Source organism: Bos javanicus, chromosome 7 (genome assembly GCF_032452875.1).
Source record: "Bos javanicus breed banteng chromosome 7, ARS-OSU_banteng_1.0, whole genome shotgun sequence".
Lineage (NCBI taxonomy): Eukaryota > Metazoa > Chordata > Mammalia > Artiodactyla > Bovidae > Bos > Bos javanicus.
The window spans coordinates 70,833,592-70,905,680 of record NC_083874.1 but is presented as its reverse complement, the minus strand read 5'-3'; the positions used below and the strand labels follow the sequence as shown (position 1 = coordinate 70,905,680).

At 40.1% G+C, this 72,089-nt stretch overlaps 1 long non-coding RNA gene across 1 annotated transcript; it reads left to right on the top strand.

The window, feature by feature from the left end:
- The first annotated feature begins 38,432 nt into the window (after positions 1 to 38,432).
- Positions 38,433 to 64,572, top strand: LOC133251581 (uncharacterized). Its single transcript, XR_009737692.1, has 4 exons — positions 38,433 to 38,522; positions 53,354 to 53,665; positions 54,379 to 54,440; positions 63,252 to 64,572. It is a non-coding gene; the product is annotated as an uncharacterized LOC133251581 (long non-coding RNA).
- The last annotated feature ends 7,517 nt before the right edge of the window (positions 64,573 to 72,089 follow it).

The window sequence follows — 72,089 nt, the reverse complement described above, 5'->3', positions numbered from 1 at the left end:
AAATAGACCTTAAAATAAAGATTACAAGAGATAAAGAAGGACACTACATAATGCTCAAGGGATCAATCCAAGAGAAAGACATAACAATTGTAAATATTTATGCACCCAACATAGGAACACCTCAATACATAAGACAAACACTAACAGACATAAAAGGAGAAATTGACAGTAACACAATAATAGTAGGAGACTTTTGATTTGTGAGACCCCACTCACACCAATGGACAGATCATCAAAACAGAAAATTAACAAGGAAACACAAGTCTTAAATAATACATTAGATGGGATGGATCTCACTGAGACCTTCAGGACATTCCATCCAAATGCAGAATACACCCTCTTCTCAAGAGCACATGGAACATTCTCCAGGATAGACCACATCTTGGGTCACAAATCAAACCTCAGTAAATTTAAGAAAATTGAAATCATATCAAGCATCCTCTCTGACCACAATGCTATGAGACTAGATACTGATTATTAAAAAAAAAAAAAAAAAAAAAAATGTAAGAAAAACAAACACATGGCGATTAAAACAACATGTTTCTAAATAACCAACAGGTTACTGAAGAAATCAAAAGGGAAATCAAAACATTTCTAGAAACAAACGACAATGAAAACACAACAACTCAAAACCTATGGGATGCAGCAAAAGCAGATCTAAGAGGGAAATCTATAGCAAAACAATCTTACCTCAAGAAACATGAAAAACATCAAATAGACAGCCTAACTGTACACCTTAAACGACTAGAAAAAGAACAAAACCCCCCAAAAATTAGTAGAAGGAAAGAAATCATAAAGATCTGAGCAGAAAAAGAAATGAAAGAAACAATAGAAAGATTACTAAAACTAAAAGCTGGTTTTTGAGAAGATAAAATTGATAAACCTTTAGCAAGACTCATCAAGAACAAAAGAGAGAAGAATCAAATTAACAAAATTAGAAATGAAAAAGGAGAGGTTACAACAGACAATGCAGAAATACAAAGGATTATAAGAGACTATTATGAACAACTATATGGCAATAAAATGGATAACCTGGAAGAAAGGGACAGATTCTTAGAAAAGTTCAATCTTCCAAGACTGAACGAGGAAGAAATAGAAATTATGAGCAACCCAATTACAAGCACTGAAATTGAGGCTGTAATAAAAAAATCTCCCAAAAAACAAAAGCCCAGGACCAGATGGCTTCACAGGAGAATTCTATCAAACATTTAGAGAAGAGCTAATGCCTATCCTTCTAAAACTTTTTCAAAAAATTGCAGAGGAAGGAATACTTCCAAACTCATTCTACAAGGCTACCATCACCCTGAAACCAAAACCAGACAAAGACAACACAAAAAAAGAAAACTACAGGCCAGTATCATTGATGAACATAGATGCAAAAATCCTCAAAAAAATTTTAGCAAACAGAATTCAGCAACACATCAAGAAGCTCATACACCATAATCAAGTTGGGTTTATTCCAGGAATGCAAGATTCTTCAATGTATGCAAATCAATCAATATGATACACCATGTTAACAATTTGGAAGATAAAAACCACATGATCATCTCAATAGATGCAGAAAAAAACCTTTGACAAAATTCAGCACCCATTTATGACTAAAACTCTTCAAAAAATGGGCATAGAAGGAACCTACCTCAACATAGTAAAGGCCATATATCAGAAGCCTACAGCAAACATTATTCTCAATGGTGAAAAACTGAAAGCATTCCCCCTAAGATCAAGAACAAGACAAAGGTGTCCACTTTCACCACTATTATTCAACATAGTTCTGGAAGTCCTAGCTACAGTAGTCAGAGAAGAAAAAGAAATAAAAGGAATCCAGATTGAAAAACAAAAATTAAAACTCTCACTGTTTGCAGATGACATGATATTGTACATGTTGCTGCTGCTGCTGCTAAGTCACTTCAGTCGTGTCAGACTCTGTGCGACCCCAGAGACAGCAGCCCACCAGGCTCCACCATTCCCAGGATTCTCCAGGCAAGAATACTAGAGTGGGTTGCCATTTCCTTCTCTAATGCATGAAAGTGAAAAGTAAAAGTGAAGTCACTCAGTCGTGTCTGACTCTTAGTGATCCCATGGACTGCAGTCTACCAGGCTCCTCTGCCCATGGGATTTTCCAGCCAAGAATACTGGAGTGGGGTGCCATTGCCTTCTCTGGATACTGTACATAGAAAATCCTAAAAATAGTATCAGAAAATTACTAGAGCTAATCAGTGAATTTAGCAAAGTTGCAGGATACAAAATCAACACACAGAAATCACTTGCATTTCTATATACTAACAATGAAAAATCAGAAAAAGCAATTAAGGAATCAACTCCATTCACCATTGAAACAAAAAGAATTAAATATTGAGGAATAAACTGACCTAAAAGACAAATGAACTGTCCACAGAAAATTATAAGACACTGATGAAAGAAATCAAAGATGACATAAACAGATAGAGGGATATTCCATGTTCCTGGGTAGGAAGAATCAATATTGTGAAAATGACTATACTACCAAATACAATCTACAGATTCAATGCAATCTCTATCAAATTACCAATGGCATTTTTCACAGAGCAAGAACAAAAAATTTCACAATTCATATGGAAACACAAAACACCCCAAATAGCAAAATCAGTCTTGAGAAAGAAGAATGGAGCTGGAGGAATCAATCTTCCTGACTTCAGATTATATTACAAAGCTACAGTCATCAAGATAGTATGGTACTGGCACAAAAACAGAAATATAGACCAATGGAACAAGATAGAAAGCCCAGAGATAAACCCATGCACCTATGGGTACCTTATTTTTGACAAAGAAGACAAGAACATACAATGGGGCAAAGACACCCTCATCAATAAATGGTGCTGGGAAAACTGGACAGCTACATGTAAAAGAATGAAATTAGAACACTTCCTAACACCATACACAAAGATAAACTCAAAATAGATTAAAGACCTAAATGTAAGACCAGAAACTATAAAACACTTAGAGGAAAACATAGGCAGAACACTCAATGACATAAGCCAAAGCAAGATCCTCTATGATCCACCTCTGAGAGCAATGGAAATAAAAACAAAAGTAGACCAGTGGGACCTGATTAAACTTAAAAGCTTTTGCACAGCAAAGGAAACTATAAGCAAGGTGAAGAGACAACCCTCAGAATCAGAGAAAATAACTGACAAAGGATTAGTTTCCAAAATATACAAGCAGTTCATACAACTCAATGCCAGGAAAAACAAACAACCCAAACAAAAAGTAGGAAAAAGACCTAAACAGACATTTCTCCAAAGAAGACATACAGATGGCTAACAAATGCATGAAACAATGCTCAACATTGCTCATTATTAGAGAAATGCAAATCAAAACCACAATGAGATATCACCTCATACTGGTCAGAATGGCCATCAACAAAAAGTCTACAAACAATAAATGCTAGAGTGTGTGTGGAGAAAAGGGAACACTCTTGCACTGTTGGTGGGAAAGTAAATTGATACAGCCACTATGGAAGATGGTATAGAGATTCCTTAAAAAACTAGGAATAAAACCACCATATGACCCAGAAATCTCACTCCTAGGCATATACCCTGAGGAGACCAAAACTGAAAAAGACACATGTATCCTATTGTTCATTGCAGCACTATTTACAATACCTAGAACATGGAAGCAGACTAGATGTCCATCAACAGATGAATGGATCAAGAAGTTGTGGTACATATACACAGTGGAATATTACTCAGCCATAAAAAGGAATGCATTTGGGTCAGTTCTGATGAGGTGGATGAACTTAGAACCTATTATACAGAGTGAAGTGAGTCAGAAAGAGAAAGACAAATATTGTATTGTAATGCACATATATGGAATCTAGAAAAATGGTACTGAAGAATTTATTTACAGAGCAGCAATGGAGAAACAGACATAGAGAATAGACTTATGGACATGGAGAGAGGGGAGGAGAGGGTGAGACGTATAGAAAGAGTAACATGGAACCGTATGTTACCATATGTAAAATAGATAGCCAATGGGAATTTGCTGTCTGGCTCAGGAAACTCAAACGGGGGCTTTGTATCAACCTAGAGAGGTGGGATGGAGAGGGAGATGGGAAGGAGGTTCAAAAGGGAGGGGATATATGTATACCTATGGCTGATTCATGTTGAGGTTTGACAGAAAACAACAAAATTCTGTAAAGCAATTATCCTTCAACAAAAAAAACTCTCTCTTGATTTTATTGATCTTTATATATATGTATGTGTGTATGTGCACATGCTCAGTCACTCAGTTGTGGCTGACTCTTTGTGACCCTATGGACTATAGCCCACCAGGCTTCTCTGTCCAGGGAATTTTCCAGGCAATAATTCTGGACTAGGTTGCCATTTCCTACTCCAGGGTATCTTCCCAACCTAGGGATTGAACCCATGACTCCTGTTCTTTATCACTGTGCTATCTATCTATCTATAGCTTTATTTTATTTATTTCCTTTCTGATCTTTATTGTTTCCTTTCTTCTACTGACTTTGGGGCTTTTTGCCCTTCTCAAATTCCTTTAGGTGGTAGGTTAGGTTGTTTCCTCTGAGACCACACTCTTGATCAATGGAAAAAGTAAGGTGATTGATTAATGATGCCTGTCATGAACAAGGATAAGGAATGGCGGCACACCCTTGTGTTCTAGACACTATGCCAGCACTGGGAATACAGCAGTGAACAAGATAGATTCCACTGACGAACTTAGAAAGCTACAGGGTGGGAATGATTAATAAAGCCACTTCTTACTTTGTTATTCTAAAATTTGATGGTCCCTGTTCTGCCACCCCTCTTACTATTAACAGATTATTACAAAATAGACACAATGTTAATTAAGATCTCTCAGTACAGTTCTCTAACAGGAAAAACTAACAAGTGGAAAGTTGGGATATTTTTTTCTCTTTGAGAGCACAATGGCTAAGACCTTTATCTTCATGAAGATACCCTTTGCCAAACCAATACATTTCTTCATAGTGGTAGGCAGCTACAATTTTGGTCAAGGTCAACTCTTGTTTATGGAGAATGGAAAACAATCGACAAGAAAAGATCAAGCATAGGGGTGGAATGGTGAATTATTGTCTTTTCTGGGGCCACATGAAAACGTAATTCCTGGGATTTCCCTGGTGGTCCAGTGGTTAAGAATCCAGCTTGGAATGCAAGGGATGTGGGCTTGATCCTTGGTTTGAAAACTAACATCACACCTGCCAAGGAGTAACTAAGCCCATGCGCTCTGGAGCCCAAACACTGCAACTAATGATCTCATGCTCCACAACTAGAGAGCTTGTGTGCTGCAATGAAAGATCCTGCATGACATAATGAAGATCCCACATGCCACAACTAAGACCCAACACAGCCAAATAAATGAAAAGACAGATATTTTTTAAAAAGATAATTTCTGAGTTAGAGCAATCAGACCAAGACAAAGGCTATTCATCTTCTTGCTAACTGACCAGCAGCTGTCCCCAGGTTTTCCCTCATGCTGGTTATGTAAACTGTGTTCAGTAACATGCAAAGTTCCTTTTCCCTGTTAGCAGATGCCATCATTGGCTCTTCAGCCTGGTGGGGACAGGCTCTCTCTGTGAGGGCCTCATAAGTGCAACTTTGAAATGTTAGCACCAAAGTCATAGTCTGAAATTTACTGCAAAAAGCCTCGGGCATGCACAGATGATGCAATGGATTGGTATCTTTCTCACCATGGTGACAGCAGTTGACATGGAAACAGTTGTTCCTGCTTCTACACATAATCATTGCCTTTACTCAGGCTTGCCAAATGCCAAAAATATTTGCCTGTTTAGTACCCATTTCTTCTATCTCTAGGAACTGTATAAAGATTATCTTTTGGGAAATCATTCTTTCTGAACATCCAGCCCAGTAGTGTTGGATAATATCTCAGCTCAGCAGGTAACCAATAACTGATCAAGCTGAGTCATAGGAACTGGTTTAAGTTTAGACGTGTGGCCCATTCTGATGTTAACATGATCTGGGAAAGTGACAGGGTTTTGCCTGCTGATCGAATATAAGCCTGAAGCTGCTGGCAGCTCCTTGCCACCAGCTGTGTAGAACATGCTTGAAAATTTAGAAGAAAAAAAACAGAGTGGAGGGACTGAGACATAATCCTGCTGACAAAACTTGAGGACCTGTATCCAGCTTTACCTGAACTTAACTACACCTTTGGACTTTTTCAGTTATACGAACTAATTTCTGCCCTTTATTTTTTGCTTAATGAAGTTTCAGTTAGGCTTCCATCACTTATACACCCCAAAAGTCTTGATGAATATATAATTTTCTCCCTTTATAGAGATTTTCATAAGAATGAGATAAAACTATAGACATGCCTCTGAAATTTCCACCGTTTAAACAATCTATATCTTTCTATTAGCATTGCTGATGAAATATAAGCCAGAAACTATTAAGTCTGACTTATCAGTTCATCAGCATATGATTAGTTAACAACAGCCACATGCCAACCAGAATACTGAGTACCATGATGGGGAGGGAAGAAGTCAGCAGGGTTCCTGTCCTCACAGAGTTTACAGTCTAACCAGGAAGGCAGAAGTAACACAAGTGAAAACTCGAGTAGAAGTTTTCACCTTTAGGGCCACAGTGCACTGGTGAGTCACCATATATTATGAGATCTGCCACAAGAAATGTGTGACTCATGAAGCTAAAGTACCACTGTTGGCAGATGGTTAAAAAATAAACATGAATTAGAGTGGATTCAAGGTTATCATAATAATAATGTCACATCCATTCACTTAGTTCTCCAGAATGTTTTCTTGAGGGGGAGAGAAAGGGCTGGCAGTAATAGCTAACGCTCACGCACCCATGGCCCCAGTGGTGTGTTGTTCCCAAGGATGCCATCTACCACGTGTCCCCAAGCAGTGACAATAATACCGATGTGAAGGAGGAGGAAGAACAGCAGCAGCAGGAGAACTGCCAGCACTTGCTGTGCACTAATTAGGCACCAGGTACTGTGCTGAGTGCTTATAAGGGTTGTTTCATTTATTCTACATGAGAAACCTCTGAGTAGTCATCTTCCCTGTCTGGCAGAGTAAATAACAACTTCAGTGCTAAACAGCTTGAGTCTGTCTTTAGCACAACTGGAGTTCAGAAACAGGAGAGATTAGCATAGCCTGGGCTGCTGGAAAAGTTTTTTCCAAGCAGGGCATGAGCTGGAGCAGGGCCACAGAGGACAAGTTGGCTCTGCACAAGCAGGGGGGAAGGGTGGGCATGTGGGGTCTGGTATAAACGAGACAACTGCAGTACATTGGTGACAGTCTCACCTTCTGGGCACCTCTAAGCAGGGACCAGGGCTTGCAAGATGCATGCAATTGCCCTGTGCTTACTCGGCTATTCCCTGCAGTGCGTTCTACCTGTAGGCCTTTGTCTGTGCTGTTTCCTCCACCCTTGCCCGCTTTGGTTTAAGTAGCTCCTGAGGGCCACACTGGATACTCTGAGATCTTGTCTACCATCTCTAGAAAAGAGAAATTCCTCCTCGGAAACAATGAAAGCAAACTATTCCCCCCTTGACTGCTGAAAAAATTCGGCTTCCCTTCAGGCTCCCCCTCTGTGGTGCTGCCTGTGAGCCCAACCCCAGCTGTAGACTTGTCACTGTCCTTCCTTTTAGCCTGCCCCCAATTCTTGACCAGCTCCTCCTAAGGCCAAAAAGAAGCCACCCTGCCTTAGAGCCTCCCTCAGTTCCCTGCCCTCAGCCAGGCAGCTTGTCTGGGTAGCCATGAGCTGTATGTACCCTGAAAGAACCAACCCACACACCTACCAAGCACCCCTCAATTTAATCATTTCCCTTACCAAAACTTTGCAGTTCATAATGAGCATTTATCAACTCCTTAGTGTGTACCCAGTGCTGTTCTATGAAATCACATGCATTACTTTAAGAAATCTTTACAAGGAAGCTGTGAGGTAGGACAAGTGCCACCTACATTTTGTAGACCAGGAGTCAGTAGCTCTGAAAAGTAACTTCTGTGATACTAAGGGAGGACAGCAGCATGATGCGGGGCAGACTGCTGCTCCTAAGCGTGTTGCTCTCCTGCATCAGCCATGGCCTTCAGATCAACCCCTGGCAGTCAGGTCCTCCACCACCAAGACTGGGTTTAATTCTCCAGTCCTAACTTCCCATGTAGCCTCTCAGAATGCTCCAGCCACCAATCTAGATAACACATAGTTTCTGGGTATACTCTGCCTTCTCCCATCACCATGATTTTGTTTCTGCTGGTCCTTCTGCCTGGAATGTCATCCCTCGTGACCTTCTCTTGCCACTTTACCCTTTAAAATCTGCCTATTCCTCAAGGTTTTGCAATTTAATCTCTCAGCTCATTGCCATTGACACCATGCAGGGCCCTGCGGAGCTCCTGGGCACAAAGCCTTTCTGTGTCCCCCAAGGCTTTCCTTTGATTATAGGACGCAGCCTTCATTCAGCCTCCATGACCCTCCCTGACTTCCAATGGGCAGATTCAAGCAGTTGTTAATTAGGGAAGGAAGGGGATGTGAGACCTGGGAGAAATAAGGAGTCAAGAGCAGTCTTGGGGTAAGGTCCTGTTTCTCACCTAAGCATATACACAACAATATCTTTGAGCTACATTGCAGATACTGAAATCCCCTCAGGTGGGAGAAATTTAACAATGGTATGCTGCCCAGAAGCATGTAGACCCCAGGCCAGTTGGACCTGGAGGTTGATGATGGTGATTCCTACTTCTCTCACCACCAACCCATCAGAAGAATGTCCACAAGCTGATCACACCCAAAACTTCTCACTATCTTTCCTAATTTGGGACACAGGGATTTGATGGCATTAGCCTGCTGTGGCCCCCTTTGCCTGGCAAAGTAAAAACACTATCTTTCTACTTCAACAAAATTCTGCCCCCAAGATTTGATGTGGCAGGTCGCACAGAGTCGGACATGACTGAAGCGACTTAGCAGCAGCAGCAGCAGCAGCAGTGTACTCAGGAGCTGAGCTTTCAGCATCATCATCAAAATAAGTCTCTGCCTTTCCCATGTATGTCCTTCATATCTCTTTCATAGTGCATCTCCCTTGCTTTACCGTTATTTGTCCAGTTCCTTTATCATCAATTCCTGATAGGCAGGAATTGGGATTACAGTCAGTAAGTTCCATTCGGGTGTTAAGAGCAGTGCCCTGCATGTGGAAGCTGCTAGGCCCTACAAGAAATGTTAGCAGAGTTAAACTGGATGGCCACAGTTCTACCTTTCTCCAAACACCTTCACACAGCAGCCCACCAAAGTGCATGACAGTTGCACCATCAGAGCCACTCCCTTGATTTAAAAGCTTGCCTATAGAAGGTCTCTGCTGAAATGTAGACATAATAGCTAGAAATGTAATGGATTGATTCATTAATACCTTGGGTTATTAGTTACTCACCCATCAGAGTTTAACCACCACTGGTCTGGAAAGAATGGACTCATTTTCCAAGGTAAGCGATGCCTCATTTCTTGGTGGTGGACACAGGTGAGGAAATTCTTAAACATGCCTCCTTCACCAGCAAAATGATTCCCAAGTGGTTGCAAGCTTCTAGTCCATTCCCTGTGATGATTCAATAGTATTTACAAAGAGACAGCATGATCTTTCTGGTTCTAGAGGGGATACGGGTGAAACAGTGGGGGGTGGGGGGGGCGATGCAAGGCTTCAGGTTCTGACATGAAGCCTGCTGTATCTCACTCAAAAATCTTGGCTCAGAAACCTTGTAGTGAAGAGAGGTTAGATAGGGACTAAACTGAATTGAAGAGTGGCCCTCCCAAATTCATGTCCAACTAGAAGCTCAAAATGTGACTTTACTTGAAAAAAGGGTCTTAGCTGATGTACTCGGGACAAGATGAGGACATATTGGATTAGGATGGGCTCTAAATCCAATGACTGGTGTCTGTAGAAGAAGAGGAGAGAACTCACAAACACAGAGTAGAGCAGATGAGGATGAAGGCAGACACAGGAGGAATGGAGCTAGAAGCCAAAGAAAGCCAAGGGTTGTCTTTTTCAACGTTCTTTTTCAGAAGCTAGAAACAGAGGCACAGAACAGATTCTTCCTCTGAGCCTCCAGCAGGAAGCAATTCTGCCAACACCTTGATTTTGTACTTCTGGACTTCAGAACTATGAGAGGATATATTCCTGTTGTTTTAAGCCACCAAGTTTGTTATGGCAGCCCTAGGAAACTAATAGAGTAACCAACTTGCAGAGATGGCCTAATATGTACCAGGCACTTTACTTCAGTGCTACACAGCCCTCACGAAGGGAGCTGTTACCATGTATTTACAGATGAGAAAGACTGACACCCAAAGAGATTAAGAACTTGTCTAGTGTCACAGAGCTGGGAACCTGGAACCGGCAAATTTGGTTTGGAGTCTATGAAGTTGTATTAGACTGTTGGTGTTCTTCTGTCACTGACGTCCTCTTAATTTCTTTCCCTGAGGGCTTACTAAGTTATAGGAACTCCTTCAGAAGATCTACATGTTGGCTCCTAATCTCTACCTGTTTTGTTCACAGATGTATCCCAAGTGCACAGAACAGCTTCTGGCACATAAAAGTTGCTTAACAAATATTTGCTGAATAAATGAATCCTCTCTTAAATCCCATGGTATAGGTATAATTATCATACTCCTTTTGCAGAAGAAGAAAATGAGGCACACAGGGGGCCAGGGACTTTCCCAGAGTCTTGATCTGACCTTGGTATCAGATCACAATGGGGTTCATTCCCTCACCCCTAAGCCAAGGGACACTGACATTCATAAACCCAGTTCCTCAGAATTGTCTGCACTTCATCATATTCAGCATATTATTTATTGAGCATTGCCCAATGCAGCACTGGGCGAGGTGTTTTGCAAACAGTCTTACCTTTAACCCTTATTATACTCCTTTGGGCTAGTTACTATGAGCATCCTGTTTTAACATACTGGGATTTGAGGCACAGCGAGATGAAATAATGTTTCTGATGTCACAAACTGGTTGACTGGTAGGTGACAGGACCACTGTTCAATCTCTGATTTCAAAGCCATTAAGTAGACTGTCTCTCTTAGCAGGAACCCCACCCAACATGAATAGTGTCAAAAGAATGAAAGCTGAAGGCTCGTGATGGCCTCCTCCAGGCTTCCTTCTTTTGTGGCCAGTGGATGGGACCTCCAACTCTATGCAAATCTGAATTGTCTGTGCTCACTCAACTAATCTTGGATTGGTTCTATTCACCCTTTGCCAGAAAGCATAGGCTCTTCCCAGGCATTCTCTCTCCCTTCCTTCATCCAAAGCTGAGGACTGTTCATTTATTTCTCTGTCAAATAAAGATGGTCTTAAAGATAGAAGAGGACTATGAATATACCAGGAATATAGCAGTGAAAAGACAAATACTGTTTCTCTTCCCAAGAGACTTCACCCAATGTTTTTTCCTTGCTAGTTCCCAAAAGTTCTATCTTATTTATTTCCCTTGGCAACTGCTGGCTTCACACCACCATGAAAGGTTTTTTTTTTTTTTTTTTTTTAATGCAATCCCAAGATGCATTCCCCTTCAGAGTTAAGTATACTTAAAGCTAAGATTCTATAATGATGCTGCTTTATAACATGGGTTCAGTCTTTGCAAATGACTATATTGGCAGAGTTGCTGTCATCAGGAAGGTGGAAGGGCCTCCCACTCCTGGAATTATACTACAGAGGTGGATGTCTACCCTGCCTGCGAGGAAGCCCGGCTTTGTCTAGAGTGCCCCTGCATTCCCTTCCATCTGGCTGAGTGCCTAAGAAGATCTTGAATATGATAGTGGTAACAGTAAGGAAACCCAGAGAACATCTCCATCAGCCTTCCCAATTCACTCATGGAGAAAATGGGACTCCCCAGAGGGAATTCACTCTCCCAGCTGACAAGCACCAGCTGGCCTGAATCCCTTCCCATACACAGTATTGGGCCACCACATTACTGGTCTTTGTGGATGTTTGTAAAATGCCCCAAAGTAGAAGAAAAGAGTTTATCCTGTGAGAAGGGAAGGGAAGCAGTTCCTCTTCTAGAACTTGCCACTTATAATCATGTCAAGGTAACCTACCATGGATTTGACCCTAGCGCCCAGGAATAGGAGTGTGAGGAGAAAGGAGTGTCTCAGAAGGGACCTTGATACAAAGCAGGCAAAGGCAGCAAAAGTGGTATTGAGTGACACAGGGCTTGAGGATTTATTGTCCACTCACAGACAGACAACAGTCTGGCCAGAGGGCCTTAGCAGCCCTACAAACCATGGGGGCCCTCAGGGCAGGCTCTTCCCACTGAGCTGTGCATTCTCTGGAAAGAATCACCTAGCTTAAGAACAAGGCCATGTGGTGTGCCCAGTTTAGGGCCACATGGTGGGAGGAGGGGAACTCTTCATCTGTTATGACTCCACTTTGGACTGATTCTTGGAGATTCTAGAAGCTCCTTTATGCATCCCTACACCTAGGGTGCAACAGTGGATGCCAAATCAATATTTATTGAGTGAATGAGTCCCCTGGGAAGGATAATATATTAACATATTATCTCCTGCTAATAGCTTGGTGCAAATTAGTTTAAAATTAAAATGAACACTTCTTCAGTACTTTGCATCTTATTACAGTAGCACATGCAGAATCCCATTTAGTTTTCACAGTATTCTTAGGAAAGCTGTATTTGTGACCTTGGGTAAAATAGCTAAACTTTCTATGACTTAGTTCCCCCATCTATAAAATGAAATTAATAGTACCTATCCCATAGAGGTAGAATGAATGGGTAATATGTGTAAAGCATTAGAGTCTTTCCACAGGGACTGTTATTTCTATGTATTGTGGCCTGTTCTCCATTCCGGGGAGACAGGCTATTTAAATGGTGCCTTGGATGTGGAGACAGAGCTGTGACTAATGTCAGCTCCTGCTCAAGGTTACCATCATGGACCCTGACTGCTGGCAGACAGTTCCTCACCAAGACAGAATGTGGGCTGGAGTCCACTCTGGCTTCACAACTTTAGCCCAGAATTTTACTTTGGAAGGCACTATAAATTCTTCCTTTGGTTGTTTACTTATTGTTCTCAGATTATGTGGAGAGGCCTCTGGAACCTTCGGACAATGTTATCATGAGCCTGGAGAACTGGTGAGGGAGAAGCTGAGAGGAAAACAAGAGAAGAGCTTGGGGGTTGCTTGGGACCCCACCTTGGCATTTGTTTGCCACATTTTTCTAAGCTGGATGTTCATTAGTACCCAGGGGCTATGGCCAAGCCAAGTTCCTCCACTCCACTCTGTTCTCTTCTACTGCAAGCCTCCAGCCTGAGCCTAGTAAATGAGTCCCGCTCTTCATGCCCTCAACTTTCTTCTCTCCACTAACTCTGCTTTATGAGGGAACACAACTCTGTAAACATCAGAATACAGGAAGAGCAAAAGAGAGAGAGAAAATAAACAAATTAAAAAAAAAAAAAAAAAAGGAGTACATGGAGTACATGCTGGGCTGTGGCGGGGAGGGTATGGTGGGAAGGGAGGTGGAGAGTAAGACAGGACGATGAGGTTCCGGGAGGTGGAGAGTAAGACAGGACGATGAGGTCCCAGAAGGTGGAGTGGGTTCAGCCATTGATAAGGACTCTGAAACAAGGACATTTAATATCAAGTTTGCAAATAGCCAGCCTATGGGCTGAATCCAGCCATGAAAAAATTGGGGGTTTTAAAATTTGGGGAACTTTCCATAAAACCCCAAATATCCAGCTTAAAAAAAATCTAGTCATGCTGGATTCACATTTCATAGCAACAATGGACCAGAGCTGTGGAGTAGCCGTCCCTTCTAAAGAGGCACATGCCATTCCTACTTGACACAGTCTCCACCACTCTCTATTGTTTGGCACTCAACCTAGGTCACTTACTTTAATTATGTAAGCCCATGTAGGTACCTGACATTGGGAGACTTAGTTTATATGTATCATTCTTAGTACCAGTTGATGAAACTACCTCCTTCTTACCCAGCTACCTCCAAAATATAGACCTGAAAGATGGTTTTGAAAGGAGTATAGAAGGGTAGAGATGGGGAGTAGAGGTGAAATGGGAGAGACAATTGCAACTGGGAAAGGAAAAAACCCATAGTGAGGAGAGGAAGGTTTGACAAGTAGAGAGAGAGGGAGGAGTTAGAATTCTCCTTTCCCGTCTGTTTCCACTGGCTCCCTGGATTTCCTTAAACAATACATGTAATCTTTGTGGATCAGTAACTTTCCTCATTAATACAAAGTTGCATCACCATATTCAATACCAAATAATGAAACTTCCATCCAGCTCTTATGAGAGTAAATCAGATGGAGATTCTGAAATACATTAATCAGTGATATCATACTGTTTATATTGGCTTCCCTGAAAGACTGATTTAATATTTATCAAGCCTAGAATTTGTGCACCTGTATAAATGATAGTCAGGAAGATCTGGAGAAGGAAATGGCAACCCACTCCAGTATTCTCGCCTGGAAAATCCCATGGACAGAAAAGCCTCTTAGGCTACCTTTACTACCTTCTTCCAGCTTGTATTAATTTCACAAAATGAGGCATTTGGTCTCAAGAATTTCTAGGTTAAAGCTTTCAAAAGGGTGGTGGAGTTGTGTGTGCTGGGTAAGGAGAGAGAGAAAGGTGAGGTTTATTGTATGTCATTTCATTAAAACATCAGTCAATCTTAACCATCCTTTAAATAGTTCCCATCTTCCTGACTACCGGTGTTTGCCAATATTGCAGCTGATTTGCTGTAAAAATTCTGAAATTGTTTGCTATTTCTGAAAGAAACAGCTTTCATGCCAGAGAGATTTAAGGACTTCTGTTTACTTGTTTGCACCTATCTGGATGAACTGATCAGCTTTTTCTAACCCAGACATCAAGTTGGTCTAGAAACTGTACATTTTATTCATTCCCTGAATAATTCCTGAGCACCAGCAACATACCAGGCACTGTTCCAGGTGCAGGAACAAAGAAAGAGAGGCCTCTCCTCTCATGAAGCCTCCAGCCTAGAAGGTGGACACAGGCATTAAATAAACCCACACAGGTTCAGATTAATTCCCAGTGGGGGTTGGGAATGAAAGTAGCTTAAACCAATGTGAGTTGAAGTGTGTGAGGCGGAGAGGACTCTTTTAATAAGGTGCACACTGAGGAATGAGCATGTCCTGGCTCCAGTGATAAGAAGGAAAGTTCTCTGTGAAGATCTGGGGGAGGGTATTCCTGCAACAGAAGCAGCAAATGTAGAGGTTTGGAGGCATGGAAGAGCCTGCTCTGTGTAAAGAAATGGCAGCATCAGATGGAGGTGGGAAACATGAGGGGGCAGGGGGTGGGGGTGGGTGGGGGTGGGGTTCCTGGAACCAGTGAGATCAATTACAAGATATTTTAAGGGACATGCAATTTGGTTACTTTTAAGCACTGAATACTAATTGGAAGCAGGCTAATAAATGTACTAAAGAACCCCCTTAGGGAACCTACTTTAATGAATAGAGAAGAAGTGTTTACAATTATAGTAACAGGGTTGTCTGTAAATAAATGCATCTAAAAACGCTTAATTTGACATTTTAAAAACAATTTGTCCTTTTAAGCAGTTTAAACGCACTGTTTCCCAAATGTTGTTAAGATCTTCCATTTGCATTCTAAATCTTTCATCTCTTCTCTCCCTCTTCCCCTCAAGTAAGTTCTGACTAGCTCTTAAGAGCTTGGAGTTCTTCATAGATTTTGAAAAGGCCAACACCAATCAAGTTCTTACTGAAACTACCACAAATTTTTAATGAATAAAGTCTAGATTTTTTACAGCATTCCTAGAATAATAGTTGATAGTTATTATATTAGTTATATTGATTCACAATGTACATACTTTATTAACTCCATCTTGCAAATGAGGAAAATGATGCTTAGAAAAGTTATGTAGCTTCATCAGGGTTACATGGCAAGGAATCAGAAGGGTCAAGATTAAAACCTAGATCCTCTGAACAACCTACATACATATAAGTATAGTAAGTGTGCTGTATTAGAAGTTAAGTTGGCCTAGGTTCTAGTCTCTAAACTGTTGCTAACTAGTTCATGACCTTGGATGAGGTGCTTAACTTCTCTAAGGGTTTAGTTTCTTTATCAGGAAAAAATGTTGCTCATGATAGCTGCTTAGTCTCACCAGACTGCATCCATTTCAAAAATGTGTCCTACATGCCATGGAGTGTGCTGGGGGCTGCATATACCAGGGAAACAGGATGCAGAAGCTGGCTTCATGGAGATTACCATCATGGAGAAGGAACAGGCATTATTCAAATGATCCTACAAATAGTAGTAAAAAAAATCACAGTGAAAGCAAGTCTTCTGAGTCCTTACAGGAAGACCTGACTAAGGGTGTACCTTACCAAGGGTTTTGGCATTGCCTTGGGCCAATCTTCATTGCAAATAGTCAACAACCAGCACAAGCAAGGCTCTGACCTGGCATTTTGGGGCTCAGGACCCTGTTGCAGATCAGTGAGACAGCATATTCTCTTCTAAGACAAGAAAGATCCTGAGTTCTTTGGCAAAAAAATCAGACCTGACAGGAAGACTTAGTGGTCAAGTCCTCAAATGCTGGAAAGGAAATTAGTTTCAACAAAAACACAGAGCTGAACATTAGGCCCTTCCACTTTCTGCCTCAGATGCTAATCTGGCTGGCAATTGTGGTATACAGGAGACAAAAGGTCACATAGGTACTCTGTGCTGTATGCCTCTCCCCCACCAACACCTTTTTAATCTCTGATGGTGTGATGAAGGATTCAGGATGCTGGGCTCCTGCCTTAATCAGATTCATTCCACTCTGTTGGTGGTGGTGGTGGGGCTGTTTTCTGGTGTCTCTGAGGAAATAAAGATGATAAATACAGAGAAGTCTCATAATTTATTAGCATGGATGGGCAGACAGATCCCAGTAGTAATTAATCCCAAGATGCTTACAAATTTTTCCTTCTTTGTTAACCAAGAGTCAGGGTTTGCAGTTGTTGCCATGAAGAAAGAATGAAAACTGAACAACTACGTCCTCCTGATGGAGTTGGAAAGAGAGATGGCAAAATATTGATTAATCATCCCATGATGCTTAACAAATATCAGTGTCCTACAAGTCAAGACCTTATGTGCTTAAGGAAAAACAAGTCATGGGCATGCAGTATCCTCTTAGGACAACATAGAAAATTCTGTAGCTTAAACCTGGGTTAGAAAAGATCTTTTTTTGTGGGGGGGGAGGGATAAGGAAAAAGGGAATATAGAGAAGGTACGGGCCCCCCAAACAATGTAAAACAGCAATGAATGCTTATGGAAATTGGGTTGTTTTGGAACTTTTGTGTATAATTAAGGATCAGGCAGAAAATCCTGTTTCAGCTCTGGGATTGTTCAACATCTTTCCAGAATATCCACGTTCTCTTTCTTGCCTAGTAAGGACTGCAGAATGGCTAAAGGTCAGTCATTCCAGGACAGTCATTCTGGAAGGATTTGAGTTGTTGTGAGGTTTTGGGGACACTATTGTGACCATTAATTATTTTATGCTTTGACCTAAATAAGAACAGGAGATTCAAGTTTTGGTTCTAGCTCCATAAAGCATGAATCATGTGACCTTGGGTAAATCATTTTATCTCTCTGAACCTCAGTCTACTTACCTGAAAAATCAGTAATTATGCCCAGGATACCTTGAAATTCCTATGTTCCTGAATTTTAAAACTCTGCATTTATACCAATTTTAGGATATTGGGCTGAGTATATAATCAATCCAGGACAGATATCTCTCATGCTTTTTAAACATATTTGAGAGGTGAAAGGTGTATTTGTAGAGTGGTGGTGGTGAGATGGGATTTATCTATTTCTTCTTAAAGATTTTTGGGAAGCATTAAAGATAACAACTAAGTCCTTCTCAAACTCTTCCAAAAGGTTGAAGAAGAGAGAACACTCCCAAAGTCATTCTTGGAAGCCACCATCACCCTGATACCAAAAGACAAAGACACTACCAAAAAAGAAAAGTACAGGCTAATATCTTTGATGAATATAGATGCAAAAATTCTCAACAAAATATTAGTAAAATGAATCCAACAACACATAAAAAAGATCATATACTATGATCAAGCTGGATTCATCCCAAGATCACCAGGATGATTCAACATATGAAAATCAATCAATGTGATACCTATATCAGCAAAAGAAAAAACAAAAACCTCGTTATCTTCTCTAGATGCAAAAAAAAATCATTTGATAAAATTCAACATTAATATATGATAAGAACTTCTAACAAAGTGATATAGAGGGAACATATATCAACATAATAAAAGGTATTTATGACAAACATAATACTCAATTGTGAAAAGCTGAAAGGCTCCCTGCTGAAATCTGGAACAAGATAAAGATGGCCACTCTCACCACTTCTATTCAACAGAGTACTGGAAGTCCTAGCCATACCAATCAGGCAAGAACAAGAAATAAAAGAATCCAAATTAGATGAGAAGAGGTAAAACAGTCATTGTAGGCAGATGACATGATACTAAATACGTGTGCTTAACCGCTTAGTTGTGTCCAATTCTTTGCAACCCCATGGACTATAGCCTACCAGGTTCCTCTTTCCATGGGATTCTCCAGGCAAGAATACTGGAGTGGGTTGCCATTTCCTTCTCCAGGGGATATTCCTGACCCAGAAATTGAACACTTGTCTCATACATTGCAGGCAGATTCTTTACTGTCTGAGCTACCAGGGAATCCTGATACTAAATACAGATAATTCTAAAGACTCCAAACAAAAACTACTAGAATTGATAAATTCAGCAAGGTAGCAGGATACAAGACTAACCTGTTGTATTTCTTCATACTAGCAGTGAAATATTACAAAGGGAAAGTAAAAAAAAAATGTATTTTTTAAATATCTTTTAAAATCACATAAAATAAAATGCTTAGGAATAAACTTGACCAAGGAGGTAAAAGATATTTGCTGAGAACTATAAAACATTGATAAAGGAAACTGAAGATGATTCAAAGAAATGGAAAGATATCTCATGATCTTAGATTGGAAGAATTAATATTGTTAAAATGGCCATACTACCCAAAGCAACCTATAAATTTAATGTGATCTCTATCAAATTACCCATGAAATTTTTCACAGAACTAGAATAATTCTATAATTTATATGGAGCCATAAAAGACTCAGAATTTCCAAAGCAATCCTGAGGGAAAAAAATAAAGCTGGTGGCATAACCCTCCCAGACTTCAGACAATACTACAAAGTTATAGTAATCAAAACAGCATGGTATTGGCACAGAAACAGACATATGGATAACGGAACAGAACAGAGAGTCCAGAAATAAACCCACACACTTATAGTCAATTAATCTTTGACAATGGAGGCAAGAATATACAATGGATAAAAAAATAGTTTCTTCAGCAAGTGGTATTGACAAAGCTGGATAGCCAAATGTAAATCAATGAAGTTAGAACACACTCTCACATTATACACAAAAATAAACTCAAAATGGCTTAAAGATTTAAATATAAGACATAACAAAATCAAACTCCTAGAAGAGATCATAGGCAAAACATTCTCTGACATAAATCATATCAATGTTTTCTTAGGCCAATCTCTCAAGTCAATAGAAATAAAAGCTAAAAGAGACAAATAGGATATAATCAAGCTTACAAGCTTTTACATAGCAAAGGAAACCATAAACAAAATGAAAAGACAATCTGTTGCCTGGGAGAAAATATTTGCAAAAGATGAAACCAACAGGGTTAACTTTCTAGAATATACAGATAACTCATATAATTCAATAACAAAAAACCAATCAACCCAATCAAAAGTGGGTGAAGACCTAAATAGACATTTCTCAAAAGATGACACTTAGTTGGCCAATAGGCACATGAAAAGATGTTCAACATCACTAATCATCAGAAAAATGCAAATCAAAACTACAATGAGGTACCACCTCACACCCATCAGAATGGTCATCATTAAAAGTCTATTGTTGTTGCTGTTCACTCACTCAGTCATATCTGAGTCTTTGCAACCCCATGGACTGCAGCAAGCCAGGCTTCCCTGTCCTTAACCATCTCCCAGAGCTTGCTCAAACTCATTTTAACTGAGTCGGTGATGCCATCCATCCTCTGTTGTTCCCTTCTCCTCCTACCTTCTGTCTTTCCAGCATCAGAGTCCTTTCTAATGAGTTGGCTCTTCAGATCAGGTAGCCAAATATTGGAGCTTCATTTCAGCATCAGTACTTTCAATGAATATTCAGGGTTGATTTCTTTTAGGATTGACTGGTTTGATCTCCTTGCAGTCCAAGAAACTCTCAAGAGTCTTCTCCAACACCACAGTTCAAAAGCATCAATTCTTCAGAGCTCAGCCTTCTTCATGGTCCAACTCTCACATCCATAAATGACTACTAGAAAAATCATAGCTTTGACTAGATGGGACTTTGTTGGCAAAGTAATGTCTCTGCTTTATAATATGCTGTATAGGTTGGTCATAGCTTTTCTTCCAAGGAGTAAGAGTCTTGTAATTTCATGGCTGCAGTTACCGTCTGCAGTGATTTTGGAGCCCAAGAAAATAAAGTCTCTCACTGTTTCTCCACCTATTTGCCAGGAAGTGATGGAACCAGATGCCATGATCTTCGTTTTCTGAATGTTGAGTTTTAAGCCAACTTTTTCACTCTCCTCTTTCACTTTCATCAAGAAGCTCTTTAGTTCCTCTTCACTTTCTGCCATAAGGGTGGTGTCATCTGCATATCTGAGGTTATTGATATTTCTCCCAGCAATCTTGATTCCAGCTTGTGCTTCATCCAGTCCAGCATTTTGCATGATGTACTCTGCATAGAAGTTAAATAAACAGGGTGACAATATTCAGCCTTGACATACTCCTTTCCCAATTTGGAACCAGTCTGTTGTTCCATGTCCAGTTCTAACTGTTGCTTCTTGACCTGTATGACTTGCATATAGATATCTCAGGAGGTCAGGTGGTCTGGTATTCCCATCTCTTGAAGAATTTTCCACAGTTTTTTGTGATCTATACAGTCAAAGGCTTTGGCATACTCAATAAAGCAGAAGTAGATGCTTTTCTGGAACTCTTGCTTTTTTGATGATCCAATGGATGTTGGCAATTTGATCTCTGAGTCCTCTGCCTTTTCCCATACAATGTTACAAATCTCAAAAGTCTACAAATAACAAATGCTTGAGAGGGTGTGAGGAAAAGGGAACCCTCCTATACTATTGGTGGGAATGTACATTTGTACAGCCACTATGGAAAACAGTATCAAGGTTCCATAAAAGATGAAAATTAGAATTACCATATGATCTAACAATCCCGCTTCTGGGCATATAGCTGGAGAAAACTATAATTTGAAAAGATATATGGACCCCAGTGTTCACAGAAGCACTATTTACAATAGCCAAGACATGAAGCAACCTCAATGTCCACTGGCAAATGAATGGTTAAAGGTGTGGTACATATATACAACAGAATACTACTCAGTCACAAAATGAATGGAAGAATGCCATTTGCAGCAACATGTTTGAACCTAGAGATTATCATATTAAGTGAAGCCAGAAAGAAAGGTAATACCTTATGATACCACTTTTATGTGGAAACTTATATATGACACAAATTAATTTATTTACAAAACAGAAACAGACTCACAGACAAAAAGACAGGATTACCTAAGGGGAAGGGGTGGGGGAGGGATAAATCAGGAGTTTGGGAAGCAAATGCAAACTACTGTATATAAAATAGATAAACAACAAGGCCCTACTGTATAGCTTGGGGAACTATGTTCAATATCCTATGGTGGAAAAGATATGAAAGAAATGTGTGTGTATGTGTGTGCTGCTACTGCTGCTAAGTCGCTTCAGTCGTGTCCGACTCTGTGCGACCCCATAGATGGCAACCTACCAGGCTCCCCCGTCCCTGGGATTCTCCAGGCAAGAACGCTGGAGTGGGTTGCCATTTCCTTCTCCAATGCATGAAAGTGAAAAGTGAAAGTGAAGTCGCTGAGTCGTGTCCGACCCTCAGCAACTCCATGGACTGCAGCCTTCCAGGCTCCTCTGTCCATGGGATTTTCCAGGTGAGAGTACTGGAGTGGGGTGTCATTGCATGTGTGTGTATCCAAATCACTTTGCAGTAAAGCAGCAAACTAACAAAATATTATAATTCAACTATACTTCAAGTAAAAATAACTAAGAATTGTTTGTAATTTGTTTACTGAATACATACATGTTTCTAAAGAATTTTACAGTGTTTAAAACTGTTTATTCACTTGGACACTTTAATTTTACTCCTCAAAGATTTTTTCTTTTCTGATTTTTTTTTTGTATACATCCTCACTTTGTTTTCAAATATTTTATTCTTAAAACATGGAGAATTCAACCTCAGCCAATAGATTAAATATGTGTACTGCCTGAATTAAGGAAAACTTCTTATACTTTCTAGATCTCTGAGCATCTCAAGCTGAATCTTCTGAATTCTTGGAAGCTCCAAATCCATTTGCTGAGGCAAGAAGAAAAAAAAAAATTCTTGGAGGGTATCCAAAATAGAATTAGACTGAATTTCCAGTGGTTTCTGTTCAACCCTAGCCTTTTTGACTTGCTATGGGTCTTTCCCATCATACTTCATTAATGAGAAAATGGCCAAGAAATACCTACAGGTTTTTAGCAAACAAACTCTACTTCACTGGAGATGTGCTATTATGCATTAGAACACTGGGCAAAGCTAACAGTGCCACATAATAAATAAACACACAAATAAATAAAGGGAAACACAAGGTCCTTTTTTAAAAATGCAAAGTGGGAAAGAACATTATTTTCACTTTCTTGAGACTCAGCCTCCACTATGAACCAAAAACCAGAGTTCACCACCCTAATACTCTAAACCTATTGAACCAGATCAAAATCTCTGTATCTAAATATGCTGTGAGCTGAACCTGAACAGAGCCAATATTTCATCTGGTTCAAATTCATGTTCTTTTTTTTTTTTTTTTTTCTGCTCACAGAATTACCTAAGTGATTTAGTGACCAGCATTTCTCACTTGAAGAACCTTAAGAAATGGTGCTTGCATCTGTGCTGTGTGGCAGTGATCAAGATGAGTACTTCTATTTTTCTTAACATGAAATATCTATTACAAGGCTAAAGAGCTCAGGTTCCTCATATCTTTGGTATGTGGTGGGACAAAATTTTGTGGATTTGAGGGTTTTCTTTCTTTTTTTTCTTTTTGGTTAAAAAACCGACACAGCTTCGAGACTTTCACATACAATAACCCAAGATAGTTCCTGTCTGCCCAGTTCCCAGATAAAAGAAAAACAAAACAAGTGCGGGGCAGTTGATAAGTTTTTTGAAACAGGATACATTTTTCCCATGTTCAGATCTGAAAATACTCAACTGTAATTTAATCTACCTTTATTAGATTATACAGTTATGTCCACAAAATTGTTGAAACCATTCTAAATTAGTAAGGGCAGGGAAGAAGCAGGCTGAATATGAGAACTCCTGCTGCTCTTGCCTGCCATGTCTTCTGAATAGAGAAGCAAGGCATGGGCGAAGCGCTCAATTTATCAGGGACAAGGGAGCTCAGCACCCCTCAAGTGTCCCCAGTAGGAAGCCCACCTCCTACTTTGGAGTCAGCCCAGCTTCAAAGAATCTGCTGGACAGCTGCAGAACAGGCCAAAAATGGCCAGGTCATCCAAAAGTCACCCTTTACTGGTCCAAATATGCTTCATGCTTACAGAGGCGTACATAGTGTTATGGACTAAAATATGGGACACCCAATTAAATTTGTATTTTAGAGAAATAAAGAATAAATTTTAGTATATCTTAAATATTGCCTAGAATATACTAATACTAAAAAAATTTTGTTCATCTGAAATACAAATGTAATTAAGTGTCTGTATTTTGATTTGCTAAATCTAGCAACAAACTTCAAATCACCCCAAAATATCATAACAATTTGTTTTGCTTTTACAATAGCAAAATAGAAATAAACCATGTGGTAGGAATGAATCTTAGGCTATAAATATAGGCATGAAAGTTATATCATTTCTGTTTTTTTTAAAGAGCAGCTATTCTTCCAACTGCCCAAACCAGCAGGAAATTCAGCCTCAGTCCATTAGGGGACCCTGCACCTTCTTAGGGCCCCATCTCAATCCAGAACCTTAGGTGTTGTCCAGAGACTAGGGTAGTCAAGCTATCATGGTGGCCAGTCATGTCCTTGGAGCTTGTGACTCTGTAATCACTTTAGGGACAGAGGCTCTATCCTGAGTTTTCTGTGGGGCTGGGTGAACTTTTTTTTTCAAGACATAGCATCTCTGTACTTAGGGGTTCTGTTTTTGTTGTTGTTGTTGTCTGGTTGGGGTTATTTTTGCACCATCCTACACAGCATGCAGGATCTTAGTTCCCTGACCAGAGATCCAGCCCAAGCCTCCTGCACTGGGAGAGCGAAGTCCTAACACCATTGGACTACCACTTAAGTCCCAGGAGCCACGTTCTGATCAATTATCTTTCCATCCACATTGACTTTTACTTAAATTCTGTGAACTCTCTTCCTTTTCCTCTTGTTAACTTCAAAGGCATTCTCTCGCTTCCAGTTGACCTCACATATACAGTTGCTTCAGTAACTGTTAGGCTTTTATGACAGACAGGTAAGTTTCTGTCTACAAGTATTACTACTCCCTCCGAAGTAACCCCTGAGGAAATAATCCCTTATGGGGCTGAATTCCTGCTTGAAATGGAAGCAGGTAAAATCATGGAGACTGCACAGGATGAGGTATTGCTCAGCAAATATTCTCTCTCCCTACCCCTATTTCACCTCCATGGAAGGAGCCTTCCTCTCTTACCCATTGATTTGTCATTACCCCTGGGATTTGTCATGTGACTTGCTTCATCCAGTGGGATGCTAATGGACATGACCAAGCTAGGCTTTGAAATGTGCCTGTGTGGTTAGGTGTTCTCTTTTGTACTCTGCCATTATCAGTGCCACATGTCCAAGCAAGATAAAAGACGCGTAAAGCAGACCCAGAACAACTCATTGCTTAGAGCCAAACCCAAGTACAGCCCAGATCAGTTGAATCCCAGGCAATCTTCTGACACACAAACAAGAAATAAATATTGATTACTGTATGCCACTGAGTTTTGAAGTAGTTTGTTATGTAAAATAACAAATACAGGTACAAATAAAAATTCATATTTCAGTAGATTACTGAATTCAGTAAATTATCTTGACACACTTAATGCTCAACTATGATACTGAAGCATTTATCATATCCCCAAATCACAGCTATAAGCCTGTGATCCCAAGGCTTGCTGTCTCTCCATAACATCTGACATCATTTTCTAAGTTATTTATGTCTTTTAATAGTTCAGTTCAGTTCAGTTCAGTCGCTCAGATGTGTCTGATTCTTTGCGACCCCATAAATCGCAGCACGCCAGGCCTCCCTGTCCATCACCAACTCCCGGATTTCACTCAGACTCACATCCATTGAGTCAGTGATGCCATCCAGCCATCTCATCCTCTGTCGTCCCCTTCTCCTCCTGCCCCCAATCCCTCCCAGCATCAGAGTCTTTTCCAATGAGTCAACCCTTCGCATAAGGTGGCCAAAATACTGGAGTTTCAGCTTTATCACCATTCCTTCCAAAGAAATCCCAGGGTTGATCTCCTTCAGAATGGACTGGTTGGATCTCCTTGCAGTCCAAAGGACTCTCAAGAGTCTTCTCCAAAACCACAGTTCAAAAGCATCAATTCTTCAGTGCTATATTCATGTAATGCCTTAAAGTTTGCAAAGTGCCTTCAAATGCATTATCCTATTAAATCTTTTTAACAATCCAGTTGTGAGGTAAGGTTGATCTTACCAGCCCCATTTGAGAGACAAAGAAATTGATTCAGAATGAAGTCAAGGACTGCCCATGGGAACAAAGCCAGTTTTGAGTTTCAGACCAGAGCTGGAGTTCCAAACACGTCTTCTCACTCCTCCTACAAAACTCCTTCCACCATACTATGGCTTCCCTGAGAACAGCCAACACAGGTCTGGGCACGTTACAGTTCTCAGTAAACACCTGAAGCATGATGGGGAGATCAGTGAGTATGAAGTCAAAGCTCCCAGGAAACATCTCACTAGCAATTGTCACCCCATAGTTTCTATTATTATGTTAACCGGTATTTGGGGAGTGAGTAGAGGGACGGGGTAGAGAAGATTGGGTGCTATTTAACACATTTTAGAAATTCTGGTTTAACAAATTAAATGTCTTTATTGCTGGGTCTTTAGTGGGTTTGAGGAGCTTATTTGCATGACTTTCTAGGTGAGGAATAGAGTATACTGCTTTTCTCTAAGTGATTTGGCCATGGAATCTTTTGAATCAGAAATCATTTTGCTGGATTTGCTGGGATCCTTGGAACCCACCTTAGGAAATACCAGTTTACAGCCTTGGATTACCCTGGTTCTGTCCTTTGGCATCTTCATTTTGCATTATCCAGAGCTGTTTGTCTTGTGGGCACCCTCCAGGCTCTTTAAGCTATTGTTAATGACTCTGTTCTAATTCCAAGAAACTTTTAACTTAATGGGATGATAACTTGGTATATTAATTAAAGTTCTTTTGGTTGCAAACACAAAAAGCAACTCTGGCTATCTGCTTTTAAGATTAGGAAGACTCACAGAATCATAAGAATTGCCAAACAATTGCGATTTGAAAAGAGAAGGAATGGGGGCAGTTTAGGGGATTTCAGCCCCGGGAGGCACTGAAGCTGCCACTCAAATAACTCTGCTATGGAAATATCTCTGTCTGCATCTTTTTACTCAGATTTCAGGTTCCTTGGATGGAGAATCTTATTGTCCTTGCATAAGCCATGTCTTTGTCTCAGGATCATTCAGCCAGGGAAGAGAGGAAACTGCTGTGATCTGAATTGCCACTCTGATGCATGGCTCTCATGTCTGCCTTGCAATGAAGTGAGTCCCATCTTTTGTGGGGGTTGGTGTGAAATTGGTGGATAAAGCTATAACTACCCTTCAAAGTCTGTTATGTTTCTTTCTGGAGATGTAAGACATTGCTTTTTCTTCCTTTGATCACCAAATAAGTTTTAAAACTACACTATAAAAAAATTGAGTTTCCAGCACTAAGACACATACTTAGCCTGGAGAACCACTTTTGCAATGAGGGCATTCCATGAAACCAACGAACATTTGCTTAGGGGCTAGTGAAATAGTAGCTGGACTTGCTCACAATTTTCAAATCCTCTTAACCTCCTCTTTTGCCAGATGCAGACAGCTGAATTCACAGAGTTTAATACATATTTGATGCAACTCGACTGTATACCAGAGATGGACTAATATGAAACTTCCCTGGTGGCTCAGATAGTACAGAATCCACCTGAAATGCAGAAGCCTGGGGTTCAATCCCTGGGTCAGGAAGATCCCCTGGAGAAAGGAATGGCAACCCACTTCAGTATTCTTACCTGGAGAATTCCATGGATAGAGGAGCCTGGCAGGCTACAGTCTATAGGGTCACAAAGAACCAAACATGACTGAGTAACTAACATACTTTAAACAATATAATAGCATGACACAAACCTTAGAAGTAAGAGTCTAGCATCCCTCTGGTTAGTTACAAAAAAAAAAAAAAAATTGGTGAGGTAATCATCAAGAATGGTATCCCGGAAGAGAGCTTTGAGGGGGCATTTCTTTAGTCTTGATTCAACAGCAATCTAAACTATTTTTTAAACAAGTTAAAACAGGTTTTCTTCTGCTTCCTGAAATTCCAAATTGAAAAGCAAATGAGGCATTAAAAAAAAAAATTAAGCCTCAAAAGTCTTCAGTACCTACTACTATGCTATACTGTGGGGCTTTATTTGAATATATTTTACTTTTATTGCTTTGTGCTTTTTCCTGTCTGTGATTTACAAAGTAGTGTGGGAAAACAGTTAATACCGAATAAAAGTTAAAATTAAAACCACTTTTTCCACTATGGTGCTGTCTCCTTTCCACCCCCTCATCCCTGGGGGCCTGTTTAACTGAGTTTAGTAGCACAAAGGCTACTTAGTTCCTAAAGTCATAATCACCCTAAAATCAATTGATTTCTTAGCTCCAGGTCAAGATAAATGGTTAGTTGACGACTGTAGTTGATAATATGGAGAGAATTGATAAATAATGAAACAGGTTCATTTTAAGATACTTGCAGAATTCTGGAAGTTTGTGGCACATATTAAACAATTTGGGTTAATTCAAACAACATTATGTTTGGAGCTAAGCTTGCTTTGGGGTCCAAATAGTTTCTAAGAAGAACAACTACTGTTCATAGCCTTCTGACACAAGACGTGTTACATAGGCAGGAAAAGCTTGTTTCTCTCTGCCCACCTGGGGAATGACACCTAAATCTTTTCAACCTGAGGAGACAGACATGCCCCATCCCAGGTGGTGACTCAGCCAAGGCTCTGACAATCCCCCCAAGTCTTTGTTGAAGACATACTATGTGCTAGGCATAGTGCTGCTGTGCTGTAACTTTTATACCCATTTTTTGGTTTAACCCATAAAATGTTTTACACAACACATTAAAATCCCATTTTACATTTGAGAATACTGAGACTCACAATGATCAAGAATCTTTTCTTGGTCAGACAGTTCTATTCCCTATAATAACAATAACCAAAGTAAACAGGAAAGAGGGTTCACACAGAACATGGAGTAAGTAAGGAAGATAAAGTCAGTATCCATGAGATACATTAATGCAGTAACAACAGTGTGTCTGAGACATGGTTCTAGTATCTTTAGGTACTATCTTTAATCATCACATTGACACTAGGAAATAGGTTGTAAAATGGTCTCTATTTTAGTTCTGAGGAAGGTTAGGAAAACTGCCAGTAACTGAGCATTGCATGGGAACTCCTACAGATGTGATAGTACAATAAAACAGACACTGGTGCAAAGGACATTGAGAAAAGTCAAGATAGCTTCAGGCTGCAAGTCATGACAATGAAGACTCTAAGTGGGAAGAAAGGCCTTCCACTTAAGCAAGTTTATAGGCTGTAACACACTCAGTTCAATTGTTTGGTGACAAGAGCAGATAGTTATCTCTGAGTCACAGCTCAGTAGGAAGTCTCCAGAAAGGAGAAATGAGTCTTCAGAAATGAGTCAGGAAGCTTCTCTAGGAGAAATGACATGACAAGAACCTTATAGCACAAGAGCATTTGGCTAGGGCTTAACCACACTGCAGAGTTTTCATGGGGAAGTTGGGTTCCGGGGAGTGTTTGTGGATGAATAAGTCACCATTATAGGACTTCCCTGGTGGCTCAGATGGTAAAGCTTCTGTCTACAATGTGAGAGACCTGGGTTCGATCCCTGGGTTGGGAAGATTCTCTGGAGAAGGAAATGGCAACCCACTCCAGTACTCTTGCCTTGAAAATCCCATGGACGGAGGAGCTTGGTGCAGGCTACTATCCATGGGGTCACAAAGAGTTGGGTATGACTGAGCGACTACCATTATAACTGACCTTTTTCTCTACCAACTACTGCTGCTGCGAAGTCACTTCAGTCGTGTCCGACTCTGTGCGACCCCATAGACAGCAGCCCACCAGGCTCCCCCATCCCTGGGGTTCTCCAGACAAGAACACCGGAGTGGGCTGCCATTTCCTTCTCCAATGCATGAAAGTGAAAAGTAAAAGGGAAGCCTCTCAGCCATGTCCGACTCTTGGCGACCCCACCGTCCGGCAAGCAAAGGGATTCTATTTTTAAGTCAAACTGTGCATTGGGTATCTATGTGAAACACAAGCTGTGTTGAATTTTTAAAGGGATCAAAGCCTTACTATAAAGGAGTGAACTTTAATGAGTCAGTTAGCAGAGTGGCAGGTATCAGAGAAAGGAACAGTGGGATCTGAATAACAATACTTCCCTAAGGTACTGGAACAGACAAGTAAAATAATAAGATTCCCAGTATTTGCTTCAAAATATTCTTAGGGGTGGTGGAGGGTGATAGAAAATATAGAAATATAGAAAAAATTAGATAGGCCATAGGTTGATAATGGCTGAATCTCTGTGATTAATATGTTAGGGTTCAGTATACTCTTCTACTTTATTTATATTTAAAATTTTCTATAATAACTTAAAAAAGAAACAAGTATAGATATGGTCTACTATTCTATTCAATAGAAAATTTCATACCACTGGGAATATAAATGTAACCAGGGGGATGGCTTGGATTTCCTGCACAAAGTTGTAGGTTCTCCTTACATCCAAACAATATCTAGGTCTTTACGTCCAACCTCCAAAATTCACCTCCAGTGTCCACTTTTCTCCATCTCCCCTGTACCACCCAACCACCACCAATAGTGTGGCCTCTTAATATGCCTCCCTATTTCCAGTAGAACGTCTATTTCTAGTCTCTTCTGCCTACAGAAGGAGTGATCTTTTCAAAATGCTAATCTGATATTTTCATGAGAAAAAAGCAAGCTGCAGAACAGTATAAGAAAGGGAAAACCACATACATTCATACATACATATTTATATACTACTTGCTTATATTTGAAAGATAAACAAATACTTATAAAAATAAAAGAGGAGGAAATGCACAATCGAGGACATACGTTGGCAGCAAAATTTCTCTGAATGTCCTCTTATAAATCTTGACTTTGGAATCACATAATGTTTACACACTCAAAAAATAACATTAAGTAAAAATAAAATAAAGTAAGACATTTCTGAAAATTGAATACAAATTGAAACAACAACAAAAAAACCAAATGTTTATGAACTACACAAAGAAAATAGTCATTTCAAGTAACTTCCATAAAATTGTTTTGACTTTATATTCTTGTGAAATATATTTTAAAACCAAGAAAAGCTGCAAATAAATCTTAGGACTTCATTCAGTAGTCTTATTGTTAGTATTAAGTGGAACCATACAAAATTGCCAATATTTGGCCACTGTTGACCTATAAAATGAAAATTTCTCTTATTGCAAATATAGTAATATTATTTTATACTATAAATATAAAAATATATTTTGCATGTAATCTAATTCATAAAAATACAAATATAGTATGTTATAGCAATATTATTACTTTTGGAAATATTTTCTATATATTGTAGCATGAAACAAGTAATCAATGTTGTTAGAACAAAGTCTTCAGCAAAGTAAGAGAATTATTCTTTTAGAAGTTAATAAATATCTTGATTTTTAAATGAGATGTAATTGACACAACATTTTATAAGTTTGAGAGGTATAATGAGTTGATTTGGTACTTTTATACACAGCAATATGATTACTATAGTAACGTAGCTATCATCACTTCTTTGTGTTGAGAACTATAAAAATCTAGTCTATTAGGAACTTCAAAGTTTATAATATAGTATTGTTAACTATAATCACTATGCTGTGCATTAGATCTCCAGGACTTATTTATCTACTAGTTGCAAATTTTTACCCTTTAACAGTAATATCCCAATTTCCCCATTCCTATCCCCTGATAACCATCATTTTACTGTTTTTACACACTCAACTTTTTTAGGTTGCATGTCTAAGTAATAGCATACAGTACCTGTCTTTCTGATTTATTTCACACAGCATAATGCTCTCAAAATAAATTGCAAGTATCAGTATGAACTTGTGATTTTTTTTCAAAAATATTAATTCCTAATTGTCCACTAAAAAGGCCTAAGCCTAAGACCCAGATTGTGGTGTCTAAACATCTTCCCACTAAAATAAAGCAGATATACCAGTGGAAATGGCAGAAAACAGAAAAATTAAATTGGGTATATATTATTGTGTAAGGAAACTATCAGAGTAATGAGGTCCAGTTAAAAGGACAAAGATCTGACATGAGGGACTTCCCACTGGCTAAAGCAGGACAATTTATGCATCAACAGAATAATGACTAAAATTAATTGAAACACATTGAATATATAAAAACCATAAATTCATAATGATACTCAAAAAAAGAGAAAATGAAAATAAAAGGAAGGGGGAAAAGGAGAAGGTGAAAAGCACATCATTGGAAATGCAGTTAGAAGTAACTAGGTCACACTTTACTCTGCAAGCTTGTAATTAAAGTGAAAGAATCAAATATATATCCTGCCTTTCCTGGAAGAACCATTTTCCAGAGTAGCATAACAACCTTTGATGATGAGACAAATTTTGATCTTTCATAAAGGGATTCTAACTAATAAATGTGTTAGGAAGGATAGCATTAGAAACTCATCATTCTGCAATTCTTAATGAAATAATTGATTCAGATAATGATCATCATTGGATGAAATCATTGGTTTAAACGTTGATGAAGAAATTTACAATGGAGGGATTTAAGCTTTCATTTCCTTCAATGCTAACCCAGTTTTGTTTTCCTGGTATAATTCTCATTTGATCATAATATCTAATCTTTTTATGATATGAATGGTTTGCTAATATTTTGTTGAGGATTTTTATGTCTATATTAGGGATAAAAGTAAAGTGAAGTCTCTCAGTCGTGTCCAACTCTTTGCGACCCCAGGACTGTAGCCTACCAGGCTCTTCTGTCCATGGGATTTTCCAGGTAAGAATACTGGAGTGGGTTGCCATTTCCTTCTCTAATATTGGGGATATTGGCCTAAATTTTTTTATTTGAATTATGTCTTTGGCTTTGTTATCAGAGTAATACTGGTCTCATAAAGTGAATTGGAAAGTGTTCTTTCCTCCAGTATTATCTGGAATAATTTGTGAAGAACTGCTATTATAATCTTTAAATGTTTGATAGAATTCACCAATGAAAACATCTAGGCTTAGGTTTTATTTCTCAGAAGATTTTTAATTACTAATTCAGTTTCTTTACTTGTATGGATCTATTCAGATTTTCTATTTCTTCTTGGGTCAGTTTTGGTAATTCATGTCTAAGAATTTAAAAAATTTTCATTTGGTCTATTTGTTGGTACAAAGCTATTCACAGTCTTCCCTTATCTTTTTAATTTCTGTAGCTTTTATGGTGATTTCCTCTCTTTCATTCATGATTTGATGATACTTGCCTTTTCCTTAGTTACCTAAAGGTTTGTCAATTTTGATGATCTTTTCAGACATTCAACTTATGATTTCATTGATTTCCTTAACTTTTTGTTCTATATTTCATAGCTTTGCTCTCTAATCTTTATTACTTACTTTCTTCACCTTACGTTGTATTTGCTTTGCTCTTCACTTTCTAGATTCTTAAGGTGAAAGATTTGGTTATTGAGATAATTTTTATTTAACATAGGTATTTAAAGCTATATATTTCCCTCTTAGCACTGCCTTACTTACATCCCATAAATTTGGACATATTATGCTTTCATTTTAATTCAGTTCAAATTTCCCTTGTGATTTCTTCTTTGACCCATGAGTTATTAAGAAATGTGTTATTTAATTTGCAAATATTTGTGGTTTCTCAAATTTCTTTCTGCAGTTGATTTCTAATTTAATTCTTCTGTGGTTGGAGAACACACTGTGTTATTTCAATTCTTTTAAATTTATTGAGATATTTCATGGTCAGCATACGATCTGCCCTGGAAAATGTTCCATGCATGACTGAAAAGGATGAATATACCAACCAATTACTACAGGTGGAACATCTAGACATTATGCACCTTATGATCTGATGCAATATACTGGTCAAAATGGACAAGATTATATTGCAATACCATATATACCTAAAAGTGGTTACTTACCTAACCAGGATCCAGGCTGATAGGCATGCATCTCAACATGGCCTCCCACGATCACACTGGCAAAAGAAAAAGAAGGCAAATTACACACTGGCTCTCAGAGCTCTTCCCAGGAACAGACACATCTTGCTTCCACTCTTATCTGATTAACTGAAGCAAGTCACATGATCATGTTGCGTGCATGCTAAGTCACTCAGTCCTGTCTGACTCTTTATGACCCCATGGACTGTAGCCCTCCAAGCTCCTCTGTCTATGGAATTCTCCAGGCAAGAATACTGGAATGGGTTGCTATGTCCTCCTCTTGGGGATCTTTCCAGCCCAGGAATGGAACTTGTCTTTACGTCTCCTGCATTGGCAGGCAGGTTCTTTACCACTAGCACCACCTGGTGGGGCAAGGAAGTGCTATTCTACCACATACCCAGAAGAAGTGAAGTGAAGTGAAGTGAAGTGAAGTCGCTCAGTCATGTCTGACTCTTTGCGACCCTACGGACTGTAGCCTACTAGGCTCCTCCCTCCATGGGATTCTCCAGGCAAGAGTACTCGAGTGGGTTGCCCAGAAGGAGACCTGACAATTTTTGATGAAAAGCACTTATAATTGGCACACTACTATGAAATATTCCTGTGAAAATCTGCTGAATGCAAATCTAATCAAAATTTCAGTTATCTTCCAACTTATAAGAAAACTGTAGTATAGAGGAACAAGTTAAATGACACCATAACTAAGCACAAAGATAAATCTAATTCTTTTTTTTTTAAACTGTGGTATGAAAGAAACATTAAAACAACAAAGAGACTTAACAATTGAATGCAATTCATAGGCATTGTTTAGATCCTGATTTCAACCAACTAAGAAGCCATTTGAGACACTACAGAAATTTGAATATAGAATGAGTTTTAGATAATACCAAGAGATTAACAATGCTGTTAAGTATGAAAACAGCATGGCAGGATTGTCAGAAAATATCCATATTTTTACAAGCTGCATTTGTAGGTATGTAAGGATTCAGTTATGTCTGTGATTGCTTTATGATACTTTGAAATTCGTAAGTAGAGGAAAAATTGATAGGTGAAGAAAATATGGCAAAATCTAGATATCTGTGGAATCTGAGTGGTATATATATGAGACTATATTACAGTATGTTCTCTGCTTTTGTATTATTAAAATCTATTTAATAAAAATATTTTACAATTTTAGTTTGAATCACGTCACTTCTTTAAAACCTCTTAATGGCTTTAATGGTTGAATAAAAAGTTCAAATTTATTACAAGTTTCTTCAAATTTAGCATCTGTTTATCATCTTCCCCCTAATCATCTTCTTCACTGGTAACACTTCTATTGAACACTTACCACGTGTCCAGGACTAATTTGAGCCCTTTGCCTGCTTTATTATTGTCAATACCACAATAACCAGAGTTATTTTGTTATCCACTTTTTGCAAATGAGGAAACTAAAGTACAGACAGATTCAACAACTAGTCCAAAATCTCATAGCTAGTAAGTTGGGAAACTGGGATTTGAACCATGCAGGCTGACTCCATCATCCATGCCATTAACCCCTCGATTTTATGGGCACTTGATATTCCTCTCTCTTGTATGTTCACAAATTAGTATGGTGCCTAGCGCATGGTAGGAGCTTAAAAGTTTTTTTTTTAATGGATGTTGATAGCTTAGGTTTCTATCACTTTTTCAGTGTCCTTATCTTCTTCCCATTAATTCTGTTGAAATATAGTTACTTTCCTGTTGATATTCCATTGCTGTCATGATGACCGATAAGTATTTCCTGAAAGCAGCATTACAAGCACAGATAGAAAGTGCCCACTGAGTCCTTTCCTCAACGTGGCTTTCCTTATGACTGTCTTGGGTTCTCTCAATGACTTGCTCTCAACATAAAGTGAAGTCGCTCAGTCGTGTCTGACTCTTTGTGACCGCATGAACGGTAGCCTACCAGGCTCCTCTGTCCATAGAATTTTCCAGGTAAGAGTACTGGAGTGGGTTACCATTTCCATATTGCAATGTAATTCTTTGTTTATATATTTACCTCTTGTCCAGTCTATGAGTTCTGAGAGGCCGGGGCCTCTATCTCATGTATCTCAGCCTCTAGTACCTAACACGGTAACTGGCATGCCCTGTGCTATTAAGTTTATTGAGTAAATCAGTGTACAAGAGCTACTGAAGAATTCTTCTTTATCCTTCAAAGCCTAGCTCAGATGTTTTTATAAAAAATTCCTGCTGCCTTTCCCTCCTCTGTGCCATTATATTACTTTCCATACACATTTATAGTTTTCTTCATGTTGCACTGTACTTTTCAGTCCACTTGTGTTCCCAACTAGACCATAAGCTTTGCAAATCTGGGACTGTGCTTTATTCATCTCTGTCTTACTAATACCTAGCAACATTACTAGCACAGAGTAGGGGCTGAATACATTTTTGTTCAAATGCAAAACTATAAAAACTTTTAAAATGCACAATTATCAATATATTGCCTTTAGCAGATATTGCAAATAAAGAAATGTTTTACATTCTGTCTTAGAAAAAAAATTTGATGGGACTTTGGAAATGGGATACACACCTTAGTAGAATAACACTGTGCTGTGTGTACTATGCTAAGTCACTTCAGTCGTGTCTGACTCTTTGCGAGCCCATGGACTGTGTAGCCCGCGAGGCTCCTCTGTTCATGGGGATTCTCCAGGTAAGAATACTGGAGTAGGTTGCCATGTCCTCTTCCAGGGGATCTTCCTGACCCAGAGATTGAACCTATGTCTCTTATGTCTTCTGCACTAGGCAGGTGGTTCTCTACCATTAGCAGCACATACCATCACCACCACTTCAAGTCTTTTGCCACTGTCTGTTATTTGCTTTTGAGCTATAAGTGAGTCATGGTCACTTTGTACTTATGCTGCTTCCTCTGGTAAACTTGCAGTATGTCACATGCCATTAATTTTTTTTTCCCCCAAAAGATTCAATATGGGAAATTTGATGGCCATAACTGAGGAGATAAAGTAGGAAAAATAATAAAGCAAATGAATATGGCACTATGGAAAGACTGGCAGCCTGCTTTTCTGCTTTTGGCCTCAGCTTCCTCATTTGCAAAATCAGATCGCACTAGATGATCCCAGAAGCCTCTCCTATGTTCTAGAATCTCGGCTATCTTTACCTCAAAGAAGTCAAAGGAAAGGAAACAATAGGCTTCTGCAGCAGGCTGGTCTCGCGCCCTGGGGAGATACCTATCTGACCAGGTGAACATCCCTCTGTAAGAGGAAAAACAAACAAAAAGCTATTATCTGGCTAGTCCAGGACCAGACTTAGAAACTTATCTTCTTATCACAGGTAGGATGGGGAGTAACCTGGGATGATGATTTACAGTCATTATGACCACATGCAAAATCAAGTACATGATAGGACAGATAGAAAGAGAGGGACTGTCCAGGAAGAAGGGAGAGAGTACAATAAGCCCAGCTTAACATTGGACCTTCCCACCCCCACCGTGGCTGCAACCACCTGCTGGCCCAGTCTTCAAGGTCAGTAAACTTGTGGCTGTTTTCCATGGCAGGTACTGCTAATTGATTACAGAGCTATTTTCTTCTAAAGCCAGACTTCATAATACAGTGCTGCTCCAAACTCCAACAATTGTTTAGAGCCGGAATGTCAGCTAAGATTTTTTGGCATCCTGGGCTCAAATTTCCTCCTTATTCCAGCAGAGGAAAGTACTGCAAAGAGGTTTGTAATTTTAACTAAATAAGAAACCCTGGACAAGTTCCTTACTTTGGGCTCTGAGTATTGCCTAGTCCCCTCCATTCAGGCATTCTGTGTTTTGAGTATTCTAGGAGTTCTCATACCTCTTTGGAAAATAGGAACATTTACATGGCACTGCTATCCCAAAGCTCCAGCTTCTTCATGACATGTTAGCATTTAGTTAACCTGGACTGTATCTGGACACATCCAACACGACAAGTGTTAGGTGTCCACACAATCACAGGGGTCGTGAGGTATGGTTTATTAACCCTCCCCAACTTCCAGACAAGTTCTCTGGAGTCGTAACAATCAGATTAAGCTGAAGTGAAGCTTGACTGACAACGTCAAAGAAAACTCTGCTGTCATCTGTTAAGCAGTCATTGCTAGAATCTTCCTTGGCAAGAAACTACGTTTCCTTGTCTTATTTCAGACCTAAATTGCTTTTATTTGTCCTGGAGACTAGATCAATAATCTCTCTCTCTCTCTGCTAGTATATATGAAATAAATAATTTTATATGAAGAAAAATAAAGGAAATGGCAGGGTGGCAGAGGGTAGAAAAGTCAGTATGTGAGAATGCTAATAGGAAAAATAACAGATAATATTAGATATTTACTGTGTGCTTCCTGCATGTCAAGCACTCTGTTATCACATTTAATCTTGACAGCCTAGGAGATATGTACCATCATTACTGTCTGTTGTACAGATGAGAAAACTTAGGCACAGCGTGTTAATATTTCTAGGGCACTACAGTGATTTTGTTCTAGAGGAAAACCCGAATCAGGGCTGTGTGACTCCTTCCACCACACCACACTGCCTCTCCCAGTTCAACACTGAAGAACTTTCTCAAACCACCCCAGGTTCATTAGTGAAGGTTCATTCAGTGTAAATAGTAGAATACCCATTGTCAGGAGACTGTTCCTCTCCATCTATTGGCTCTGCTTTCACTCTCTTCTTTGGCAATCTGTTCTTTCATGGTGACAAGATGACCACCAGTAGCACCAGGCATAGATCCTATGCCTTCAGTAAGCTCAAGAGGAGAAATGATTCTCTCTCTCCTCAGTCCTAGAAAAACCTCCGATTGTGTCTTTTTGTCTCTTTTCCTACCAGTTCCTAGCTTGAAGCATCACTATGGCTGGAAGAAAATGACTTGATTGTCCAGGCCTGGGTCAACTGTTCATCCCTGGAGGTAATGGGGAAAAACTCCTTCCAAATTACAGTGTCAAAAGTTAGGAGGGGATATTCTAAGCAAAATTCCTGCATGGTGTCTTGAAGAAAAGTGGATGGCAGGCAAAAACATTATATGTCCAGGCACTAAACTTTTATCTATGCAACACTGCAATGTTCCCAAAGAACTGGCCTTGTGGTAATGCTAAATAAAGCAGTTGGAAGCTTTGTTTTGGTAAAATTCTAGAAGTTTAGAATTTCTCCTGGTACCTGAGCTTGGACCCAGATGTAATGTATTAATATTGTCATTGTGGGCAGCCTCTCCGTTGTTCCTCCTTCTGCACCTCAACTATGCTATGCTATGCTATGCTAAGTCGCTTCAGTCGTGTCCGACTCTGTGCGACCCCATAGACGGCAGCCCACCAGGCCCCACCATCCCTGGGATTCTCCAGGCAAGAATACTGGAGTGGGTTGCCATTTCCTTCTCCAATGCATGAAAGTGAAAAGTGAAAGTGAAAAGTGAAATTGAAGTCGCTCAGTCATGTCCGACTCTTAGCGACCCCATGGACTGCAGCCTACCAGGCTCCTCTGTCCATGGGATTTTCCAGGCAAGAGTACTGGAGTGGGGTGCCATTGCCTTCTCCACCTCAACTAGTGCTTCACAAAGGCCCCACCACCCTCACAGGCAGAAACAAGTACAGGTCTCTCTCCTCATTTTAAAAAAGGCTGCGCTTTTGCCCAAAGAAAGTTTTAAGCACGGCCTTGTCACTACACTGGGTGGTAGGAGGGACTCTGCCTCCTCTTCAGCCACTTGCCACTCATTAGTTTCATTATTCTTTAAATCCTATTTGTAATTCAAGGTCTGGTTCTCATCCAGCTTCTTCATGAAGCCCTTTCTAGTCTTTCCACTGCAGCACTTACCCAGTATCTCTCATGATGCAGGGTTTTCTTTCTTTAAAAAGATTTTAAAAATTTCAAAATGTTTGATGCATACAAAAGAGTACTTGTAATACATGTGCAACTTGTAAAGCATAATTGCCAAGAAAATGTCCATGAACCTACCACCCGATGTAAAAATTCTGTTTTGGCTAGTGTTTAGGAATGCAACTGATTTTTGTATTTTAATCTCATGTCCAGCTACTTTCTTAATCACTTTTTATTATCTCCTTATAACTATTTTTTATTGTCTTACAGCATTGCTTAGATGTTTAGAATACACACACACATATATATGTGTGTATACATATACATGTGTGTGTATATATATATATTTCATGTAAAACATTATATTTCAACTTCTGTATATAAAATAGTGTGCTCATTACCAAAAATTTAGTTTTCACCCATCACCGTGTAGTTGGACCTCCTTTATTCATTTCACCCTACCCACCCTTCCCCACTGGTAATCACTATTCTGTTTTCTGTATCTGTATTGCTTCTGTTTTGGCTGGATTATTTTCGGTCAGTTTATTTTTTATAATGTACATATAAGTAAAATAATTAGGCATTTTTCCTTTTCCATCTGACCCTATCTCACTTAGCATAATACCCTCTGGGTCCAATTATGTTGCTACAAATGGCAAGATTTTATTCTTATTTATGACTAAAAAATATTATATATGTATATACCACATCATGCTTATCCATTCACCTATTGATGGGCACTTATATTGCAAATAATGCTGTGGTGAACATAAGGGTGCATAGTGAAAGTCACTTAGTTGTGTCTGTCTCTTTGTGATCCCATGGACTGTAGCCTGCCAGACTCCTCTGTCCATGGAATTCTCCAGGCCAGAATACTACAGTGGGTACCTGTTCCCTTCTCCAGGGGATGTTCCTGACCCAGGAATTGAACCAGGGTCTACTGCATTACAGGCAGATTCTTTACCACCTGAGCTACCAGGGAAGCCATAAGGGTACATCAGTTCAGTTCAGTTGCTCAGTTGTGTCCAACTCTTTGCAACCCCATGAATCGCAGCACGCCAGGCCTCCCTGTCCATCACCAACTACCGGAGTTCACTCAAACTCACGTCCATCGAGTCAGTGATGCCATCCAGCCATCTTGTCCTCTGTTGTTCCCTTCTCTTCCTGCCCCCAATCCCTCTCAGCATCAGAGTCCTTTCCAATGAGTTAACTCTTCGCATGAGGTGGCCAAAGTACTGGAGTTTCATCTTTAGCATCATTCCTTCCAAAGAAATCCCAGGGCTGATCTCCTTTAGAATGGACTGGTTGGATCTCCTTGCAGTCCAAGGGACTCTCAAGAGTCTTCTCCAACACCACAGTTCAAAAGCATCAATTCTTCAGCACTCAGCTTTCTTCACAGTCCAACTCTCACATCCATACATGACCACAGGAAAAACCATAGCCTTGACTAGACGGACCTTTGTTGGCAAAATAATGTCTCTGCTTTTCAATATGCTATCTAGGTTGGTCATAACTTTTCTTCCAAGCAGTAAGTGTCTTTTAATTTCATGGCTGCAGTCACCATCTGTGGTGATTTTGGAGCCCCAAAAAATAAAGTCTGATACTGTTTCCACTGTTTCCCCATCTATTTCCCATGAAGTGATGGGACCAGATGCCATGATCTTCATTTTCTGAATGTTGAGCTTTAAGCCAACTTTTTCATCTCCACTTTCACTCTTCATCAAGAGGCTTTTTAGTTCCTCTTCACTTTCTGCCATCAAGGTGGTGTCATCTGCATATCTGAGGTTATTGATATTTCTCCCAGCAATCTTGATTCCAGCTTGTGCTTCTTCCAGCCCAGCATTTCTCATGATGTACTCTGCATAAAAGGTAAATAAGCAGGGTGACAATATACAGCCTTGATGTACTCCTTTTCCTATTTGGAACCAGTCTGTTGTTCCATGTCCAGTTCTAACTGTTGCTTCCTGACCTGCATACAGATTTCTCAAGAGGCAGGTCAGGTGGTCTGGTATTCCCATCTCTTTCAGAATTTTCCACAGTTTATTGTGATCCACACAATAATGCCAAAGGCTTTGGCATAGTCATACATATGGGTATAAGGCATAAGGGTACATATTTGGCATAAGCATACATACATCTTTTTAAAATTAGTGTTTTATATTCTTCAGATAAATTTCAAGATGTGGAATAGCCAAATCATATGGTAGTTCTATACTTAGTTTTTTGAAGACTCTTAATACTGTTTTCCATAGTGGCTGCTCCAATCACATTCCCATCAACAGTATATGAGGGTCCTCTTTTCTCCACATCCTTACTAATGCTTGCTATTTCTTGTCTTTTTGGTAATAGCCATTCTCACGGGTATAAGGTGACATCTCATTTTGGTTTTCTTTTTCACTAATAATTAGAGATGTTAAACATTTTTTTTTCATGTGCCTATTGACTGTCTTTTATGTCTTCTTTGGAAAAATTCTAGATAAGATTGAATACAAATTGTGTTAATGGGAATATGTGCTGGATAATGTAATGTATTATCCAGACAACTCTTTGAGAATCAAAGAGTCATTATCATGGTTGCTGGGAGTGCTATTGGAAAATGGTTTTCAGTTGTGGGTCTTTTCTGGGGATCACCTTGGGAAGACAGCACTCATGCTCAAGGTATGGTTCTTCCCAGGGCCAACCCTCATCCAATCACTGACTGACAAGATGGTATAAAGACCCAGAGGCCACTCTGGCTCCAAAACTCTGTGAGTTTAGCTGAGGTCTTCATTGGAAATATTTCCTAGCTCCATTTCTCTCTCTGCCTAAGCCAGCTTTTCCCCTCTCCTTTCCATATATACTGATTTCAGAAGAACTCCCCAACAAGCATTTTGTATGTTGACCTCTCTCAGGTTCTGCTTCCTGTGCAACACAGCCGATGACAGCTTCCTTACTTGGGTCCTCATTTTCAAGAGAATGTTATTGTATCATCAATAAGATTGCATAGGGGTTTTGATGGGCTTCCGTGGTGGCTCAGTTGGTAAAGAATCTGCCTACCAATGCAGGAGATGTGAGTTTGTTCCCTGGGTTGGGAAGATCCCCTGGAGAAGGCAACCCACTCCAGTATTATTGCCTGGGAAATTCCATGGATAGGAGAGCCTGGTGGGCTAGAGTCCATGGGATTGCAGAAGAGTCAAATATGACTTAGTGACTAAAAAAACAAAAAACAAAGGGGTTTTGATAGGTATCCTTCATTTGGTTAAGAAAATTCCCTTCTATTTTTCATATACTGAAAGTTCTTATTATGAGTGGGATCATTTTTCTCCTTCCCTGAAAGACAACAAAAGTTCTGTAATACAGATGTGCTGGAGGTAAATCCCCCAGTTTCTCTGAATATATATATATTTTTTCCCCTCATTCCTGCAAGATAGTTTTTAACTTAGCATGTAATTTTAGTCTGATAGTATTAACTTGCAGCACTTTGAAAACTGTTTTTCTCTATCATTTGACATCCACTGTTACTATTGAGAAATCAACACCAGTCTTTATGTATTTTCTCTCTCTGGCCACTTTTAAGACTTTTTCTTTGTCTTTGACTTTTCTTCAGTGCATGTACACTACATGGGTTTCTTTTTATTTATCCTAATTGTTATACACTGTGCTTCCTGCATCTGTAAATTCAGGTCAGCTATCAATTCTGGGAAATTCTCAGCCATTACCTCTATAAATAATCTCCTTCTCTATTCCCTTGTCCTGGATCTCTATTATACAATGCAAGCAATGATAATTTCTCTTTCTATTCTCTGTATCTTTTAATCACTCATATTTTCCATCTCCTTGTCTCCCTATGGGGTATTCTAGATAATTTTTCCAGCTTTTTCCACCATTCCAGAAAAGATGTTTATATATTGTATTTCAAGCTATACTTACAATGCTCTTGAGCCCTGACACTGGTGTAATAGCAATAGTTAGAATTTTCAAGATGTTTCTTTTTTTCATAGTAACTGGGTCACACTGATAGCTAAGTCATCAAATAAAAACATTTCATTTAAAATATATCTTGTACCTATATATTTTACATCATATATAGGTTACTTTCAAAATTTGAAGTCCTTAGGGACCTAATTAAAATTGAATTTGGTGATATTGATTACTTTTTGCTCATAGTGACTTATTTCTTGTGTTTTTGGTGATTTTTTTGAATTGTGAGCTTATATTTTAATTTAATGAGAATGATGGGTTTAGTAAAAAGAGAAAGAGACATGAGCTCACTTAAAAGGAGGGAGACACATGAGGTCTTGTGCATGCACCAAGCAAAGGCCATTTAAGAAAATAAGGAATATAAGGAACAGAGCCTTCACTGAGAATCCAACCATGCTGGTGCCCTGATCTCAGATTGCTATGCTATGCTAAGTCACTTCAGTCGTGTCCGACTCTGTGTGACCCCATAGACGGCAGCCCACCAGGCTTCCCCGTCCCTGAGATTCTCCAGGCAAGAACACTGGAGTGGGTTGCCATTTCCTTCTCCAATGCATGAAAGTGAAAAGAGAAAGTGAAGTTGCTCAGTCATGTCCGACTCTTAGCAACCCCATGGACTTCAGCCTACCAGGCCCCTCCGTCCATGGGATTTTCCAGGCAAGAGTACTGGAGTGGGGTGCCATTGCCTTCTCCAGCCTTCAAAACCATGAGAAATAAATGCTGTTTAAGCCACTGTCTGTGGTATTTCATTATAACAGCCCAAACTGACTGAGATGTATATTTTCAGAAAGTATTTTCTGTTGTTATCATCCATCTTCTTATTTTAAGCAATGTCATATGTACTAGGGGCTAAATAAACATTTTCTTTTAAACAGTGGATAAATGACTTTGTAGATGAATCTCTTTGAGTCTTCCTCATCTGGTTCTGTTTCAGCAATGATTAATTGTTACCTCTTCCTGCTCTGAGTCTTGCCCTTTCCCCATCAAGAAGCTCCAGCATCTGGGATCAAGCCATCATTCATATTGGTCATAGATCTCTACTAATTTCAGAGTTGAAGATATTTTAGTCAGGGATCAGATCAGTTCCTTTGAGAGAGGAATTTTTATCATGTTCTTTCAAATGTACATCCAAGGGCAGAGTTCATAAGAAGATCCAGGCAAAAAATGCCGTTGATTTCCTCCTAGGTCATGAAGCTTATTCTGAGAAGAGTCCCATGTAAATCTGAAATCTGATGCTATCTATCAAAAAATGTCATTTGAATCTCGTGCTGCTTTAGCAGGAGGACTACTGAATTGCTGATTATATTGGCTGTCTGAACACTTAGCAGTACAGTTTAAGGGAAGCCTAAGAAAAATAACTCAGCAGAGTTAAGGAACAGCAAGGAAGAGATAATGCCCACATAGACGATTTTATGTTGCTCAGCTATTTGGGGGGCTTCCCACTGGCTTAGCAATAGACAATCTGCCTGCAATGCAGGAGACGTGGGTTCGATCTTTGGTGTAGAAAGATCCCCTGGATGAGGACACAGCAACCCACTCTACGATTCTTGCCTGGAGAATATCATGGACAAAGGAGACTGGTGAGCTACAGTCCATAGCGTCGCAGAGTTGGACACGACTGAAGCAACTGAGCACACACACACATGCACACAGCTATTCTGAGGGTATCTAGCAACTGCTTGGGGGGGCACTCCTGCAGTTCTGAATGGGTGTGTTCTAGTATTGCCCTGAAAGAAGAAAGGAAGACCCTAAGGCCAAACTACTGATTCATTTTTCAAGGACAAACTCCTTTATTGCAAGGGACACCAAACAGATGCTTTCTCAGGACAGCACCTGTGGACTAAAGAGATGCACAACATAAGAGTTCAGAGCTGATTTATTTGTGGCAAAATGAGGACTTCAGCCAGGGAAACAGTACCTCAGATAGCTCAGAGACTGCTCCAAAGAGGCAGTGGGGAAGGTCAATATGTAAGATTTTGGTGAAAGGGGAGTTCAGTGTAATCAAGCAATTAATTTGCAAAAGGTTTTCTACTAGTCATGAGAAGCTGATGCCACCATAAAGAGATTTAGACATTTTCTATATATGAAGAGATGCAAGGACTAGGATGCTGTTAAAGTGCCACACTCAATATGCCTGCAAACCTGGAAACTCAGCAATGGCAACAGGACTGGAAAAGGTCAGTTTTCATTCCAAAACTAAAGAAGGGCAATGCCAAAGAATGTTCAAACTACTGCACAATTGTGCTCATTTCACATAATAGTGAGGTAATGCTCAAAATCCCTCAAACTAGGCTTCAACAGTATGTGAACTGAGAACTTCCAGATGTACAAGTTGGATTTAGAAAAGGCAGAGAAGCCAGAGATCAAATGCCAACATCCACTGGGTCATGGAAAAAGCAAGAAAACTCCAGAAAAACATCTACTTCTGCTTCATTGACTACACTAAATCCTTTGACTGTGTGGATCACAATAAACTGTGGAAAATTCTTCAAGAGGTGGGAATACCACACCACCTTACCCACCTCCTGAGAAATCTGTAGGCAGGTCAAGAAGCAACAGTTAGAACTGGACATAGAACACTGGTTCAAATTAGGAAAGGAGTATGTCAAGGCTGTGTATTGTCACCATGCTTGTTTAACTTATAAGCAGAGTACATCATGCAAAATACTGGGCTAGATGAATCATAAGCTGGAATCAAGATTACTGGGAGAAATATCAACAATTTCAGATATGCAGATAATAGTATCCTAATGGCAGAAAGGGAAGAGGAACTAAAGAGCCTCTCGATGAAGGTGAAACAGAAGAGTGGAAAAAGATGGCTTAAAATTCAACATTTAAAAAATGAAAATCATGGCATCTGGCCCCATCACTTCATGGCAAATAGATGGGGGAAAAATACAAATAGTGGCAGATGTTATTTTCTTGGGCTCAAAAATTACTGTGGATGGTGATTACAGCCATGAAATTAAAAGACATGTGCTCCCTGGAAGAAAAGCTATGACAAATCTAGAGAGTGTATTAAAAAGCAGAGACATCCCTTTGCTGACAAAGGTCTATATAGTTAAAACTATGGTTTTTCCAATAGACATGCATGGATTTGAGAGTTGGACCATAAAGAAGGCTGAGTGCCAAAGAATTGATGCTTTTGAACTGTGATGCTGGAGAAGACTCTTGAGAGTCCCTTGGACTGCAAGAAGATCCAACGAGTCCATCTTAAAGGAGATCAGTCCTGAATATTCATTGGGAGGACTAACTCTGGAGTTCCAATACTTTGGCCACCTGATGCAAAGAGCTGACTCATTGAAAAAGACCCTGATGCTGGAAAAGATTGAGAGCAGGAGTAGAAGGGGGTGACAGAGGATGAGATAGTTGGATGGTATCACTGACTCAATGGACATGAGTTTGAGCAAACTCTGGGAGATATCCAGAATTTGCCTGCAATGCAGGACACCCTGGTTTGATTCCTGGGTTGGGAAGATCCACTGGAGAAGGGATAGGCTACCCACTCCAGTATTCTTGGGATTCTCTTGTTGCTCAGCCAATAAAGAATCTGCCTGCAATGCGGGAGACCTGGGCTTAATCCCTGGGTTGGGAAGATCCCCTGGAAGAGGACATGGCAACCCACTCCAGTATTCTTGCCTGGAGAATCCCATAGACAGAGGAAATTGGTGGACTACAGTCCATGGGGTCACAAACAGTTGGACATGACTGAGTGACTAAGCAGAGCACAGCACATGACAGACACCCTTGTTGTTGTCATTCCATTGCTGGCAAATGTTCTTGGGAAGTACCAATTTATAGTCGACAGGCAAGAGCCAATTTGTAGTTGACACACCCTATGGGCAGACAAATTAATGAGACGGTGGCATTTTGCCTTTATCCTATAAGCTTCAACTGTGGTATTTTCTTGGAACCCTCAGATAGATTCCCTCTTCATCCTCAACCCAACCCCATGTCAACAGAACTCTGACCTGATTCCATCAAGTAGTGAGAACTTGCTTCTCTCCATCTTTGTTTTCTTGCCTGGCCAGCATTTTGCAGGATTTGGCTAAGATTCCTGGTGTGCTCCCCGGAGTCAGAAGGTTTGCTGGCTTCAAGTCTGTCTGTTCATTTCAAGTGTTCTGGTGAGACGAAATTAGAGGGACTTGTGCTTAGTTGAGAATGCAATTTCATCAACTGGGAGAGAGGATGAAGGAAGAAGAGAACAGGGACAGAAAAGTACGATAAAAGCCCTGAGGTCATGGTTGGGCTGGGAAAGAGGATCCACAAGGAGCAGTGGTTAAGGGAAACAAAACCTCAATCAAATCCCAGCATTGCTACCTGCTGCCTCTGGGACTAGGAGGAATTTACTTAACTTCCCTTTTCTCTTCTATGAAATGATATAAAAATATCATGTTGCTGTAAGAAGACTACAGTGCATAACACACATAGATCTCTCAGTAAATTATCTGTTATTATTATGATAATCCCTTCTACTGGATTGGATCTTCCTGTTTTTCTAAGACTGTGTGCTAGCTGTACTGTCTGTTATGAGTGATGATTTGGTATAATTGGAGTCACCCACCACCCCCACCAAATATCCCCCCGACCAGCCAAGTGAATGGGGCCTGAAATCCCATATTTGGAGTTAATCCAATGGGCAGGAAACTTCCTCCATCATCTGTCTGTTCTTTAACATAAATATATTATCCAAGAGTCTACAACATCCTAAGGCCAAAAATCTTAACTTCTTCATGACGCAGTCATGTTCTATTTTCCTATTTTCTTTCTTTCAATGCGGGAGGAGTGCTTTCCTGATTACTCTTAGACAATACAAAGTGTGCTGATCACTTTAACTCCTGAAGTGCAGTCTCACTTCAGGTCCTAAGAAGGACAAAGGATCAAAGCTTCATCCTTCACTCACATTTGTCACCCACCTTCATTTAGGTTATGAGTGTGGGAAAGGGGCCAGTGGGTTTCTTTCTCCATCCTCTCCCACCACTCATCTGGTTTTCCTCACTCATGGCCCACATCTGGTCACAGAAATACCTGACTCTGGAAAATTCTGGGAGTTCAAGCCGATCCCAGCACAGCACCTCTTCTCTGCTTACCTATGACTCTAACCAGCCCTTCTCTCACCCTTCAGATTCAATCCCTGCGTACCCTCAGGCCCTTTGGATATCTTTAAATTCTCAAGTAAAGGCCTCAGGTTGGGAGGAAGTGGACTGAAGAGGAGAGTAAAACCACAGCTCAGCTTTCTCCAAAAAATGCTCACTACACATCTTCTCTCTCAACACATTTATACCCTCACTATGGGATGGAGGAGCCTGGTGTGCTGCAGTCCATGGGGTCATGAAGAGTCGGACACAACTGAGCAACTTCATTTTCACTTTTCACTTTCATGCATTGGATAAGGAAATGGAAACCCACTCCAGTGTTCTTGCCTGGAGAATTCCGGGGGCGGGGGAGCCTGGTGGGCTGCCATCTATGGGGTCGCACAGAGTCGGACATGACTGAAGCGACTTAGCAGCAGCAGCAGCAGCATGGGATTCAAGAGTCACCTACTGCTGCTAAGTTGCTTCAGTCGTGTCCGACTCTGGGCAATCCCATAGACGGCAGCCCACCAGGTTCCCCCGTCCCCGGGATTCTCCTGGCAAGAACACTGGAGTCGGTTTCCATTTCCTTATCCAATGCATGAAAATGAAAAGCGAAAGTGAAATCGCTCAGTCTTGTCCAACTCTTCGAGACGCCATGGACTGCAGACTACCAGGCTCCTCCGTCCGTGGGATTTTCCAGGCAAGAGTACTAGAGTGGCATGCCATTGCCTTCTCCAATTCCCAAAGAAAATTTCTGCATTATGGTCTGTCTTACCTGACTTTAGCATTTGAGGTCTCAGTTAAAACTTCTAGTTTAACACATTGTTCCATAAACCTATCCCCAAGGGCACCATAGTAAACGTAGGTCTTCACAGAGCATGAATTTGTCACAGATTTGTGATGAGAAGGGAAGGGACTGGAGGGGTGTTGTGCAGGGCAAGGGTTCGACTGCTTTACTTGGTAAGAAATACAAATTAAAAATTAAATCAGATTACATTGTGGGGCAGAAAACAAAGTTGAATACATATTAAAGTATAACGTGAGACTTCAAGGAAATGTCCTACTTGTTGTGGCTTTTGCAAGCAGAGCCTCTAACTCGCTCTAACTCTCCACCACCTCCAGGGGTGAATGTTCACATATCTCTCCCATTAGGAAGGTGCTGAGGGTGGGCAGGAGGAGGCACTCCTTGCAAGATATGCATGAAGACATTATTAGCTATTTATTAATTGCAGTGGAGAAGCAATCAAGTCACCTAGACGCTATACCGATCTACCAACATTCATTATCACATTTTTTTTTTGCAGATTTGTATATTAAATTGTTGGGGATGAGGAAACAGAACAGTAGTCTGTTGTTTTGTGTTTTCTGGCAGAATATCAGGAATAGGTACAGAGTAGGAAAAAACCTCTTAGAACTGCACTGTCCAGCAAGGTAGTCTCACCACAAGCGCCTATGCAATGTGGCCGGTCCAACTGAGATGTGCTGGCATATAAAATATAGTGTAGATTTTGAAGACCTAGTATAAAAAATAGAAGGGAAACTGTATCATGAATAAGTTTCCATGTTGATTATATAATGAAATAGTCATGTCTGGATATACCAAGTTAAATAAAACGCATTATTGAAAGTAATTTTACTTTTTAAATAGAACTTAAAGAAAATAGCTATCAGAAAATTCGAATTACATATATGGTTTGCATTTGTGGTGTACATTCTAGTGCTGTTGAACAGCTTTGTCTTTTGATCCCTTAATCCAAGGGTCACCAAATGGTGGGCCAAATCTAGCCCACTGCCTGTTTTTGTCAATAAGGTTACAATGGAACACAGTGACACCATTTCTTTGCATATTCAGTGTTTTCATACTATAATGTAAGATTTGAGTTGTTGCAAAGAACTGTAAGGCCTTCCCAGGTGGCTCAGTGGTAAAAAATTCAAATGCCAAGCAGGAGACGTGAATTTGATCCCTGGGTCAGGAAGATCCCTTGGAGAAGGAAATGGCAACCCACTCTTGTATTCTTTCCTGGAAAATCCTATGGACAGAGGAGCCTGGTGGGTTACAGTCCATGGGGTTGTTAAGTCAGATATGACTAAGTAATTAAACAACAATAATAACAAAGAGAACACATGGGCTGCAAAGCCCTAAAATATTTATTATTTGGATCTTTATAGAATGAGTTTTCAGACTCCTGATAATCCAACTCTCTATATTTTTCAAGGAAGAAAGCAAAGCCATGATAGAGAAAATGATTAACCTAAGGTTATGTGAACATGTGAGGCAGAGGCAGGGCTGCACCTGCCCTTGCTCCTTGCATCACACTGGGCCTCAGTGTACTTGATGGAGCTGAGATCGAGGAAGTTATTCCATGTATGAGGGTGAACTCTGGCTGTAGTCTCTCATAGTGAGAGACTCAGTTCCATCCCAGGGCACAGGAGGGCCTGAACAAAAAAACAAGGCCCAAGGAAAAGGTTCACAGAGAAGACTGAAGCCCACCTTAGGGATGGGGAGCTGGCGGGAATTCCAAGGCTAACTCTCCTACCATACTGTTTTGTTTCACATTATCTCAAAAATATCTTTACTGCCTCACAATTTAATGTTATTTCCACTACATCTTAGAGAGAGTTGATACAAAATAAACAAAAATCCCACTTCATTTATAAATATTGCTGAATTAAACATTTACAAAACCCTTTTCAAAGATCTGGCCATTCAATTACTCTATGATCTTTAATAAGGATAAACCATATGACATATTTCTCCTAGGACTTAGCGAAAGGAAAAATGTCCCTCCAGATGGACTTGCATAGGTTTTTAAATAATAGAATGAGAACTCTATAACCCAACTTGTTGCTCATTTTGTGTGCACTCCCAGGATGACTGGCGCTAAAAGTCTGCTTAATTTCAGTTACCAAGAGGTAACTGAAACACACCAGTCTTGAAACAGAAGACCAAGGGGTCTTACGATGGTTAATTTTATGTGTTAAATTGGCTGGTTTATGGAGTCTCTAAAATTTGGCTAATCATTATTTCAGATGTGTCTGTGACAGTGTTTCCAGAAGAAATTATTCTCAGTAAAGCAGATTGCCTCCCTTATGTGTGGGTATCATTCAATCTGAATATAACAAAAAATGGAGGAAGGAAGAATTTGTTCTCTCTTGGCTGGGACATCGATCTCCTGCCCTCAGACTGAGACTTACACTCTCAGCTTTTCTTGTTCTCAGGCCTTCAGACTCAAACTGAACTATACCACTGGCTTTCCTGAGTCTCCAGCTTGCAGATGACAGATCTTGGGACTTTTTAGCTTTCATAATTGTGTGGGTCAATCCCTCATAACAAACAGAAGTAATAGCATATATAGAGAGGAAGATTAAATATATTTATCTGAAACTATTTTAGATACATTTATTGTTTATAAATATATTTTATAATATAAACCAATATATTTATAATATATAAATTTATGTAATATATAAATATTTTATTTTATATATTATATAATAAACATATATATATAATATGTATTATAAAAATATTCATATTTATGGGCTTCCCAGGTGGCACTAGTGGTAAAAAACCCACCTGCCAACACAGGAAATGTAAGAGACGCAGATTTGATCTCCGGGTCAGGAAGGTCCCCTGGGGCAGGACATGGCAACCCACTCCAGTATTCTTGCCTGGAGAATCCCATGGACAGAGGAGCCTGGAGGGCTACAGTCCATAGGATCGCAAATAGTAGGACATGATTGAAGAGACTTAGCATGCATGCACACATACATATTTATATATAAATATAAATACATTCAATCTTCCTCTTTATATATCTTATCTCTGGAGAACCCTGACTACTACAAGTCTGTTATATTATACCCTTCCTCAGTCTCACCTAACCTTTTTTAGTAGCACATTTCTTTCTGCACTTACTGTTATCTCCTTGTGCTTGTTTCAACAAATATTTATTTAGGGCCAACTAGAGCTGCACCCTTGATATACAAAAAGAAAGTTTCTATTCTCAAGGAATTTACAATATAAACATTGAAGTGAAGAAAAACCCTTACCCACTGGAAATACAATCTATAGTGGCAACCAACCTTTTGAGTGGAATAGGTGATACCCTTTACAATGTCATTTCATGAACCATGTAGAGGTTTCCCTGCTATGCTAAATAATATTGCTCTCTCCCACAAGCTATAATCAGGAGAGTAGACACATGATTTATATATAGCCACTCCCAATTTCTGTGCCCATGGCAGAAATCACAATGTATCAGCATTATTTTCCACAAATCTATTGTAAACAGGCTGTGACATGAATCAGACAGCCACTGACAATCAGAAAGGAATATATGCCATCTCCTAATATCCACAAATAGAAGATCAGTCATTGTGATACAATTTCAGCTTCTTATTAAAGAGTAAAAATTGCAGAAGGAGCAAAGCAAGATGGAAAGTGATATCAGCCATTAACTATTCAGTATAAGTTAAATAACTCTCTCTCTCTTCCCTACTCACTGCCCCCCCACTCCAGGAGTGGGTTCACAGTAGTTTGATTGACCTTAAAGAGACTGGCTTCCAGGGACTTGTACAGAAGAAAAAATGAGACACACGAGAAGGTTTCAGAACAAGTACTGCTTACTCGATTATTGTGCATATTAATAATATTTTACCTGAATAATAAAGGATATCCAAACTTTCTCCCTGGCCCTCAACAGGACTTCTGCCTTGAATCTCTACCTTGTTCCTTTGCCCTTTGCTTTCTCTCTTTTCATTACGTATTCCTCCTAACGATAAAATTCCTGAACATGTGTGTATTTAAAGGAGATTAATCATTCAAATACCATAATTAGTTCAAGAATTGTGTCTTTTCTAGACGGAATGAGCTAATTAATTTTTTTTCTCCCAGGGAACCTGCTCTCAGATGTGAACTAATTAGTGAACTGCACATCAAAAGAAGTGAAGTGTTTCTTGTAAATAGGATTCCATTTAAAACAGATCAAAAGAAGATTTACCCAAGTCACTCCCCATCCTCTGATTTTTCAAGCATCAGGCAGACACCAAAGAGAACAACAAAAACAACAAATCACTGCATGATACACATGATGCTGAAGGAACAACTGTGAGGCCAAAGTCAAATATTAATGAGAAGGGTGAACCAAATATGTCCGGGGATGGAATTCCACTTCTTGGAACTTTCACAGCTGGGTTTCTGATATAGGTCTGTGTTTGTGATTTACTCTATGTGTAAAGTGAGAGGGTTGGAAATATGGTCGCTAGACTTGGTGATCTCTGGCTGAAAGCTGTGTGACCTTGCACAAGTTACTTAACTTCTCTGGGATTCATGTTCCTCGTCTGTAGTATGTGGGTCCCAACCCCTTCTCTATCCACCTCTCAAGAGACTTGTGAGGATCAAGTGAGATGATTAATGTGACAAGGATTTAGAAAACATCTAAAATGGCTATACAAATGTGAAGCATTTTTGGCATGGTTAACAAGGTCTCTATAGGCATAACAAATTAAAAGAGGAAAATTTCCCAGATGATTTTGTCCAAAATTATAGTTCCTGAAGAAAGCAGTATCCCAGTGGGCTGCCTCCATAGATCAGATTCACAGCATAATTGCTCAAACCTCCTTTCTCCTGTGATTACAGTTAGAAATTAGCTTCCAAAGAAGAAACAAGTCAAACTAAGCAAAAGGATGAGAAGACCTTTTTGTTTTCCTTTGAGGTTCCAGATCCCTGGACATGACAGATTTCCCAAGAGCAAGCTTACTTGTCCTTCTAAATGTTTAGTCACGTGTCCATCAGCCTAGAAGGGCAAATGAAACCTAAGCTGCCAGTGATTGACTGTGAAAAGAGCTCTTTGACTTGAATTTAAAATGCAAACTGATGTGAAAGAAATCAATAACTACATTTCTTTTTTGCACAAATAGCTTTGTCACTTTTTGGTGGTTGTTGCTGAACACCGAGAATTTCAAGGTGGATGAGGAAGCAGGTAAGATGTTCCCTAAAGAAAAGCTCTCCCCAGAGAAATGAGGCCAATGTATTCCTGCAGATGAGAGCATGAACACAAATGGAGAGGTACACTTTGATCTGATGACAAGGAGTGACACAGGGAGCAGCTGGCAAGGAAGGAGGTGGCTCTGGAAAGCACTGGAAGGACCTCAGGTCCCTTTGTGTACAAGCAGTATATGTAGTAAAACTGATAACAATATAAATCCAGAACTGCTAAGCAGGTCTGCGGATGACCCCTTAAGACAAAGACATGAGACCGTTTACTTTTTTCCCCAACCCCACCAATCTGGGAAGGCACACTTCTTCTCACAGGGAAGACAAAGTAAGAGAGAAAAAGAGGTCTGGAAGCTACCTTCTCAATGCTTCAGACAAGTACAGGGTTGTGTGTAATGGATCCAGGTGGGAATGGGGGCTGGAGGGAGGTGGTGGTAGAGGATGGTTAGCCCTACCATGAACAATAGCACTGCAGGCACTTATGGCACTGGGCAGAGGAAATTCTTTTTTCACTTTTCTAACTATTTTTACAGAGGAGAAATTCACACAACATAAAATTAACCACTTTACGGTATACATTTTAATGGTATTTAGCACATTCCCCATGCTGTACAACCATCACCTCAACCTAACTGCAAAATTTTCCACCACCTCAAAAGAGGCTCTATACCAGTTAAACAGTCATTTACCATTCCACCCTGCCCAAAGGCAACACATTTTTTAAAAATTGTATTTATTTACTTGCTGTGCTGGGTCTTTGTTGCTGCACTGGCTTTTCTCTAGTTGTAACAGGTGGGGCTACTCTCTATTGCTGTGTACAGGCTTCTGATTGTGGTGACTCTCTTGCTATAGAGCACAGGCTCTAGGATGCATGGGCTTCAGTAGCTGCAGCACATGGGCTCAGTAGTTGTGGCTCACGGGCTCTAAAGCACTGGCTTAATAGTTGTGGTGCACAGGCTTAGTTGCTCCATGGCATGTGGGATCTTCCCAGACTAGGGATTGAACCCGTGTCTCCTGCATTGGCAGGCAGATTCTTTACCAATGAGACACCAGGGAAGCCCAGAAGCAATACTTTTAATAGAGGCCTTCTTTTGCCCATCTCATCCAAATATTATAATACTCAGGGCTCACTAGTGTCTTCTTTAAGCCTAGTTGTAAATCTCAACCATGTCAACTGTTTAGACAGTCTTTGCATCTCTGGACTTCACTCAGGCAGTCCAGAGGCCCTCCCCAGAGTCCTGTACCTAGTGCTGTCACAGGCATCTTTGGCTGAAGGATCACATCTCTAATAGAGGCACATCAGGTCTTTGAAAAGGAGTTCGGAGGTGTGTTGAGCCAGCACTCCAGGCACATCTAAGGCTATCTCTGGATCCACCTCAGGGGTGGAGCTTTACATTTGATCATAAACAAATTTCCAGTTGGCTACAAGCCTCCTGCTCTGGACCAATGCTTGAAGTGATGACAGGCAGCTTCTTGAGGGACTTGACAGTATCATCTCCCTTATGATGTCCCCACAAGGCCAGCACGATATAGTAGGTATTCCATCCATCTGCAATGGCTGAATCATCCACTAGGAGGAAAAGGTGCTGAATGCTGGGGTACCAGTTAGCTCTGAGTGAAGGCCTGGCTTAGATTCTTGCTTCTATTTTCATGTACCCAGATCTTGGGATTTCTGAGCCTCAGTGTCCTTGTTTGCAAACAAGTTTATAATACTGCTTCTCTCTTAGGGCCTGAGTGAATATTATGTAAGTTATAATAGATGTAAAGTGCTTAGTCCAGCTTCTCCAACACTGGAGGCCTCTGCACACTGTAACAAAGGTGATTTCAGTGGTAGAAATGAAGGAGGGGCTAGAAGGTACATGACATTGTTGAAAAAGTAAGAGTCTTAGGTCAAGAAACAAGACTATAAGATCAACTGGGAGATACAAAGATGGTTTAAGGCCAACTATCAAGAAATGATGATGCTCCTGCTTTTGGCTCTGTGAGTTCCAGAAATGATACTCTGAAAGACTTCTTCAAGCAGTAGGCAGATGGCCAAAGAAAAAGACTGATATGGTCTGTATTGTACAAACAACCAGCCCAGCCCTTGGTCCCATGCACTTTTGCACTACTAAAACAAACAAATAAACAAACAAACAAACAAACCCAAACCCCAATGACCTCTATTGGTTAAACTTATACAATAGGAATCAAATGTCCCATGGAAGCCTGCTCCTTAGCATCCTAAATGAACCTCTGAGGCTGGGATGTGAGAACAGAATCTGTGTTAAGCTCAGAGGTAGATTCCCAAATACCAGGAGCTCGTATTCTGATGTGGGGTTATCCTCCTGCCCTGCAGATATGGATTCCCACGGGATGCAGGGCACAGCTCTTCCACCCCATGTATGCCCCTAAATTCTTCCTAGATCAAGCTAAACAAACTATCAGCATAAGCCAAACTGATTCTGTTTCACCCAAGCACATTGTTTTCCAGGGCCATGGTGCTTCTTGCAACTTGCAATGCTGGAAAAAGAAAAATACTTTATTTTGGAGCTATGATGGAATCAGTTAATACAGATCGAAGTTTTCTTTGTTAAAAGAATTGCCTTTTGTCCTAGTTAACCCTTCAGACTCAATCAATTTAGGTATGACTGGTTTATTTTACCAGATCAATCAAAAGTAGAAAGAAAGATAACAGAGATGTAATAGTACTTGGATGCATATGTATGTGTAACTATATTGCACTTGGTATATTCCCATTCCAGAACCAGTTTTGTTGTTCACAACTGGAATTAACTGGAGAGTGATGTTTTGAGATGTACCAAGAACTCAATTCTTGGCCCTTCCACTTTCCATTGATCAAAATAGACATGGCCTGCCTTATAGATGACAAGAAACTTGAAGTATAACAGAAACTTGAATGAGAAAAGCAAGACTAGATAAGATCCAAACAGACTAGGACAATAGGCCAAATGTAGCAAGATAAAACATCATAAGCAAAAACATCACATTACGAAATTTTTAAAAAGTCAACCAGAATGCACGAGGAAGGAATAATATGGTTCAACGGTTCACTTGAAAATGATCTGGAGAGAGAAAATAGTTTAATCTTTCATTGAAACTTCTGTCAATTTTTATCAGACTCCAGGAACACTGTGTTGAGTAGGATTCCGAAATACTGATATATGCTGAGCTCATTGGACAAGAGGGCTATGATCAATTTCCACTGTTGGCTTTGGGTGAAGGATGGGAGGACACTGATACAGATATTGCCTATTATTTGCCAATCGTGGGGTAAAATTGATGTGTATCCATAAAATGTGCAAAGTTCTCTATTGTTTTTTTCTTGCCCAATATCCATTCATCTTTCTTCTGATAAGTGAAAGCTGCTTTTGTCTGGTTGTACACCTCTCCACCACTCTCAGCACAAATGATTCCAGTGCTGCTGATTCTACTCCCAGCCCCATCAGCGTATCACATCCCCGTGGCCACAATGATTATTTCAAGGATAATCAGGTTCCCACCAGAACAAATCAAAGGCAATTCTGAGACTTTTATTTAAAATGTTGAGCAAAAGGAAATCTCTCTGTTCAGCACGGTTGTTGGGAAAGTAAGAAGTGACCCTTAAGTTGCTTGGCAGTCGTTTTTTATCAACATGAGGAAGGAAGCAGCCTGATAATAGAATCAAAAAGAAGAAAATAAAGAAAACAGATGGAGGGCTCTGATGAAATTATTTAAGCAAAGGATTCAACTGTGCCTGAAGCCTACTATCCCTGGTCTTTCAGTCATATGAGCTGGCTTTTTGTTTAATTTTGTTTTTAGGAAAAACAAAATTTTGTGCTTGGTTTCCTGACACTTTTAACCAAAGAATCCTTAATATTGTGATTTAATAGAGTAAATACGCCTAGGAGACGATGGTCCTATTGTTTTCTGTGCTAGCCACAAAGTTTAAGGTTATGAAAGGAATTCCTAATGCCACACTCCATTCTATTCTTTGCAATTCATTTAAATAAATGGATATTTTTTCCCTTGGGAAAAAAAAAAGGAAAGAAAAGGACTCCAGGTTGTAGGAGGAGATGAGCCAGTATTTATTGACCCAGTATTTACTGAATGCTTACTATGTGCCAAATTATTTCTATATAGAAATATGGATTATTATTCCTCATATTACAGATTAGGAAACTGAGGCTTAAAGAAGCTAAGAAATTTCCTTAAAGTCACACCGTTGATCAGTGAAGGAGCCAAATTTGCGTCCATAACTGCCTGGCCCCTGATCCCACATTCTTTACTTCAAAACTGAACTGCTTGGTCCTCTTTTCTTTGCTAGTGTGAAATACAGAGAAATATCCACTCACCAATAAATACGTATCTGAAAAAGTATGTCTTTTTTTATTGCCTCCAACACATACACACATGCTTCTGAAGAAGATGGGATCTGGTAATGGAAGGTCCTTTTATTAGTTGAAGCTGGTGATGGATTTGATAGGAAAATTTGAGAGAAGTAACACTATATGCTACAGTGAAATTTCTCTTCATGGTAAAAGGTTGGGAAATTTAGAGGCCAGTGAATAATCTGGAAGGAAAGATAAGCCAGGAAAACTGAGTACTGCAAATGAGAAATGGAGGGAAAAAAAGGATTCCTTCCAGCCCTTCTCTTATTTTCCCTTGTTCTCCAGCCCTCCTTGGGAAGACCACAGGGATGAAGAATATCTAAGTAGCAGTGATGGTCATTACTGCTGCATACCAAACATCTCTTCCTCTACCTCCCAGACACACACAGTCACCTTTTCCTTTAAAGTTAAGTGTACCATGTGACTGGCTTCAGTTAATGGAATGTGAGGAGAAGAGAGGAGAAGAAACACATGTTACTTATGGGCTTTGTATTCTTCCCCTTGCTGAGGTGATCATGGAACCACATATCAAGATAGAAACTCTATCAGTCTTTCTCCCTGAGGAAGCACGCCAAGCAGAATCTCCCTGTAGATCCACTTTGGGTATTTAATGTGAGTGAGAAATAAATTTTGGCTATGCTAAGACCCTGAGATGCAGAGACTGCTTGTTACTGCAGCATCACTTAAATTTTATTGACTGATGCAGAATATTTCAGGTTTGTTCACTGTGGTTAAACTCTCTCTGTCATCTCTCCTGTGAGGTCCTCAGTTAATCGAACATTGTTCACTGATCCGTTGTTGTGAGGGGATTCCTTTGAGGAGGCTCCAGAAAGATGTAGGATCTATTGATACCTGGGTTTCACATATAGTTTGTATGCTTATCTACTTTTGCCTGTGATTTCAATTTGACAGTTTTTCCTTTTCCACCTAGTGTAACATATAGGTCATTTTGTTCAACAGGTTATCTAAACATTTGAGAACTTTGAGGGATATTGTATTACTTATGAAGAGAAACTGCTGTTGAATCGAATGTGTTTGGTAGAAAAGAGAACAAGATAAAATTATATACGAAAATCCAACAATTTGCCATAATCAGCAAAAGGAACTTATGTAAGAGTTATTATCACTTTTGAAGGACTTCAATTCCACAACTTACAGAATTATTTCCTAATTTCCTTTTAATTTTACATTTTGACTCTCCCCTGCTCATTTAATAATACCATTTTACATAGGTTGCTTCACATTTATCATTTAATTCACTCCTGTAGATAATTCCCCTTTGAGGTGGCTGAAAAGTGAAAGTGTTAGTTGCTCAGTTGTGTCTGACTCTTTGCAACCCCATGAACTGTAGCCCACCAGGCTCCTCTGTCCATGGAATTCTCCTGGCAACAATACTGGAGTGGGTTGCCATTTCCTTCTCCAGGGGATCTTCCTGACCCAGGGATCAAACCTGGATCTCCTGCATTGCGAGCAGATTCTTTACCATTTGAAGCACCAGGGAAGCCCCTGAAGTAGCTGAGACAGCTGTTTTTAAACATTATTTCTGTATTCATTTTCTCATATACTCCATTCAACAAATCTATGAGGTGAGCAATGCATCTTTTATTGCCTCATTTGACAGATAGGAGCACTAAGCCTAAGAGAGACCATATGACTTGTATTTGGCAACAAAGTAATGAAGAAAAACCTAAAAACTAAATCTCATGGATCAGAGCATTAATAAAAAAACAGGAAGACCTAGATTGCCATTAAAAAAAAATTATCCTCCACTTGAGAAAAGATTGAAAAGGAACAGGGAAAATGAAGTGAGTTGTGTAAAAGGGCTGTGATTATGGATAAGTGCTTATTGGTTAAAACATTTTCTTTAATGTTTTTATAACTGTGGTTTAAATATGAATGAATAAAAGTCAGAAAAGGGAAATAGAAAACTTGATGAAGTTTCATGGAAAGTGGTCTTGACTTCTGTGTTCCTAAGAGGGAAGGGACTGATTTCAGCTCAAATATTTCTGGAGTTCAAGATCCAGCCCTTGGTTAATTTTATGCTTATAAATTTGTCAATTCTGAGAAAAAAATCAATAACTAATATTTATTGAACACTTACTATGCCTTAGGCACCAGACTAGGTGCTTTACATGGATTATTTTATTGTGTCCTTTGCAACTATCTGATGAGTTAGATAGGATTATTAGTTCTATTTTATAGATAAGGACACTGAGGCTCAAGAAACTTGCTCACAACTACGTGGCTAGAACTGTAAGACATGGACTGCAACCCAGTCAGCTTGCCATCAGTGTTATGTTCCTAATCACTGTGATACATAGTCTCTAAGCTATTCTCTTTGTCATTGGAGGGGAAGACATAAAGCTCACATTTTCTTAGAATATAGAATTGTGCTTTCCTTCTTATACCTAGTTACATGACTTTCTTCTCACATCTATTTAGTTTTTTTTTCATGCTCAGGATGAAAAGTAAGTGTCATCTCTAACACCACCCCCTATTGATTAGCAGCATCTGTCTGGAGTGTGGTATTGACAAAGATTCTAAGACTACAGGAGAAATAGCCATGATTGGATTTGCAATGTCTGCCATGGGCACAAGAGAGGGAAGGGTTGACCAAGTGCAAGCAATTTGACAGCCAGCATCTGAAGGTGGTAAAAAGAAGCATTTGGATAGCAGAGCTAGGACCCAAATCATTCAAGGGCAACAGAAGTGATTTTGACTCTAAACCAATCAAAAGTGATTAGGGAGAATCCATGAGTCCCAGTTGAGTGATAGGAGCCTGGCCCATAACAGGACTTTATTACTCCCACCTCTCAATAGTAGAATCTTGTTCTTTTTCTCTGTTGTGCTAACTTATTTATTTGACAAATACCATATGCCAAATGGTATTCTACCAACGAAGGAAAATGCCTAAAACAACATGGACGTAAGCTCTGCTCTCCTGTAGCTTATATTCTAGTGGGAATAAAAGCAATAAACCGGTAAAGCAGCAAAAAAATTCATATAATAATTCAGTATTAAGTGCCATGAAAAAGTCAAGCAAATAAGGAGATCTAGCCATGGGGGTGGGGTGCAGGGTGAGAGGTGAAGACTTAGGTAGGGATTAATGAATTGTCAACTTCACAGTGACACTAGTACGTTTGTACCCTCAGGCTCTCAGCTGCAATAAAGCATATGTTAACACGCACAGCTTAGCACACAAGGTATCTTGGTTCCCACATCCTCTCCCTTCTGCTATGTGGACTTTGACTCACTTTCTATAGCCATACTCTTCGTGCTTCTCAGTAAACCTTTCCTTTGTGGATTTTTTGGTGTATTTTTCAAATTTCCACAATGTTTTAGTCTATGGCTTATATCATTATAACTGTCTTTTCCTATGCTGTTTCCCCCTCCTAGAGTATATTTCCCACTTCTCTAGCTCATGAATACGACTCATTCTCAAGATCTAGGTTGGGTTAACCCAAATCTACCCAAGTGGAGTTAGGTATCTCTTTCTGAGGTCATCATGATCCTGTGCAGACCGTTTTTCGGGTGTTCCAGTGACAACCTCTGGGACATCAGCCTTCTGACTCCAAAGCTTTTCAACTTCATCTACCCCAGAGTTAGTGAAGTATGGGTCTTGTTGAAGGTTCCTTTGTAGCCCCAGTCCTAATTCAAAGCTTGATACATGCCAGGAACTCAACAGCTATAATACAGAGGTGATCATGGCTGGAAAGATGGGTCTGTGGGCCTGATACATGCTGTATGCTTGACCCTTCACAGATCACTTACACTGTCTGAAGTAGTTTTCAAAAAGTCATTTCAAAGGATGATTATGAGGATTAAAGGAGATGACTCATATAAAACATTCTGTAAAATATGACAAAAACAGCCCTCATTTACTGCACATAAATGATAGTAATTAATAAGTTTAAAGTTGAATAATTAATAGTTGTGATAGCAGTAGTATAACAGATAGATAATGAAATATGGATGAATGGATGGACAAGTAGATGCTTCTGCTTTTGTGGTTACATCAATACTTGACTTGGAATGACTATGATGTTCTGAATTCCTTTGGCTTGGCTTCGTGTTCTTCTTGGTTATAGACTACCTAATATTCCTTCTGTTTCTAAGCCTTTGCCTTTAGTACCTTTGCAGGATTTAATGACTATCTTCTTAATCCACCACTGTTCACAGTGGATTAACATCCAGAGATTTATCAAATAGAAGACTGACATCTGCATTATATACAGTTGTGCTAATTTTACTCCTTCATTCACCTTCTCTTTTTTTCATCTACTCACCAATAACTAGTCATTTATGTGGCATTTAATGCTTTATAAATGGTATGAGGTTTTATATAGCACTGTGAGGATTATGGTAAAAAGAGTTTATTTGGTATTTTAAATCTAATTTCTCAACATTATCCTTTTGTTTCTCCCCAGTGGTTTGCATATTTAGGTCCAGCACTCGGGGTTTTGCCAAGCAAATTGTTATTGATGTGTGGAGTTAAAAAGGCAGGAACAAGAGGTTTCTTACTGTGCTAACTGGTAACTCTGCGTGCCTTAAAATAAATCACGCCTGGAACTGCCAAGCCATTTTGGTGTTCTGCTTGCTGATCTGTGAAGAGGCTTAGACCTTTTCCTGAGTGTGTCTTGATTCCCAGTCTGCTGGCTGCAGAACCCTCCTGGCTCATGGGCAGAGGGATGAACAGCAGCAAGATGGCCTCTGCCTTCAACATCTCTGATAGTCTCCTTCCTGGTTGGAAGGTCGAGCTGTGACAGGGGCTGATGTGGGGTATAGGGCTGGTCATCAAAGGCCTGAACACTGAGACACAGGCCAAGGAATATAGGAAGAAGCCAAGCCTGACTCCACAGCCCTTGATATCCCTCCTGATTCTAGAGCAGAAGGTTAAATCAGGAAAGATGCCAAGCAAAAGGAAGCACAGAGATGTCAATGGACAGACATACCCACCCACACATGCACATTATGCTGCCATTAAGGTCATGTCATGCTTTCAAAAATATATAACATGCGGCAACAATGGAGAAACAGGCATAGAGAATAGACTTACAGACATGGGAAGAGGGGAGGAAAAGGTGAGATGTATGGAAAGAGTAACATGGAAACTTACATTACCACATGTAAAATAGATAGCCAATGGGAATTTGCTGTATGGCTCAGGAAACTCAAACAGGGGCTCTGTATCAGCCTAGAGGGGTGGGATGGGGAGGGAGGTTCAAAAGGGAGGGGATATATGTATACCTATGGATTTCTTTGGAGGGAATGATGCTAAAGCTGAAACTCCAGTACTTTGGCCACCTCATGCAAAGAGTTGACTCATTGGAAAAGACTCTGATGCTGGGAGGGATTGGGGGCAGGAGGAGAAGGGGACGACAGAGGATGAGATGGCTGGATGGCATCACTGACTCCATGGACGTGAGTCTGAGTGAACTCCAGGAGTTGGTGATGGACAGGGAGGCCTGGCGTGCTGCGATTCATGGGGTGGCAAAGAGTCGGACACGACTGAGCGACTGATCTGTGCTGGGAGCGAGCTCCGCCCATGGCAAAGGTCATGAGGAAGGAGGCTTGGCATATGCAAGGGCGGGATCGAGCCTCAGGAGTTCCCCTGGAAATTCTCAAGCATCTACCCCCCAAACCAGAGTCTGCCTACTTTCTGCTTTGTGCTTTCACCTACACCTCTGACTTTACGGGGGGCTGTCCCCCACTACCTCTCTGTGAAAAAAAGAGTTAACTTACTAGTTAATAAAGTTAATAAAGTTCCTGGGTGTGATAGTGTTTCAACCTACAAACTCCTTTGGAAGTCCTCTAGCCTTCCTGAATACGTTTTTCCGACCACATGTGATCATTCAGAGCCTCCCAACTGTGAGAGACAGGAGATGTTCTAAACTGTCTAAACACAGATTCCTTTGAGTAGTTAAAAGATTGATTAGAAATTGTATTGGTGAAGGGTTTTTCACTTGTTGGGCCAATGTTTGCTGCTAAGTCTCCATATCCCTTACCTGCTGTGTCCCTGGCAGTGTATTGATTAATATGATTGGTGTAAGTAGTAGTTTTAATGTTTGTAACCTTGGACCCTTGAGTTAATTCTTTTTCTTCTTGTAGCCCACCACACCTTTGCCCTATAGGAATGCAACTTTAATGCTTTTGGAGGGTGGCGCCTGACTAATCACCTTTAGAGAAAAATAAGTTTTCTGAAGAAAGGGTCTTAAAATGTTAACAGGCCTCTGGGCCAGAAGATGATGCAAATCACCTAAACTTTTGCATATGATAAGTCTGCAGGAAGAAAGCCTGGCTTACTGCATGACTCTACCCCTTCCCCCTTTATCCTCTATGCATAACTTAAGGTATAAAAACTACTTTGGAAAATAAAGTGCAGGCCTTGTTCACCGAAACTTGGTCTCCCCATGTCGTTCTTTCTCTCACCTTCTGGCTGAATTATTCAGCCTCTTTTCTCCACTGAATTTCCTCACTGAGCTATCCTTATTTCAGCCTCTTTTCTCCATTGAATTTCCTCACTGAGCTATCCTTATTCTATTACTCTTTATATCCTTAATTAAAGTTTAATTAAGCAGTTGTTTCCGGATCCTTGCCGACGCCGTCCCCGCTTCAAATTCCCTGGATCCACCGGGGCTGGACCCCGGCAGATCTGATCTGATGGCTGATTCATGTTGAGGTTTGATAGAAAACAGCAAAATTCTGTAAAGCAATTATCCTTTAATAAAAAATAAATTCATTAATAAAAATAAATAATCTTTAAAAATAAAGAATTAAAAAATATATATAATATGGTGGAATGTACCTGATGTGGTGTCAAGAGAAAAAGTAAAGATAAGAAACATAGGTACAACCTTATATGTGTATCCATGTACATGTAAATGATTAGAAAAAATGACTGGAAGAAAACAAAAATAATAATTGTGTATTGGTTGTATCACATGCAAATGTTATGACATTTTCACTTAAGATATCTTCTTTGTGTTATCTTTTTATATTCTCCAAATTTCTACCATGTTCTAATCTCATTTTTTAAGTTATTATCATTTAAGGCAAAGTGGTAAGACAAGAGACAGAGAGGATGAGAGGCAGAATATTTTAGGCAAGTTTCAGGGGATAGAAACCCAATTCAAACTGACTTGAAAAAAAAAAGCGTACTGGGTTACTACTAGGCGTCCCGGAACCCCAGGTTTAGGATCCAAGAACTCCAGCAACGTCCTAGGGGCCCATGTATCCCTCCTCCTCCCCTCTACCCCTTCTCCCCCTCCTCTTCCTCCTTCCTCTCTGTCTCCCTCTCCCCTCCCTCTCTCCTTTTCTTCTCCTCCTCCCCCCTGCCTCCTTCTCCTCCTCCCCTTCCTTCTCCCGATCCTCTTCTGTCCACAGTGCTAGAGGCTGCAGAGTAAAATGGTTGAGAGCACAGGCTCAGGAGCCAGGCCGTCTGGGCTCAAATTGTGCCTTCCCCACTGAGGAACTTTTTAAACCTGGATTTTTTAACCACTAAATATCACAGTTTTCTCATCTGTGGAATAGGGATGATAATAATGGCAACAACAATTATAATAATGATCATAAGTATAAGCTCTATGAAGATTAAATGAGTTAATATATGTAAAGCATTTAGATTAGTTCTTGGCATATGGCTGGAATTCATTAAATGTTATGTCACCACCACTGCCACCACTGTTATCACTTTCCTTTGTTGACTACATTTTGAGGATAAGGTCTCATCAATGACAAAATGGCTACCAGCTGCCATACACCTATATCCTTTGAGCTTAGCATCCTCGAAGGAAAGAGGATTTCACTTTGTCTATGTTCAATCATCAATCTCATGTGTGTGCTCAGTCACTTCAGTTGCATCTAACTCTTTGCAACCACAGGGACTGTAGCCCATCAGGTTCCTCTGTCCATGGGATTTCCCAGGCAAGAATACTGGAGTGGGTTGCCATTTCCTTCTCCAGGGGATCCTCCCCACCAAGAGATCAAACTGAATTCTGCTGCATTGGCAGGTGGATTCTTTATCACTGAGCCACCTGGGAAGCCTCTCAGGAGGCTCTAAATGACTTGGTCTGGTTCCAAGCCCAGACAGGAGCCTGTCACTAGGCCCAGGAGGTCAGGGTAAGGCAGATTGGCCAGTCTGGGTCACAGGTGTTTCCTATTGTGGGGCTGAAACACTGTAATTGACAACCTCACCAGGGCCTTGGAGAATGAAAGAGATCCCCCAGAGGAAAACAAGAAGACTGTGAATAGGCAATCAAAAAATTATTGTTATTAAAGAGGGACTTTCTTGAATTGAGTCTTCTAAACCTCTTGCTATTCAATAACAGAAACCAGTGATTAAATCCTTAGGGTATGGTCTCAAATTGGATTCCATAGGGCCACAACTTGCAGTGGAAAAGTGGGCTGTATTCCAGATGGATGATAAAATGTAGGCTGGGGTGGAATGAACAAATACGTGAAATACTACCGTTTCCACGCTATGCTCAACAGATTGATGGGCACGTGACATCCAGACACCTGAAAACGATACCTTATCAGAGTTAAGGTGTTACAGGTTAGAGTGAGGGGGACCAGTTAGAAACCGTAGCTGTCATCCAGACAAGAGATTTTGGTGTCCTGAACCAAAGGGAATGAGAGATATGAGAAGATGGGAGAAAGCTCAACAGGACTTAGGAGAAGGCTATGAGGAGAGAGAAGAGTCCAAATGGTGCCCATAGTTCCCTCTCTAAATGAATATCATTTAATGAGATGGAAATACATGGGGAAGAACAGGTCGGAGATGGAGGAAGATGGAGGTGAGATGAAAACACCAAAGCCATTCCCTACCAAGGGGTATCACATATCCTTTTCCTAGAAGACTATGATGGCAGCACTGACCAAAAACTTAAATGAGCCCTGGCAATTTCTCCATGTTGACATAGAAGATTGAAGACAACTGTTTTATAAGCAAAACATACTCATTCTGACTTTAAGATCACCAGGTATTTCTTAAAGTTCATTTGCATGCTGGTGAGTCAGTAAACAAAAGCCCTGGGCCACACAATGCATTTGCAACATTTTCAAACTCAGGAGAAAATCTGCAGTTTTTCAGTAATCAACATGATCAGCTCAAACAAACAATTTGTCATGAAGTAATCTGTGTAAATTACTATAGTGAGAATATTTTCTATCATCTGCATGGTTTTATGGAAAGAATTTCTTCTATTATTTAATCTCTTGGGCTTCAGGGAATTGTTTTACAGTGATCTAATACAGCAGAAGCCAGGTTTATTTACAGTACTTGTTAGAAGTGATTTTGCATTTTCTCTCCTTGGCTTTGAGGCTAAAATAATGGATGCACAGAGCAAGTCCAGACATTCTTGAGAAAACTGGAGGAAAAGGGAATCAAGCATAGATATCATTCACATTCTCAAGACCTTTTAAGATTCACGTGCTAATTTTAAAGATGGGCATTGAAAAACAAAAACACAAAAACATATATAACATTGTTGTTGTTCAGTCACCAAGCTGTGTCTGACTCTTTGCAAGTCCATGGACTGCAGCATGCTAGGCACCCCTGTCCTTCACTATCCCCTGGAGTTTGCTTAGATTCATGTCCATTGAGTCAGTGGTGCTACTTAACTATCTCATTATCTGCCACTCCCTTCTCCTGTTGCCTTCAATCTTTCCTAATATTTTACATTGGTGAGTCTTAATTCTTATGGGTTTTAGGCACCTTTGAGAATTTTATGAAACTGTGGAAACTATGCCCAGAAGAATCCACATGCATGTGGATACATGTCATATGCAACATAGCAAGAACTCATGGAATGCTTTAAGCCCATCTGTGGACTCTAGGTTAAAGACATTTACTGTGTCCATAAGTACATCTACCGCTGCTGCTAAGTCGAGTCGGTCATGTCCAACTCTGTGCAACCCCATAGACGGCAGCCCACAAGGCTCCGCCATCCCTGGGATTCTCCAGGCAAGAACACTGGAGTGGGTTGCCATTTCCTTCTCCAATGCATGGAAGTGAAAAGTGAAAATGAAGTCTCTGTCATGTCTGACTCAGCGACCCCATGGACTGCAGCCTACCAGGCTCCTCTCTCTGTCCATGGGATTTTCCAGGCAAGAGTACTGGAGTGGGGTGCCATTGCCTTCTCCTACAAGTAGTAGGACACCTACTACTGTCCATGAATTTTCATTACCACTTATCTTCATTGTTCTTCACTTTAATTATCAGCATGAGGACAACAAATAGATGAACACCATGGTGCATGTACTAGTGTATATAGCACACATTTCTTGATTGTTCAAAGATTAGTATGTAGTCTGATAACCTAAATTATCAGAACACAACTGAGAACCCAAAAGGAAGCAAGGTACAAAACTACAGGAAGACCATATACTAAAACTGAAGCACTTCCCTCTAAGAGAGTTACTCCGGTGCCATGCAGAATTTTTTTTTTCACAAAATTCTAATAAGTTCAGCTACATGCTTTCCTAGCCACCAGCAAATCAGACAATGGAAATTGGGCTGCTATAGATAGGCATACTTATCACCTCAAGAACTCAGCTTATTGAGAAACTGACAACAAGGAAAGAGGGGGGAAAAATTCTCAATGAATTGTCAAGGGCCACTTTATACCTGTCTTTGAGCTAGGTGCTATGGATAGAAAGATGAGTAATTTCAGGTTGATTTAGGAATTGGGGATTGGTGAGAAAGAAAGAAATAATCTCAATGTCACATGGTAAATATTTCAGTAAAAATATGTACAAGTTGCTAATTTGAGAACAAAAGAAGAAATATCAGGAGCTGCCTTTGGAGCCTAGGAAGACTTCGGTCTTCAAGGATGAGTCAGAGTTGACCAGGTAGTTATAGGAATGAATGACTTTCAGATCAAGACACAAAGTTGAGTTTGGACAGATGAGTGATAGGTAGGTGAAAACAGGCAGAGTTGGCTGAGCAGCTGTGAGGGGCAGCTGTAAGGGGCAGATGTGCATAGGTGAGTATAGATGTGAAGTTTGGATGGGAAGGAGTGAATTAGTATGAGAAATGGAGGGAACCCAGCTGACAAGACCAGTGTCATTGTATGCTGCTGCTGCTAAGTCACTTCAGTTGTGTCCGACTCTGTGCGACCCCATAGATGGCAGCCCACTAGGCTCCTCCATCCCTGGGATTCTCCAGGCAAGAATACTGGAGTGGATTGCCACTTCCTTCTCCAATGCATGAAAGTGAAAAGTGAAAGTGAAGTTGCTCAGTCGTGTCCAACTCTTAGCGATCCCGTGGACTGGAGCCTACCAGGCTCCTCCATCCATGGGATTTTCCAGGCAAGAGTACTGGGGTGGGGTGCCATTGCTTTCTCCGAGTGTCATTGTATGCTGCTGCTGCTAAGTCACTTCAGTCGTGTCCGACTCTGTGCGACCCCATAGACGGCAGCCCACCAGGCTCCCCGTCCCTGGGATTCTCCAGGCAAGAACATGGAGTGGGTTGCCATTTCCTTCTCCGATAGTGTCATTGTATAGCAGTCCTTAATACTAAATAAAGGGATTTGGACTTTTTAAAATAGGCAGTAAAGAGCCAATAGAGGGTTTTCTCACAAGATAGGACCTTGAAGGAATCAGATTTATGAAAGATAACTGCAGAAGCAATTTGAGGATAAACTAGAGCTAGCATTGACGGGACTGGCAAGGCAAGCAGTTGGGAAACTATGACAATGGTCTGATTGTAAGATGAGGAGGACATGAACCAAGGCAGTGTTGGTAAAGATAAACAGAAGCCTGTGTGCACACAGGTGTGCATATGCGCAAGAGGAAGAGAGAAAGAAAGAGAAGGAGAAACATTATTTGTGTGCGTGTGTGTTGTATACGTGTGTTGATATGAACTAAAATCTTTAAGCCTTGGCAAGGTGTTGAGAAAGAGGAAGGAAGAGGAAACTCAGGAATTTCATTGTATATAGCACAATATTTAAATCCTGTCACAACTGCACATATTTGGATCATTGTTAGTTTAGAAGACATGGTTATTTGAGTGGCACAATCTCAAGTTTGCCTTTGAAATATCTTTGAAGATTGTGGTTACCAAATGCCAAACCATAGGCTTTCCATATTAGAATTCCTTGGGGTTGTCATTGAAAACAGATTCCTGGGAACTTAGCACAGATATAACAAATCACTTGGGGTGGGAACCCAGGGAATTCATATTTTTAACTAGCTGGTCAAGTGATTCTGCTGGGAAGCTGTGACTGGGAACAACCACTGTTAACAACTTAACTTTCAGTCAACTTGAAGGAGGATATATAAATATTCTGAAGAGTAAATCTCTCATGCAACATTCAGGAATGCATACACTACCAATATTTTCAGTATACAAAAAGATATAAGGCCCTCCATTTGATACCACATTTGGGGGGGCCTCATCTCAAAGTAACTGCATATGCTTTAGACTAACTCATTGCATTTCTTTCTGTGTATTCCTTAATTAAGTCTCTTCAGTAATTTACCTTTAGTCTAAAGCTTTGATAAATATCAATGAGTAACATGCCAAGCTAAAGCTAAGCAGTCTGCAGAAAATCATCAGTCAAAGGTCCCATTTTTTTTTTTTTTTCCTCTTTACCTCCCACCCTAGGTGAGCTCATCTGGTCCTGTTGCTTAAATAGCATCTATGTGCTGATGACTCACAAATTTCTATCTCCATTGTGAGCCTCTCATCTGCACTTTAGGGTCATATATCCAACTGTCTCCTTGTCATCTCTAGTTGGCATCTCATACGAATCTCAATTTTAAGAATGCTGAAAAGTACTGAACTCTTAAATCATTCCACCTAAGCTTTTCCTCTCCAAGTCCAATCTTTTCAACCTCAGCAAATGGTACCACCATTTACCCAGACACTCTAGCCAAAAACCTAGGGGAGATCAGTCTTGAGCCCTCCCTCTTCCTAACCACCCCCTTCCACATTTATTTCTAAATCCTGTGACTCTTACTTCACAAATGTATTCCAAATCTGCCTGTGACTCTTCACCTCTACTTCTATGACCCTGATCCCAGCCACCACCATCTTCTGCTTTATTTAACAGGAACTGGGACGATTTCTTCTCCAAGACACTCTGACCACAGTAGTCAGAGGATTCTTAAAGAGGGCTCTATTACAGAACCTCATGCCTTTGCTAATGATCCCACAGTGTTGTTTCAGTGCACTCAGAATCCCTTTCCAGGGTTTCCCTTCTCTTCCATCTCATCCAGGCCTATCTCCTTCCAATCAAATGGACTTTCCTCCAGGTCCTTGA